Raw genomic sequence first — 72,089 nt, forward strand, 5'->3', positions numbered from 1 at the left:
TCAATATAAAACTAAATAAAAGTGAAAGAAAAATGGAAGAATAAGACTTTACTAGATGATCTTTCTATTAAAATTTGTCATACCACTCATTTTTATCAAACTAGTATTTACGTGTAACAACAAGCACCTTTTTAAATCTATAAAAATCATATAAAGGATTCAACCAGACAATAAATTGAACATGCACATTATTCTGTAACTAGAAGAGTAGAGATATAAGTGTAGGCATTTGAGGCACAACAGTTGTGAAGATTTCTACATGAGCAAAGAAGGAAGTTTTGAGCATCTCGCTATTAAGACAAAGACTTAAAGTAAGAGGTAGAGGAAAAAGTTGAAGTGAGGTACAGAAATTAGAAATCTCCTAATAGCTGCTAGTCCCAGGCCCACAAAGAGAAGTTGACTTGCGAGTCCTTGGCTAAAGTCTCAAGATCTTTATCCAACACAGGAAGTACTCTAAAAAAAATCAGTAGCACTTTGGGATGGGGTTTGAGGGCAGGAGTGCAGCAGGTGAATAGGTGGAACATGGCATTGGGGATGGCAGAGAACTCTTGAGACAGGAATGCCTTTTTGGTGAGCAATGCCTCTCTGTGGAAGGCCCTCCATTACTGACGAGGAATGGGAGAGGTAGAATGTAGCTTCAAGGAAGAAATAGCAGAAAGCATCATCTAATGGGTGAACTACAGGGAAACTGAGGAGCTATATGTATATGTAGCTACATTTTCACAGGAAAGGGGTGTCAAATTTCACATACATAGAAATGTTCATGTGAAAAGGAAAAGTATCATTAAATATAGAAGGAATATGCTACTTTTTATTAAAATATTAAAATATGGAAGAATTAGAATATTCTCATTATAATTATTTTCATCATGGGTTATGCATCTTTAACAAGTCTCTATAGAGGTTGATCAGCTTTTCATCATCTTGTTTTGTTGCCATTTTTCTTTTGTTGTGAATTTGCATTACAGCAAATTATTCAGAAGATAGCAACTTCATTACATCTGTATTAAGGAAATTAGCCAAATAGCTGAGGTGAATTTTGCCATGGAGATAGAAGCTCTCTTAATCTCTAAATATATAAAATCTCTCATTTATTTAATTCTTTCAATAATTGCTAAAGTTATTACTTATTAATTCACTTTATTAAAGACACTGAAACCTTAAAATTACTCAAGACTTTAAGACCATTGAAATCCCAATTTATTAGGAATGATAGAAAAAATGAGGAAAAATTTGAACATCTTCTTCAAAAACATTAATTTTGTAACATCATTCTTTTATTTCCCCGAATAAACTTTTATTTTCTTGAAGAATTCTTAATCATAAAGTTTTTATGCAACTTTAAATGCAGATATTTTTATACAATGTTAACAAAAAGAATCTATTAATTATTTCTAGTCACACATGCACAACTGGAGTTATTTTTTATGAAGATGATTTTTTTAAATATTAATAACTTTAAAATCAAAGTACAGATGTTTATATAAATAGGTACTCATCTGAGAAAATCATTAGCCCTTTTAACCAAAATGAAAACAAATATTGATAGATCATGGTTTAAGGAATAGATTTTTATCACTATTATTTTAGTAGGGATAAATCAGAATAATAGGCAACAAAAAAAAAAACTCATCTGTAAGCAAAGTTGTAATTTCTTTTAAATTATTTTTCTTAATAAATGCCAAATTTCTCCATCGACAAGTAAATCTATACTGCAAATAACTGGCATACGAAATGTAGTACTTATTTAAGTTATACAAGTCTTGCAAAGATACATTTTTTAAAAATGGAAGTATATTTGATTTACAAAATTGTGTTAGTTTCTGGTATACAGCATAGTGATTCAGCTATACATATATATTATTTTTCATTAAAAATTATTACAATATATTGAATATATATTCCTGTGTTATACAGTAAGACTTTGTTGTTTATCTAATTTATGTATATAATAGTATTTAATTGCTAATCCCAAACTCCTAATTTATCCTTCCCCCACCCTTTCCCCTTTGGTAACCATGAATTTGTTGTCTATGTCGGTGAGTCTGTTTCTGATTTGTAAATAAATTCATTTGTATGATTTTTTAGATTCCACATATAAGTGAAATCGTATAATACTTGTCTTTCTCTTTCTGACTTACTTCATTTAGTATGATAATCTAGGTTCATCCATGTTACTTCTGCAAATGGCATTATTTAATTCCATTTTTATGGCTGAGTAGTATTTCATTATATATATATATGAAATATATATATATAAAGCCACAACTTCTTTATCCAATCATGTCTTAGTGAACATTTATTTATGTTGTTTATATGTCTTGGCTATTGTAAATAGTACTTCTATGAACATTGGGGTGCATGTATCTTTTCAAATTGGAGTTTCCTCCAGATATGCCCAGGAGTGGGATTGCTGGATCATATGGTAAGTCTATTTTTAGTTTTTTTAGGGAATCTCCATACTGTTTTCCATAATAGCTGTACCAAATTACATTCCCACCAACAGTGTAGGAGGGTTCCCTTTACTCCACAGCCTCTCCAGCATTTATCATTTGTGGACTTTTGAATGATGGCCATTCTGACCAGTGTGAGGTGATACCTCATTGTAGTTTTAATTTGCATTTCTCTGATTATTAGTAATATTGGGCATCTTTTCATGTGCCTATTGGCCATCTGTATGTCTTCGTTGGAGAAAAAGTCCAAAGATACATTTCATATTAACCCAAAAGACTAACATTAGTAATCTTCTACATTACGTATTAGCCTTAAAAGTCAAACTCAAAAAAGAAACACAGTTACTATGAAAATAAAGAGGACAAGTGGGCTTTCATCGTAATGCCTTCTGTATCCAGTGGCAAGTAGAAAATTCAATTATCCTGTCTTTATTCCTAAGATTTTACAAACTCATTGAGGAGTCTGACTCCAGTTTTTGATGTCTGACTGCTGACAACTTTAAGCCTTATCCCTCCCTCTTCTTCTTATGTACCACATCTGATCAGGGTGATAAAAATTCCTGGGTGCGCCTTCTTCTAGCACAAGTTATGTATTCAAATCATACAAGCCCCTTCCTGTATGAGCCCTTATGCTGGGCATATCCTCTGTACAAGTAAAATCCGGCCCACTGTCCTTTGCTTTTTTTAATCATTTTGGACCTCCTTGAGAGACTTGCCCTGTTCCGTCAGAGACCTCAGTTATACTTACCACATTAATTTGTTTTTAGAATATGAATTGTAGTAGAAAGTGGAGACTAAAAATGTAATTAAGAATGATATTAATTCTCAAATAGTCAATAGTCTGTTGAGGTCTGTTAGGTCAATGGTAGGTGATTATACAATTAAAATAGAGATCAAAATTCTATAGTGGGAGAAGCAGAAAGTTCCTAAATGTGAGAAAAAAAAGTAGAAATAAAGGGATCTTTAAGGTTAGAGAAGATTTCCTGGATGAATAACTTAAGTTCTAAAGGCTTAATAAGAGCCAGCCATATAAAGAAATACTGTAGTATCATTGCAGGAAAGATGGAATATTAAGGAAAAATATGGAGGCTTTATTTGGAAGAGCAAATTCTAGATTCTGTTAATTGCAAGTAATTTATCATGGCTAGAAAGTATATCTTAAAGTAAAGAACGGTGATAGATGAGGCCATTTCACAGGGGCCAAACTGAGCGATCTTGTAAGGTCATCTTTTGAGTTTAGATTTTATGACTGTTCTTATATTCATTATTCCATAAACTAAACAATAGTGACTCCATCACACTCTACATTCTCTACAGTACCCAAAACATTTTTAGTAGTTATGTTGCCTATATTTCAAAAGAAAATATATGACTAGCTAAATTTTTACTCAATGTGTCACAACTAAAAATAATAATATTAATAATTATCGGCAGCCAATTAGAGCAATTCAGATAAGATTTATGGTTGTGCACATTCAAATATGTTTTGTTGTTACCTATAACTGCTATCTTAATCTGCAAAATGGACTCAGCATAGTTTTTTCCCATTCCTTAGTCAAAAGGAACAGAGTAATTTTGGTATATTATTTCCTTATATATATCCTTATATATATCATTTCCTTACCAATATCTGGGTCTCTTCTCCTTCTAATTATATACCTTCTTTGTAGTTAAATCCCAGCCGTATCACTTGCTGTGTTCAATGATATGGAGGTAGGAGTGATATGGTTCTTTTTCAATATGTGCCTTTTCCTAGTGAGCAGACCTAGGTGGTTATAAATTACAGCTGGTGTCACTAATGGATGGTGTAGCCTCCCTCCATCTAATTGCTGACTTGCTGCAATATGGATGGTTGACCAGAAGAGCCACAGAAGGCATATAACAAGTTAGAAACACTCATTAAATCACTGAGATTTCAGTGTTAAACCGATGAGACTTCACAGTTTGTTATATTAGCATAACTTGCAATTTGTGAAAATATCTACTTATAATGGATTAAATTTAATAACTAGCAATAAGGAAACAAATAATGATGAAGACATGATGTTAATACTGGTGATAATATCTTCTGAGATTTATACATATGACCACTCAAATAATTTATTCATAATTTCAAGAAACATTTAGTTCATTTCTACTATATGTAAGCACTGTTTTTAGACTATATCACTTGTTGAAGTCTCTATGGTAAACAATAAGGGGAAATATTTCCCTCTAGGTTGTTATAATCTATTTCATGACGGATTTTTAATCTCTTAAGAGATTTAAAAATACCTGCAGTATTTAAAAAAATAGGAAATATTTATACTCACACTATTAGGTAAAAGTAAATTATCTACACATACCAAACTTCTGAACCTACCCCTTTAGAAATGATTGATTGTAGTAAATGGGTCTAACTATTGGATACCTCTCCCTCTCCAGTCACCCTCTTAGTCATCCTCCTATTTGGATGTAAATTTTTGATGCAAATTTTATTTAAATTAGATGATAATATATAAAACATTATGAGTCATTTTTCCTAATTATCTGCATACATAGATCCCCTCACTTCAGGTGTCAGTTTAAATGGCACTTCTTTATAATGACCTACTTTTAGCACCTTTTTTTTTTTTCTTCACACTAATAACTGACATATTACATTTGATTTTTAAATGTATGTTTACTATCTGTCTCTTCCACTTGAATGTAAACTCTGTGAAGGTATGTAGTTTTGTGGAATCACATCTCCATCTCTAGTTCAGTCCTTGGCAGGTAGTATTTATTGAGTGAATTAATAAACAAAAGAATGATAATTATCTTTAGTGAATATTTTCTGAGCCTTTGTTTTGAAGGTTAGAATTATATCATCCTCACCTTCAGTGACTAACATTGTAAATCCACAGGATATATTTTTCTTCCTTTTCAAACATAAGAATAAATTAGAAGTGAAATATATAAAGATTTTGATAGCTAACACATCTCAATAAGTATCACAAAATGTTTCTTTTCAATATTCTATAGTTCATATGAGTAGCAAGATAAAAGTGGGTAAATTGAGCTTTTTTTCCACCAAGAACTTTGCAACCCTAAATCAAATAAAAGTAGTGTATTTCTGTGTAGTTTAAAAACACAGCTGGAACTGTTTACTCTCTAGACAAGTTTTGATTACAGATAGTAGATTTTGCTTTTCTTTTTCAATCTCCTAAATAAAGCAGAGGAGTGACATTATGAAGTGAGTCAGGGAAATGAATAGGAGCAGAGAGAAATAATATCACTGATGTGACATTAGTTAACTTTCTATAAATTAATAAATATAAATATAAATTAGTTGGATCAACTTGAATGAGATAAAAATTGAATATTTAATCATTTCTCCTGCTTCTTCAATTTTCTATTCATTAGTTGCATGGATGAATATAACTTTAGGAGGGAAATGAATTATCTGCCATTTAAGCCTTTTGGTTTGAATGCAGTAGCAGCATACTTAGTTACCAAAGGTCTAATGTGTCCACTTTACAGATACTTGAGGAACTAGAAAAAGTATACAATTCTCTCAGCTGTTTTTGTGTAGAATTAGGAAATCTAGACCAAAGTAACTCAAGTAGAGCAACAGTAGTTCTGGTATAATATTTAGCATAGTCAATCATTTCCTCATCAGTTTTCCATTTTGTCTAGAACACCCTACCCTAATGAATCATGATCTCTATTTGTCTTAATATGTATGTTCTCTCCAGTCCATTCATCATTAGTTATAATTTATTTCTTCTATCCAAAACTTTTACTTACTCATGGATTCTCCTTTTATGAATCTGGAGCACTGACATCAAACTCAGGAGAGGATGAAGAACAACAGCAACTCTCATTCGTTGCTGTGGAAGTGTAAAATGGTACCCTCATTTTGGATTCACTTGGCAGTATTTCACAAAACTAGACATACTCTTACTATATGATCAACAGCAATCACATTCTTTGGTATTTGCCCAAAGGAGTTGAAAGCTTATGTCCACACCAACCTGCACGTGGATATTCATAGCATCTTTCTTCATAATGGACAAAACTTAGAAGTCATATTCTTCAATAGGTGAATAAATAAACATATTGTGACACATCCAGATAATAGAATATTATTCAGCACTGAAAAGAAGTGAGCTATTAAGCCAAGAAAAGACATGGAGGAAACTTACATGTGCACTACTAAGTGAAAAAAGCTAATGTGAATAAGCTTCCTACTATATATTTCCAACTATTTGACATTCCAGAAAAGGTAAAACTATGATTTTATAGATAGTAAAAAAAAAGATCAGTAGTTGTCAAGGGATGCATAGGGGGAGACGGAGGATATATAGAGCAATGAAAATACTCTGTATAATTTGGTAATGGTAATTCTAGATATATGTCATTGGTAAATTTGTCCAAACCTAGAGAATCTGCTACATCCATAGCGAATTCAAAAGTAAACTATGGACTTTGGGTGTTTCTGACGTGTCAGTATAGGTTCATCAGTTGTGAGAAACATATCCTCTGGTGAGGAGTGTTGATAATGAGGGAAGCTATGCATGTAGACGGGCATAGAATATATGGATTATCTCTGTAACTTCCATTCAGTTTTGCTGTGAATCTAAAACTGCTCTAAAAATTAAAGTTAAAAATGAAATCTAGAACAATGCAAATAAAATTATGATAATTTTCTTACAAATGTCTAAGTAGTCAGAAGCTAAACATGGATAGATGCAATCTTTATTTTGCAAAATTACAATAGAGTCTATTATATTTTCTCTCAAGGATAGCATTTCCACAGCTAAAGTGAGTCTTGAACAGGCATTAACGTTGAGCTAGCTGAAATTTCGGAGGCTATATATTATTGTATTGGAAATAAATGTGTGTATTTTAAGTTGTGTGAAGGAGAATTTTTTTTATATAATGAAAAATGGTGCATTAAGAACAATTTGAACTTCAAATATCTTGAGTTTTTTTTAATTTTAAGAAAATGCTACACAATTTTGACATAAATGGCTGACATCATTAGAGTGAAAATCTATGTAGAATGTAAAGCTGTTTTATTCTGTATTAGATATTTGTCCGGATCACTCTCTTCTCATTTTTTTTCCTACACATTACATATTTTTACTTCACTTTCTGTTGTTGTGACCATAGGCAAGTTACAAAACCTATCTTGGCTTTGGATTCTTCATCTATAAAATCGGGAGGTAATGATTGCAATGCTCTTAGAGCAGTACCTGGAAAATATTAGGGTCTCAATCAATGTTATTGTTGTTAATGGTGTTATTATTATTATTATGGTCTTTGCTTCTGGATTATGGTAAGACTAGAATCTATGTTTTAAAGAATGCTTAAATCACACATAGAAAATATTCAACATTCAAATAAATAATGAAAAAAGTAAGAAAATTTCAAAAAGCCTGTTAGAATCTCTACAGGAAACACAGGGTGCTTAGACTGGGCTATTTCAGAAGAGCTAATGGAGAGAATGCTGAACAAAGGAGCAGGCAGTGTGTAGAGAACCCCTAGTAAGAGGTTTCTATATCTAGGCCTAAAGAGTCCAAGGAAAAAGCGGTTACTGGAGCTCAGGGGGAGGGAGAGTGTGTGGAGAGGCTACTTGACAGGAACTGTAATTTTACTCACACAGCAGAGTACATACAGTCCACAGTGAGCCCAAAGAGAGGAAGATGGGGAGGAAATAATCAGACTCATTCACATCCCTGCCTCTGATTTCCTGTTAGTGTTCCTTATTGACTGAATCCAAAATTTACCCGAAATACAATTGAACGCTCAGTTTTCTGGAACCAACAACAGGAGGAGAGTTTTGAGCTGATCTTAAGAGACTAATAGATGTTATCCAGTGCCTGTCTTTTAATGATATGGTTAACACAGTTCTGAAATGTCATCTTTATTATATCAAAATATTAGCTAAATGCTAATGGCTAATATTAAGTATATTTAAAAAATTGGACAGAACCAGGTAAGTGTGTTATGTGTTGCTGTTATTCAGGAAAAATAAATTGTTTTAGCTTGGGAGGAAATAATATTTTAATGACATCTATGCATAAATGTCGGCAGATGTGTTTGCATGTGTTAATGAAAGCATTCACTTTTATGGCTTTGGATATCTGTAGGTTATTTCTATGTTGAAGTTTATTTTTTGAAGTGAATAAAACAGCTTTGTTTACTTAGAAAATTAATTCTTTAAATATTCATGAGATAACAATATTTGCTATTATTATTGAAATGCATGATAACTTGTATTTCAATAGTTACTCATCAACCTTATTTTACACTATTAATTAGATTTCAAAGGCTATTATTCTTCTATTTAAGAAACATGTTTTGCTTTCTGCACATTTCTAATTAATATTAGTTAAAATATCAAATTTTTAAATTTATGGCAATTTTTCAAATAATGATACTTGAAGTAAAATTTCTCTACGTAAAAAGAACTGTAAGCTTACAATATTAAATGTTATTAATGAAACTGTTTAAACTAACAATGCAGGTAAATAAGGTATACAGATAGCGCAACTAGTAAATATTAAATTTAATTATAAAATAATGTCTAAATTAAGTCAATTGAATTATTTGCACCTTTTCAGCTCCTTTCTTCCTGTCACACCTACCATGTACAATCTCAACCACAGATTGTCTTAAAATGTGTATTCATTCTTCATTGAGAGTTGTGGTTGAACAGGGTGGGAGGAAAAAATTGAGCTGGTTCTTCCACAAGTTATTAGTTCCAAACTCAAATAGGCCCATAAATATGGTTTACAACATATGTACTTGTTTTTCTTCTTCTAACTCCCAGTAATCGTTGCAGCCGTATCAAACTTGTGTCCAGATAGTCAAATCCATTTCAAAACCTCCTTCTCAGTCTTGTCAATGGCTTTAAATATAATCTTTTCATAGAGAATATGGATATTATCAGGTCTAAAGTCCATTTCTCCTCAACTCACCATATAAAAGATAGTACTTTACCCCCAGAAAAAACTCCAAGATCTTTAGAAATAAAACTTCTTCAATACATTTAAATCAATACTATAGACTATTCAAAAATCTTGCCTATCACAAATAATTAGACATCATGTAGTATATAAAACAACAAACCTCTTTTTAAATGTTTTTAAGGAAATGAAGAAAATCCTCTGGGCCTTAAACAAAGAAGGAGCTGCTATATAAGCAAGCTATCATTCAAAATGACTTAAAGTTGGTTTTCAACCTACAATGATGTAGTTGTTTGGATAGTAATGAGCATATTTTGGAGAGGAGATAAAATCTTCAGCCAAATTAAATTGGGTAATTTGAATTGAGATCTGTAAAGCCAGGGTTTCAAATGGCTCGACATGCAAACAATGAGATGTTTGAAGATATCTTTCCATCAGCAAAAGAAAAAGAAAAAGAAAAAAAAGATCTTTGTATGAACTTTAGGAAGAAAAAATCAAAGCTCCCTTTTCACTATAATTTTGATGATTTAAAATTCATGTTCTGTCCTTTGCTAGGTTGTACCTTCAAATGGGTACTACTGTCTGGTCCAGATAACTCAAAGTTGAGAAGCAAGTTTAATTGGTTCCAGGTTGATAGAAATTCAGTGCTCTGAAAGAAGCAAAAACCTCTATTACTTCAAAGGTGCATAATCTCAAAGTAGGCCTTCCAGGATGAGCCACATACACCTCAGATAAACACAAGCATGCTCACATCATCACACATGGGTTCTTCGGAGCAGGAGTCAGTGGAAATGACACACAGCAGAATTCAAACTTCTAATGACCTTATATATTATAATTGTCATGTTGTATTAGAAGGGTGATTAAAACTTTTAAAAATTTAAAAAGAGGAATTTAATACCTGAGCAAAGAATAAGCTATTTTCAAAAATGACATAATAAACTTGAAAAAAAAACTAGAAATAAAATATTTTAATTAAAATTAAAATTAAATTGATTGGTAAACAACAGACTGAATGAAGCTTGAATGAACTAAAACAGAGATGAAGATGTTAGAAAAGATAAAATTCAGAAGGCAAAGAGATGGAAAATATTTATACTTTTTGAATCACTGGTAGAAAAGGGTAGAATGACAAGATCTATCCTAAGTATTACCAAAATTCTAAAAGGAGAAACCTGAATAGCGGAAGGAGAATTCATGATGATATAACGGACAAAGATTTTTCAGAGTTTATTAGTGATATTAATCTCAGATTCAGTAAGATACAAGGAAATTCAGTAAGTGTATTTAAAAAAAAAAAAAAAAGCTCATGTCGACACGTCATAGTGAAACTGTTGATCATCAACAGCAGTGGGAGAATCTTATAAACATCCAGAGTAAACAGGTTTCCAACAGACAAATCTCAATTAGCAGGACTGCAAACTTATAAAGAACAATAACAAATTAGTGAAAGGAGAAATGAAACAGGGTTGGCATAATCTTTTTTCCAGGCCTGTGGTATTGATGTCTTCTACTCATTTTCTGAAGTCATATACAGCTGTGATTTTTATCATCAGCCCAAACTGACTGACATCAGAACCAGCTTTGTGTAGAATGGCTGAATCGTCCAATTCCCTCTGTGGCCTTGGTGTTGCATCCCAAAGTACCTTCATCATCTCCAAAGTGTTTCTCAAAACTGTGTGACCTTCTTGTCCTCACTATTATTATCTTACTTCACTTTTCCTCACTTTTTTGCCCAACTAATTTATTAGATGATGAAGGATTGAAGGAATTCCAATATATTTTAATTTCAGTGGAGTATTGTGTTCCTGTCTTACAAAATAACTTTTGAATGTTAATTAAAATTGGCTTGCCCATGAACACTATGGAACCACAAATCAAACATAGCTGATAAATTATTACACGTCTAATTATGGGAAATTGTGTTAGCTTTGTTTAAATATCAATTGAAAAGGACATAATTAATCTTAATTAATCCTTAGAAAATCCCAAATTAAATAGTTATATTATTTTCCAAAAGATGACAAAAATAGTAATGCATACCTTGGAATGATAATAAAATATATTCAACTTGTTTTAAGCATCAAAACTTGCAAATGGGTACATTAAATGTATTAAATACAGCATTCCTCTTGTATCATACACATTTGTTAAATAATAATCCCAGAAATCCATTTCTAAAATAACTTCCATTTTTATAGATTGCTCAAATAAGGACCACACACTAACTTACAAAAAACATTTCATACCAAAACACATTTATAAATTCAGATACTGGGAGGTTTTAAATATAAAATGCTTAGCATGGAGGTGATTGGGACCAGATGGGGAATGATTGGAATATCAGATTTCCAAGTCCTAGGAGATCCCTGATCACTGACAAAGGACAAAATGCGCACAAGGTGCAAAGCACAGTTTCAAGATGCAGTTAACACCTTTATTGATTGTTATTCTTTATGTAGTAGCTCAGAAAGCATGAAGCCAGATGACTGATTCCAGACATTTTGATACCTCAGTGACCAATTCCAGAAGGTGCTAAGAAAAAGGGAAAAATACTTTTTAAGTTGATGGTTTCCATCCCTATACCAAATCATACAATACAATTTTGAATCCAGTTTAAAACTTTTGGCTCTTATCTGAAGGTCTGGAAAGGTGAGGCCCTCACACCTCAGCAACCACATGACTGCATTCACCCTCTGCCTTCTGATCCACTGACTTAAAATGTTGTTTATCCCAAGATTATTATTAAAGGAACTGAGTAAAGGAAACTTATTTATTGCAGTTAAAGGACAAAACCTGTAGAAGAGACTTTTTTTCTCCATTTCCAATTAGTCCTTTGAAATTCACTTAAGTCTGGGTTCAGTATCTCTTTTATTTATTTATTTATTTATTTATTTATTTATTTATTTATTTATTTATTTATTTTTTATTTTGAGGAAAAGTAGATTTACTGTTCACAGGCATTCAGTTATGATGTACAATATCAAGATTTCCTTTCATTTTACTATTCTTCTCAACCTCATCTATACTTTATTAATGGATATTTCTCTAAATCATCATTTGTTCACCAATTCAACAAATTCAACAAGTCTTTCCCGCCACCCCCCATACCCCCCCTACAAATCTTCTCTAAGTATCCAAGGAGCAGAGATTGGAGCTGAAGAGATCAAAAATAATCAAGTTCTGCCTCTAGTGGTAGCACTCTATTAGCACTGATAAAATGATTAATATTGGGATCGCTGTTTGCCAATATGTTATTTTGTGTATAAACGTCATCATGTGATACATTTTATTCTGAAATGGTAATTTAGAGCTATGGTTAGAAGGTTGAAAGTCTGAAACCAAAAGAACATTTTCTGTGATTAATTTTAGCCACATCATTTGTTAATTTGGCTCTTTTGAGGAGCAGATAACAAATGTGATTAACCGTGCAAAATATTTGTATAAGTTTTAAGTGGTATTAATAATTTATTTTTATTAAATATGTCTAGGAAGACACATAAAAGAAAAAGAAATTATGAAGACATCAGAGGGATATAAAGAAAAAGTGTAAACAATACACATTAAAACAAATCCATAGGGTGATTTATCAAAACAGCCTAAAATAATTGAATTTCAGACTAATATGCATGTATTATATAAACAGGGCATCAGATTGTGAAGAGCAGATCTCATTGCAAACCACAGTTGCAGCATGCTCATGAGATGACTGAAGGAAAATAAAAACAATAAAAATTGGCAAATTACTCCCAAGTCATGCTGATCATGGTTTATTTGTAGTACTTTCTATTAATATCACTAAATTACCCCATTAGTCAACATTCCAAGAATTAGTAGAATTACACAGAATGACTGGGGATGGTATGAGATCAACTATTCTCTGTGACAGAAATATTTTTATAAATGTTGAGAGGTACATGGTCTGTGACAGCCATTAGAATCTACCTCTCCAGTCTCTGAGTACAGCAGACATAATTGAGCAAAGGTTCCAGCCATGCAGCCATGAAATCCATCAGATTTCCTATGAAATCCATCCTTCTCGCTAGCTATTCCCAGTCAGGGACTGATCATGGCAGGGATACTAAAGTCACATCCATTCCTACAAGAACTGGAATCTTCTAGCACTTGGGTGACTTTGGCTCAAAGTCTCCTCAGAGACCATGCTGAACTCTTAGGACTTCATTGCCATATGGCATGGTTAACTATAGTCACCATGCTGTGCACTAGTATACTTGAAAGATGCTGAGAGTGTAGATATTAAATGTTCTCACCACACACACATACACAAAGTAGGTGAAGTGATGGATATGTTAACTAAGCCTATTGTAGTATCATTTTACAATATATACATATATCAAATCATCACCTGAAACTTACACAGTGATACATGTCAATTATTTCTCAATAAAGCTGGGGGAGAAAAAGAACTGGATTGCAGTCTAAGATGCTTCTGCCAACCCTTCTTTCCCTCCTCTCCCTCTTTGCTTTAACCTGAATCAAAGCTGCATCAAGTTCTGATGGTTCTCCTGCCTTTCCCTGATTCCTTCATTTCCCTGTATAATCATTGTCCCTAACAAATCTCTTGCAGGTTTAGTTGTACTTTGGATTCTGCTTTTCAGAAGACCCAGGCAAAGTCATGATTTGACAAAAACTTATTAAAATATCGCTTTTCCCCCCAGATTTCCAACCCTCAAATCACCACTTTGAATGACTATTTGAGAATAACATGTGGAGAAGGAGCCACCACTCAAGAAATGTATTGGCTCTGTGACATTGTTACCAAGAAATTTGTTAGCTGTGTGTCTTTACTGCTATTTCTGTGCTTCATTGTGGTTCTTTATGTCTTTTTCTTTGGGTGCAGTTACAGAAAATGAAAGCAAAGAAAACAGATTATTACTTGGTCTGTAAGTGTTAAGGGGGAAGAAAAACAAAACAAAACAAGAAAATAGGGTAAAATAAAATAGCTTTGGAAGGAAAGCAAAGACTGATAAATCCTACAAAAGGAAGAAAGAGGACACAGCTCAGTATAGCAGCACCTGAGAGGTCCACAAAAGATTTTGCCAGCATTACATGAAAAACAGAACAGCATACACAGCTTTTGTTCAAATACTGCATAATGATTATCAAATACATATTTACACACATATTTACCCAAATGTTCTTACTAAAGCATTAATTTCAGTTTAAGTAAGATTGAGTTTCACCTAAGTTAAGAAACTTGATAGTAACATGTCACAGTTTCTTCTTACAGATTATTAACATGGTAACAAACTGAATTTAAGCTTTGTTGTTACAGATAGAAATCATTTTACATAATCTCCATGGTTCCTTTGGGATGCTTTTTTTTATATAGTAATAATAATTATTTCTATTTGTTGAGTAGCAAAAGTATCAATAATTAATTGATAAAGAAAATATGTTAATTATTGAAGATAAACTGAAGATGTAGTTACTTATCAATTAACTCATTAACATGTAACAGGTGAAAAGTTGAGCAGAAAAATTAATCATGTGCAGTAAAGAAGTAAAACAGGCAAAATTTTTAAAAAGTTATTTTATATATTGTCATGTCTAAAGATAAATACTTAACTTTACATTGTTGATATGGAAAACATTGTGAGCAGGAAAACTGAGATGGTTGAGAGCAGATACCCACAATTTTGTTCTACTGAATATAGTGTTGTGAATTTTTCTTCAAAAAGTGTTGTCCTTAGTCAAGTTACTTTCTTCTATGAATTCTGAACTATTTGTCTCCCAGTGGAGATGCACATAACACAGTGATGTAGAAAAAGCCTTCTGCACAGGCACAGACACAGCATACACATGGGCACATCTGAACCTGTTCAACTTGTTTTTTAACTTCTTGCTCCTAAGTTTATTTGCCTTCCCTAAATTTTTAATGTGACATTTAATAATATATTATTAAATAGAATTCAACTTTTCTACACTCATATTTATATATATCCTTTTGTCAGTTATAATGATAAAATATTCTATATTTAATAACAAAGTGTTTCATGCTAGTAACATTTAAACCCACTATTTAGGCATATCTTAGAATATTTTGTTACTTTGATAAGCTTAAAAATCCTATACTAAGAAATGATGCAGATTAAAATACCCTATGTCTGATAAATATATACAGGGGGAAAAATGGCAGGAGAAATTTCGCAGCATTCTGTGAAGACACATAAAGAAAGGGAGGAATTTGTTAAGGACAAAAAAAAAAGTAAAGTAAATAATTATGAAGTTAGAAGGTGGAATATTTCCATATGACAGGACTTGATGAGTATGTGAATGCATCCAAATATATGGTAGGCATTTGCCCCTTGGAAGTGTCCCTCCTCAAGCCTAATGATGACAGCCCCTGAGTGAACACCTACATGCAGATGGGCTTCCCTTGGAAGGAGCAGGCGTTTGGGAACTGTGTTTACTCCTATTGTCCTTATACTTTATCCTTCAAATTGTCTGTTTACTGGCTTGACAGGTAATCAGATGAAAACAACCTTAAGCCTGGTCATCATCTTATCAATCTTTGACTTGGGGCTGCTCTGTGTGGTGTGGTCTGGCTCCTGTGATGGAGTTAACGGGACTGATAATAAGCATTTAAGCATTGGGGGGTAAGGAGGGTCAAGTACTGCCAATTTTCTGGGGTTGAGTGATGGGACCCATGCTATTTTTGTATATTTAGGCTGTTTCCCAGGGAATGGGGGGAGGGAATAGTCACCCATGGGGGAGGCAAGCAGCCCTGCAACCAGACTTGGGTTCAGTATATGAGGTCTGAAGAGGATTTGTATGGACAACAGCTAAACTTCTCATCCTGCTCTTCTCAGAAAAGCCCCAGTTTTGAGAAGGGGTACTAGTTTTTTATCTCTGTTGGAGATTTGCCAACAGATAATGAGCCAGTGCCTGAAGGCCAGTGCTGATTGAAACTTGGTGAGGAACTTGTCTTAAGGTGGTTGCACTGGCCTCAAAGAGTCAGTGAGAGTAATAGGGCATTAGCTACAAGGCCTGGTAAGAAGCTGCTGTATGTAAAATAACAACAGAACAAAGCACCTGTGGTGTCAGATCACTCTCATTAGTAGGCAGAAGAATGCCCCCCAAAGATGTCCACATCCTCATCCAAGGAACCTGTGAATACGTTAGGTTACATAGCAAAGGGAAGTAAGTGTGCAGATGGAATTAAAGTTTCGAATCAGCTGACTTTAAGAGAGAAAAAATAGTACCTTGGTGATCCAGGTAGGCTCAATTTAATCACAGCTACGTGGAAGCAAGAGGTAGAAGGGGCAGAGACAGAAAGAGTGTGGGAGAGACGCTGGGAGGGTCTGAGAGCCAGAGAACGTAGCCAGTCTTTAGAAGATGGAAATAGGAAGAAAATGAATTTTCCTTCAGAGCCATGAGAAAGTAATGCAGTTCTGCCACACCTTGATCTTCACCTGATGAAACTCAGGAATTTCTTAACTACAGAATTGTGAGTAAATACTTTTGTGGGGTTTTCTTTAAGCCACTAGTTTTGTAGTCATTTGTCACGGCTGCTTTAGTAAACTAGTATTTTCTTGTAGAGCAGGTTTGGGCAATGCTAAATTATTCATTTCTTATAGACATAAAGGGAGTCTTTTGTACTTAACGGCACCTCCAATTGCATCAAAATACGATCCTAGACATCAAGCTTATACATAGTCTCTAAATCCTTATTATTATTTTTTTCTTTAATTCTAAACATCAATAGCAGAGGGTCTGCTGGATTGGTTGGTCTTTGCTGTCCTGTCCTGTCTGTCTTTGCTGTCCTGACTGACTGTGAACATATTACAAGCACCCCTTAAATTCAGATCATCTTATTCTTTGTTGAATGGTTGAAATAAATATTCTCATTTTCCAGTCTTGTCAGGAGAGAAAAGTGGCAATGAGGAAAATGATGTAACTGGAATATGGGATAAGGACATGTGGGGCCTTTTATGGTTCTTCTAAGAAAAGAGTGGTAACTTTGAGTTTCTAGGCAACGGTTTATCAAGAGAAAACCCTGTGGTTGATTCAGGGTGCTTCATAAAATAAAGGATCTCCTGACAGAATATCACTCACCACAGCCCTACAGATAGCACATACTGAAGTCCATCAGTAACCATATTTTCTAAACAAGAATGAAGACTGGGTGAGCATTTAATATGCACTACCCCCACTCTCCTCCCTGGATTATAACCTCTTCAAGGCCATTAATGATGTCCCCTATTGCTTTGAAAGAGTGTATATGTAAGTCTGGCCATACTGAAAATGTTCTGTAATGATTTGATGATTTGTTAAGTGCATAGCATCCAGGGGGAATATCTTAAAGGATGTGTTCTGAAGTCAAAATGTTTATTTAAATTTATAACAGGGAAGAGCATAATGTTGCTTCTTGTAGTGTTTTTCATGTCCTCATGCTGAACTTGCAGATGAGAGTTGTTCTTCGTATGAGGAAAGACTCCTTGCAAGCATACATAGCAACGTGACAGACAGAACTGACATCTGCTGGGATTCTAAATCTTGCAGAGACTAATAATAGATGACACATTAAGAATAATTGACAGTGTCATTGTGAAGTATTTATAACAACAGCAAAAGGGACTTCGACTGATAGCTGGTGGAGAAGGCAAGGGACTGTCAGAGGGAAATAAATGATTTCATAGGTGTTAGGCTTCAAATCTACCTTAATAAGCCCTCAGTTCATGTGATAAGTGAATAGTCTGAGTGTTCATACTAGTTTTCTTTTCCCATTTTCCCACAGAACAAACCACATGATAGGCTTTAATAACATTCAGGAGAGTGGGCAGTTTCTACATTAGAATATGAGTAGAAAAGATCAGTAATCTGTTTATGCTATATGGTTATCGCTAGTTTATGTTATGCCATTATTACTGACATATGTTACATTTAGGCATAGACTGAGCTGGCATCAAATACTTTTAAAAGCACCTGCCTACACTGTCCTTATTTTAGCCATTAGGATGAAACACATTTTTTAACAAATGGCATTATTGTAATTAGCACTCCTTATAATGATTTTGGGGAGGTGATAATTAGTTTAATCCTATTAGCTTTTAAACAGAAAGAATTAATGAAAAAATGCATGTTGATAGGTACTTGGAATTTGGGACTTGACCAAAAAAAAATTATAGCTTATGTCAAGGAGAGGCATGCCATAAAGAAAAATAATCAAGGTATTTCACAAAAATTTTATTGAATTAAGTTAAATATCTGTTATAAGGAAGCACTATATATGGTGGGTTAGAATGACTAAAATTTGGTCCTAGCTCTGCTGTTTACTGAAGTCTAACTCTCTAAATCTGCTTCAGTTTTATTTTAAGGCTCAAATAAAATAATGTATGTGAAACTATCTTACACACAATAAAACACTATATAATTGTGCCAGAGGTGGTCAGCCATCCACAAAGGTTCCTATTTTCTCTTCCATAGAACAGAATGCCAAGCATTGCCACTCTTCATTTTTTGCACATCTAGAGAGTCTAGTTCACAACATTGGTGAATGAAGTGTGTAACATTTCCATGTCTTGGGCAAAACAAGAATGTCTTTACCATGATTTCTGTCCATCTGTCTAGTCTGCTTACTGAATACAAAAGACTTGAAAAATCAGAAGGAGTCTAGGTCCCTGAGTCATCACATGAAAAGACATGATCTTGCCATGAATGTGTTCATTGTGCTGTAATGTGAACAAGAAATAATTGTGTGAAAATAGTTGAAATCTGAGATTTGCTTTTTTCAGAATCTAGCATTGTTGCAGAATCTAGTACATTCATACAAACATTTTGAATTAGCCTTCATGTAGTAACATGTTAATATATTCACCTGTGCTAAGCATATATATTCTTTAAAATGCTTTTGTGAAAGAGATGCCAAAATTTCTATATATCACACAGAGGATCATTTTGGAAGATTTCCTACATATTTCAATTTTATAATCTATGAAATAAAGACATTTGGAAGTATGAAGGAACATATTTCTTATGAATGAGGAGGCTTTAGGCAACTGTGAATATAAATGTGGTCACATTAATATGACTCCCTCATTTCAGCTCTTGTCTTCTACCTACTGACTCTTGATATTAGACATGTATCGTTTCCATTCCTATGTAGTACTAGGTCTACCCAAGGAATAATTTACTCCTGTCCACAACTTTGGTGGATTCCAATTTCCCACTCCTGCTACCCTTTATTTTTCACTACCATGCATCAGGCATGATTTGCAGACACCCTGGTGGCTTAGCTTCAGCTCTCCAACGGCATCCTTTAGAATACCAAGATCTGCTTCTGCAAATTGAGTTGCATATTAGGCTACAGGCAAGTTGAGCTACAGTGTCCTGGTGTCTTGCTTAATAACACTCTTATAGAGTGAGAACAGGCTCCTTTCCTTCTGTGTTATATTCAGTAAAATGATCAAAGAATGTTGTATTCTAGTCTACCTAAGGGCCCATAGAAGTTTTGCTTAGAATATGCAACAATACAGCAATAAAATATTGCTACATATTTCATATCAACACTTTTTTTCTTTTCTTCTTCCTTTCTTCCTTTCTTATCCACATGCATTTCCAGACTGGTTGGGTCTCTGAAGATCCAAGGAATAGCCACATGGCAAACCCATGCACAGTGCCCCTCTTCAGACCATCTAGAAGTGTTGCTAATACTGGTGTTCATTCTAGATTTCTCTCACTTAACGATCTTATTGTCTGTCTATAAAAAACCTTCAGTTCCTTCCACCACATCTTTATATATCTGAATCTTATATGTGAAATAGAATTCACATGTCTTCTCACCTCCCACCCACCAAGGAGCCTTTATGCAAACCACCTTTGCAGATAGTTACATAAGGATGCTTCACTTGACAGATGAATCCAATCCTTGTCCCTGGCCCAACCTGTATAAAGTGTTGCAAAAATAAACATTATTTGTATTTGTTTACTTGTTTCTTCTGAAAATATTTTAAAATCTTATTGCTGTTTTTGGAAGAAAACTTAGTTTTAAGCTAATTTTCTGTAAAGTAGCTCACCCATCCCTAATGTTAGCTCTAATTTCATGCAGGGTGAGGATGAAATGTGCACATCTCATGTGGAAATAATCTTTTTCAGGACTGAAACCAAATTAAAAGAAAAAAAATTGTTTAAGTAACTACCCATGAGGGATAATCCTTTAATGCATTAGCTAGCTGACAATCGCTCATGAAACACTACAAGTTTTAAAAGCATATTTCCTTATTTCTGTATTCTCCTGTTTTTAAAAGAGTTTTTAAAAGTATTTCCTTATTTCTATATTCTCCTTTCATCTTCATCCTAAATTTCAGTCTTCAGAAATTGATTTTAAAAGGTACAAAGAAATACCTGAAGTCTAGAAGTTTCACATTAGAAAGGTTATTTTCTAATTATTAATGAACTGTGGTGCTTCTAAACACACAGATATAGAATTAAAATGGCAAAGAAGCAGGAAGGAAAAATGCTTTCAATTCTTAGGAGTATATAATCACTTCAAACAGATTGACATGCAAAAAGAAATTCTCAGAACGTTTCAGAAAAAATCTTTACATAGCAGTTCATTGAAAGGCCAGTTTTAGTTATTCAATTTCACATTTCCAAAAACTCTTGACATTTATATATTACCATAGTGGCAGCACAGTGAATATCTCCAAAGGGAGATAGTGGGTCTTGTGATGCACTAAGTGTTATAAAGGACCGTCATTTTGCAATTTCAGATTAAGTCAATAACTGTATTACCATGTAAGCGGTTTTCATGACAGAAACTCAATAATCACTTGTTTAACCCAGACTGCACACCGTGGAATTGTCCAAACCATATAACCAATCCAGTAGGATGAGTAAGTTAGGATACACATCTAGTAACATCTAGTAAAAACATCTTGTTTTTTATGGGAAATAATTCAATTAGAAAATAATCCATATTTTATATGTGTATATATGAGAAAATATCTAGTAGTCTTTTTATAGGAAATAGTACAGATAAAATTTATTCTGATTACCTTCACACAGAAAAAACTACCATATACACAATTTCCAAATTAGAAGGAGCAGTAGATATTAAAGAAATCAGTAATTTTGTCAATAGCTAGCTGCTGAGACATGCTCAAAAAGGAAGAGAAATTTTGTCCTATTACCTATAAATTGAATCTCTAGGAAATAAGCTTTCCATATAAGGTATTCTTATCTTTTATAAATATAGATTGGCTTTTAAGTATACATTGGTATCTATTATCTTATTGGTTATCAGAAACCCTGTGAGCAATTTTTGTAACAACCTTATGGGGGAGACTGCCAGGTCAAATGGCTGCAAAAGTGAAATACTGTTCCCTAGCACTCTTGTTTTACTCTGGAAGCAGAGGTCTCTGCTGATAGGATGATGTGCAGACATGACTACACACCCTAAATGTGGTCTGACAGGTACATTAAAGAAAGGTAAGGGTTTCTATCTTGTGCTAGGTTAAAACGTTCTGTGATTGCCAAAAATATATTGAAAGGAGGCTTTCCAATGATGATAAATAAAACATTTCAATCTAGACCAATTACCCTCTAAGCACAACAGTGTTATTACTGAAACATTATTATTTATTAAAAAGAATATTTTTTTCAAAATCAAAAAGTATATGTTGGTAAATATTAAATATATTTCATATTCAATATTTTCCAAAGAGATACGAGGCTATTTTGATAAAAACAAATACTTTAAAAGGTATGTTGTAAAAATATTTGGAAACTGGGTATTAGAGTCAGTATCTAGTTTATTTCAATATTTGACTTTGTTTAGAACCAAGAAAACACTGTTTCAAACACATAATAATAGAAAATATTTACTTTTAATAACTCAAAATGTTTGTAAAATTTTAATTAAATACTAATCAAAATAGCTGAAAGAATACTAGAATATGTTTGCTTTTAGATGAATTATGGATCATATTTAGTAATTATTTCCATTCTTTACATAATTATTAAAGTAAAACAACTGTAAACAACTATGAAACTATATGTAATGTGATGCTGTTGTTACAGGACATGCTGTTTACTGGGCAGCTGACAATTACTGTGATGATGTTACAGAAAAAGTTATATAAACTATATTTATTTGATTGAAGTACGTATATGTTGTACTATATGTTGTCAAAGCTTGGGTCTAAAAGAAACACAACCATGAAGTTTTTAAAATTTTTTTTTAATTGAAGTATAGTCAGTTTACAATGTTGTGTCAATTTCTGGTGTTCAACATAATGTCCCATCATGCATATATACAGATACTCATTTTCATATTCTTTTTCATCAAAGGTTATTATAAGATATTGAATATAGTTCCCTGTGCTATACAGTATAAATTTGTTGTTTATCTATTTTATATATAGTAGTTAGTATCTGCAAATCTCGAACTCCCAGTTTATCCCTTCCCTTACCCACTGGTAACCATGTTTGTTTTCTATGTCTGTGAGTCTGTTGTTTTGTTTTGTATTAAGTTCATTTGTCTTTTTTCTTAAATTCCACATATAAGTGATATCATATGGTATTTTTCTTTCTCTTTCTGGCTTTCTTCACTTAGAATGACGATCTTCAGGCCCATCCATGTTACTGCAAATGGTATTATTTTATTCTTTTTTATGGCTGAGTAGTAGTCTATGGTATAAATATACCACAGCTTTTTTATCCAATCATCTGTTGATGGACATTTAGGTAGCTTCCATGTCTTAGCTATTGTGTATAGTGCTGGTATGAGCATTGGGGTGCATGTATCTTTTTGAATTAAGGTTCCCTCTGGGTATATGCCCAGGAGTGGGATTGATGGATCATATGGTAAGCCTATTTTTAGTTATTTTAGGAGTCTCCATACTGTTTTCCATAATGGCTGCACCAAACTACTAACCATTAAGTTTTAGACCAATGATATTTATATAGGAATTTAAAACATATGCAGAGAAAGGAAAAGCCATATCCTTAGAAATGCAAAAAATGTTAATCTGATAGTACAAATTAATATATTTATGGTATCCAATTCAATATATATCCAGAATGTGAGTAATGTTAGTGTGTGCATGTTACTGGTGCTGGAGGTAACAACTTTAAGTAGTTAAGTATATTTAGATGTTAACATTTAAATCAAATAGACTACACCAAAAAATTAGCAGAAACACCTTTTTAGCACTTTTAAGAGGAAAATGTAATAACGTCCTGAAAATAAAGGAATAGACATACCCCAAAATGCATTTATTCATCAAGGTCACTACTAAGATATAGACTGAAAGAATTAAACACATCTCTAATCACATAATTTTTGACTGAAGAGTGACTTAAGCAGCGGGTAGAATAATGTCCTGCATTAATTTTTTATTTCTTTCAAGCAAAGTATGGATATTTAATTGACATAAGTGCTGGTGATATAATTTTGTGTCTTATCCCATAATAAAGCTACAAAAGTCAATACCTTTAAGTTTGGGAGACCCCCTCATCTTAAAATTTTATTGCCCATTAACCACTAATGTTTGCTTGTCAGTACACTTTGACACCTCGCCCTTGGTCTCCTCTTTCATTTCTACCAATTTCCTTTCTTATACACTCTGCTGCACACAAGTCCACCTCTCTGGTGACCTCATTGCTTTTTCCTGCTTTTGCTTGCAGTGTTATTGTCCTCCATGACTTTGCTCCCTTAATAATCTTTATTTAACCACCATAATAACTCTCTTTTGGGATAATATAGTTTACTAGTTATAAATACATATGAGTGAATGACTTTCAACTATTTTGAAGTACAAGGAAAACATGTGACACCATAAACCCTGAAAGCAAAATTTGTAAATATTATTATACTTTATCATCTCACCACAAAAATTAATACTTATAGCCATAAGCCACCACTTTGTGAAAGCATCTAGTTTTATCCTCATGACAATTACTAGAGTTGTTGATTGATTTTTACATAATTTATTACAAAATTTATTAATGAGTTCAGAATCTCAAAATATAAATAAAACAACTCTGAAAGCCACCTACATGTAAAGAAACAGAAAACAGATTATAGTGTTGACATGAACTCAAAGTTAATTTTAGAAAAGTGTAACTTTCCCTAAAACTTTAGATGTTAGATGCCTTTTAAAAACAATTTTAATTAGAGTTATTAATTATTTTATCTTTCTTTCATGATTATATACTTTACTTTTCACAATTATATATTTTAATTCCTAGTGAGACTGACAAATCAATATAAAGGAACCACTATTCACTACTCACTAAGCTGCTTACAACACGTACAGAATAACACCCATGGTGTTCTGAAGGGCTTTCTTTCCTTCTTAGGTATTCTTTGTACTAGAAATTAGTTTCTATTTTAATTTTTATTCTCATTTAAAGAATGTATTCTGTAAGATCTCTACTTTTCCACTCTATATTAGTTATCCATAATTACTCATAAAGCAAAGTGAATGGAGTTTTTTTTTAAGTAAAATTTTGGAAAAATATGGAACTTCTAAAGATTGCAACTGGTTATTTTATATTTACTGTGAATCCTATGTGTAACTGGAAAATATTGCATTAAAAACATCAATCTCAATTATTATGCTGTTAAAATTAGTGGTAGTAGAAGCCTAAAAATCAGTTTTTTTTCATACAACCAACATTTATTCATTCAATTTTGGCAATTATTAGATACATATTCTATATTTTTATTAAAATAATTTCAATCGGCTCACCTAATGCTACCAGCTAGTTTATATTCTACAAAATATCCCTCCTATTTATAGTAATGAAATTTGAATTCTTGTATTTTAAATTGTAGTTATATGCACAGGTCAAAAAACCTTATCACTGAAAATTCCTTATGTTGTCACCAAAGCTTTCTTACATTCTCTAAGACTTTTATAAAGAAAACCTATACTGGGAAGATAAGGAAGCTCATTGTGTTTTCTAGTTAGAGCTGCTACACAGAGCTGCGATCTGTTATCCACCTGAGAGCCATGAATGTGCGGAAACAGCTTTACCCTGCCATGTCCTATAATTACGTAATAAAAAAGCCAAGTTACTTCAGCACATAAAATGGTTTAAAGTGATTAATTTTCTGAAAGCTTAAATTGAAGGTGCATGAGAATCATTAAGGTCATGCTTGACCTGAGTTTGTGAAAATACATTACTGTCCTTCTCATACATCTCTTAAAATCTAGCACTTTTTGTGAATATTCTTTTTAATTATTAAGAACCACAGGTATATCTGTATAGCTATATGTATTCCAACTCACCACATGAAATATACTTTTTTGCACAAAAGTTTTTGTACGTTCTCTCAGGACTACTCATACCTTTTAAGTGATTCTTCATTAGAAAACAGAAAAAAAAGATTCTTCAATGGTATAATATTAAATCATTATGAGTTATTAAACATTGCTAATACCTCTAGACACTGTGTGAGATATTGTTAGAATATAGCATCTAGGTTTTTATCCTTCACCCTTTTAGTTGTAGTTGGGCGGAAGAGCTGACTGAGCCTGACAAAGTGGGTGCTACTACCCGTTCCTCAACAGCTAATACTCTTAATCACGACTCTGAGCACTGATGTTAGGTCTCGGTCTCTGTTCATACAGTCGCTGAACACTACTCGAACCTCCTGGCCCACGTTCTCACTTCCTTCGTTGCCAAAGCATCACTGAAAAGTACGGCTGTATGCAATAGATCATTACTAAATTTTGGCAGTAAAAGAAAGTTATTGTAAGGCAGGTAGAAACCAATTTCAAACTGAAAGCATGTATCACTGTTCCTAAAGTCTCGGTGGTCACGCCATGATGGGAAAGGGAAGGAAGCTCAACATACACCAGCACGGCAGCCTTCACCCCGCCCCTACCAGCCCTCTGCCGCTCCCACCTCACCTCAGCTTCTTCCCAATCTTTCTTCAAGGATACCTACTCTATTTTCAAAGCATCCCCTGTCAAGCGCAAAATCCCTCTTACATCACTTTACAGAGCGATTTAATTCTTAGTTATCTAAATACCTCCCAGGTAGCTATTAGCAAACTGGTCTTGTGCCTTGCCTTTCATCACCAAAGAGGCCAATAATGATTTTTTGTTTTATTCCCAGCAAAGATTAATTTTCTTTCTATGAATGATACTGCCACCCTCTCAGAGTAAGTCATTTAAACTGCAAGCAACTTTTTAAAATAACATTTTTCTTTTCCTTTTCCCACTAACCTGGTCAGCATAGAGCATTCAGTCAAAACCTGATATATTCATTTGCTAACATTACACTGTCATGACAGTGTGTACCCTTTTCAAACACTGAAAAGAGTGATCTCATATTAAAATGTGTGATTAGGTTTTTCTCAAAGGGACACTTAAATACTCTTTTTTCATATTGTGGAATACAGTCAACCTAAATGAAACATGTTCAACATTGAACTCTTGATGTATTCAGTGATATCACCATTTATATTTGTATCCACACATGTTACTTGAAATGTAACTAGATCTATCAATGAAATATAACTGGCTTTATCTGTGTGTGTTTGGTTAATAATACGAACTTACACTAAAATGAGAAAGTGAAATAACATATTTAACAACAACTTAATAACATTTTTATATATAAAGGTATTTTCTCCAAGAAACAGGTGCTATATCTGCCTTTCAATATTTATCATGAAGTTCACATGTAGACTTTTATTTGTTAATTTTGTCACAAATGACAAGCACACACACTCTCTTTGTTTTTCTTCTCTCCAGCTGACCTATAAAAATGTTTGCCAAAATAGGAGGGTACTGTTAATGAAGATTCTGACAGCTGCATCATAACATTAATTTTCCACTTCTAATTGTTTTTGTTTTGACAATTTTTGTAGTTCTTTTTTAGTCTAATACTCAAATAAACTTTACTGATTGGCACCATCGCATGCCAGGCATATCTGAATTAAGATAAAAAGAGAATTATTCATAACAATATCACAGAGGTCATTAATTAATCCTATTTTTTATTAACAAGGCAGACAAGCAAATTCATGGAAGACTGCATTAGTGGAGAGGTGCTAATTGAAAGATTACTGGCGTGATGGCAACTTTTAAACATCAAAACTTAAAGAAGCCAAAAGTGATAGAATTCCTGAAGAGTGTCATTATAGTTGAAGACCAAAAGTACTTAGTACATCAGAACCACATCAAGTAAATAAAAAGGACAAAAAAGTAGAAATGAGTCATAAGAAAACACATTTTCACTCAGTTGCTACATAAAACTTTCCACATGGTAAAAATGTTGGATTGGAAGCAATCCAGTAAACCCAACTTTTTACTCAGTGTTCAAAATTTATATTGTCATTGTGATTCGACACCTATTAGCATAAAGTTTAGGAATAATATAACTAATATTCAAAATGAGTAACCTACATTAATTTTTCTGATTTCCCAGATAATTAAAATATACTGAAGAGTTACACAAATTCATTAAAACACAGTGCACTTTCCATCGGTCTAAGAAAATTATCATTGACCAGGAACAGTATCTAAAATGTTACCTTTAAAATACAAAAGACAATTTGTGGCACCAGTAAAGGCTCCATCCTTCATCTATTGATAAAAAGAATATTAGGCATTCTAATTATTAAGCAAAATTGAAAGGGAGAGATGTATGTATGTAGTATGGCAAAGTCCCATGAACTTTTTCTTCTTTTTTTTTTTTAATGTTTTGCTTTTCTTTTATAAGAAAAAAAAAAAAGCAGAGAATTTCCAAATCTTGGAAAAATCACACAGAGGATAATAACCATATCAGGGCAAAATTCTAGCATGCATTTAAAATTTAAAAAGACAAAACCGTATTCATTCAAATCATATTGAGCCCTACCAAATATATTGACATAGGCAGAATTATTTTATATGTGGAAGTTTCACTTTCTCACAAAAAAAAAAAAAAAAAAAAAGGCAGTCAATTAACATTCTACCAAGCTAGTTTCAGTGTTCTTCATTAGCTAACTTTCAATTCTCCATATCAAACCTGTCTTTCTGCTAAAGGTCTCTGTCAGCTGAGTAATCCACTTAAAACAATTAGCATTCTGCTGGTATTAGAACAAGGTGTGTAAAACAGAGATATAACTAGAGACTCATCAACATGATTGGGATTCCTTAAAAGTAAGTGTACCTGGGTCAATATATTCTGCAGTTCCAACAACATTTCAGGTTAAATACAGCCACAGACTGCACTGTGTTACTTCTACATTCTCTATAAACAAATATATTTTTGTCGTGGTCACTCCATACTTTTTCAAAAGAGCAGTCAAGTATTCCTCTCTTTTTTTAACTTCATAATCCTTAAAGGAAATTTCCCTACAATTATATTTAAAGGACAATTATTCCCGTTTCCTCTACTCAGAAAGATGTTTATTAGGTGCCGATTATGGATGAGATGCTGCTTTGCACCTTCACACATTATTTTCTTTAACTGTGACAACAAATCCATGAGGGAGAGACTGTTTATCTTCTTATTTCAAGTTTCAAACTGTGTGTGCACTGCAGCTCTTCTCAAAAGTGAAGCATCTGTGATATTGGATAATGTTGTCTGTTTCATCATTCAGTGATCTAGCAACTATAACATATCCTCTGTTATCTGATGAGTTTTAATGAACACTACACACAAAGTCCCACTGAAAAAAGGGAAGATGTGGCCTTGAGCGTTCTTTCCACTTGCTCAATATTACCTCCTGAGACCCCAAAGGCTGAATCAGAAAGAAGTAATTCAGGATTTTTTTAATTCAACACATATTTACTCTATTTCTATGTTTTAGGTACTGTTACCGACTGACTCTTGGAAAATTAGCCAAAAGAGCAAAATTTCTGGCCCTCATGGGTCTTATCATTTAATGGAGGAGCCATCTTCCCTATCTTTACTCCATCAGTCACCATGTACAGTCAGTTGTGTACACAGCAAGCATCACTTGGGAGGGCTAATGATCAGGTGACAAATGGAGCAGACAAGGTTTCTTCTTTCAGATAAGTTATAATCTAGTGGGATGACAGAATATAAACAAAAATAAGCAAATTACTGGGGCATGGAATGTGTTCATCTTGTTCGTCATTGTATACTCAGTGCCTAGATTGTACTGCCACTGTTACTAGAGAACAAAGAAGTAATCTACTGCAAACAACAAATTTTTAAAAAATTAACAAAAATTCTTATTAGATATTTTTATTCTCACAAGTTTCTCTTCCATGATCATATGTCAGATCTTTTACCAAATAGATCCCTCACTCTTACTCTCCAATGTTCTCTTAGATCAGTCTACCTAGGCAATAGAAGTAAAAGCAAAACTAAACAAATAGGACATAATTAAACTTACAAGGTTTTGCATAGCAAAGGAAGCCATTAGCAAAACAAAAAGACAACCTACAGAATGGGAGAAAATATTTGCAAAAGATGAGACTGACAAGGGCTTAATTTCCAGAATATATAAACAGCTCATACACCTTAATAAGAAAAAAACAAACAACTCAATGCAAAAAAAAAAAACAAAAAAAACAAAAAAAAAACCTGCTAAATATTACCTACCATTACCTAGGTACAACCCAGGTAAGAGGAGAGACCACGTGGAGATTTCAGTTTCCAGGACAAATGCCCAACAGCTGTACTCACAATGAAACTCTTTTGGGGATGGGTGTTGGATGGGAAGAGGTGGTGGTGTGGCTGAGAAATATTTTGGTTATGACTTAGAAAGGAAAATGAAAAAGCACAGTAGTTATTTTACCTGGCATCTAAGTCTCTTTTGACTTATAACTCAAACTACTCAAATAAACCAAACTACCCAAACTACAATCTCACATCAGTGTCCTTAAAATTTTTGGCCTCAAGACCCCTTTAACATCTTAGAAAATTGTTAACCCCAAAGCTTTTGTTTATTTGGTTATATTTATTGGCATTTATCAAATTAGAAATTAAAATTAAGAGACTTTTAATACACAGAAATATGCAGACACATTTTTATTAGCCTCATAAGCAATCACATTATTTCACGTCATGCAGAATTTAAACTTACTGCTGTATACTTGTAAAAGGTTTAATTACTAAAATTTAACCTAAAATCAGATATTTCTTCCAGAATTGAATGTCACCCTACTTTGTACTTCTTTAAGATTTCCAAGGCTATTCTTGGCCTATTTTACTTGTGTACACATTATTGAAACATCTTGTTAATTTCCACAGAGAAAAATATCCTATTGGATTTAAAATTTAGTATGTTCAATCTGTAAATAAATAGATTCCTTAACAATACTGAGTCTTCCAAGCCATGAAGATGCTTTATTTATTTATTTTGGTTTTCTTTAGTTTTTCCTATTTATGTGCTTTCAATGTAGAACCGTTTTACATATTCCATTAGATTTATCCTAGTTTTTTAGGGCAAATAATTTTTAAGTGGCAAATTATTAGTATAATCTCTATTTCTTTATCTATAATTGCTAAAAAGAATCTGATTTTTATAAACTGATCTCGTTTCCAGGAACTCTGCTAAATTCATTCATTAATTCTAATAGTCTGTATGACTCTTTTATACCTTATAGGTATATAGTCTTGCTGTTTTCAGGTAATAATATTTTTTTCTTCTCTTTTAATTCTTTTCAATTGTATTACTTTTTAAATTGCTCTTGCTATTTTCATCAGGTTTGTTTGCTGTTCTTTTTCTAGCATTAATTTTCATCTTAAAAAAATATGTTCACTAATACTATAGAATTCTTTCTAAGCACATTTTAAATACATGTCAAATATGTAATATAGTTTCTTTTCCTTAGCATCCAGTGGTGTTGCAGTCTTCTTCCTTTGAGTCGAGTCTGCTCATATATTTAGCAGCATCAAATTTAAGCAGAATTTCCCTTTCCTTCCAATTTTTGACAAGCTGTTTTTTGGGGGAGGGGTATTAGGTTTATTTTATTTATTTGTCTATTTTAATGGAAGTTCTGGAGATTGAAACCAGGACCTCGTGCATGCTAAGCAGACACTCTGCCACCGACCTAAACCCTCCCCCATGACAATCTATTATTAAATGTAAAATAGGGAATATTTATACTTGCTTCAATGCAAATATATTTGCATCAGTTTTACCATTTTACTTAAGTGCTATTTGCTTGTCTTGTGTTTCTTTTTAGGCTTTCTTCTTTAGAATCTGCTGGTTTCAGTTTCCCTTTGCCAGGACTGTCTATTCCCCCTAACAAAAATGTAATACAAATGACTGTATCTATCCTCTTCCCCAAGAAATAATATTCCTAAAATTTTAACTTACCACGCTCCCCAGCTTCACATTTTTGCTGTCCAATATTTTACTTCCTTGTTATTTTAAGCCCTGTAATATGTAATAATTTTTATAATTATTATTTTAGATGGTTTAGGCAAGCATAAATAGATTTTTTTTTATTATCCTTTCCTCTTACTGCCTCTTTCAAATCCTCCTGAAACACATTCCTCAAAAGGCCCTACAATGGGTCTGTCAGTAGTAAAAACTCTCTATTTTTACATTTGAAATATGTCCTCATTTCTCCCTCGTGCGTCAATCTTAGCCTATTGGGCTTCAAATTATAAACTCTGTCACCTAGAAGTCATTACTTTTGTCTTAAATTGTTGCTGTTGGTAAATCAAAATAATTCTTTTTGTTGAAGATAAACTATTCTCAATGTGTTTTGTTATTGACAGGTTCACCATGGTATTACTAGATGTTGATTTATTTTTCTGTAGCCTATGTGGGATGAGTTGTACTTCCTGAACCTTAAGTTGTATGTTTTCCATGTTGTCCTTAAAGTTTTCCAATGTCCTCAGCAAGTATCTTTTAGATATTGCTTCCCCCATTCACTCTATCCCCTCATTTTGGACTCTTTATATGATACATTTACAATGTCTTATTCTAGTTGCCTTGAATCTTGACATCTCATTTATCTGTCTTTCTATACTGCATTATAGATAATCTTTTAGTTCTTGCACTAGATCAGTAATTGTTCAGCTGTGAACAATCAGATGTTTAAAACTTTGGTTGAGTCTTTAATTTAAATGTATGATATTTGTATTCCTAGAAGTCCTATTTTTGTCCTTATCTTGTTATTCACATATAAATATGCTCTTCTCTTGATGTTAAATTCCATATAATTCCATATTTTATTATTTATATTATCTTAAATGTATTAATGATAAGGCTTAAATTATATTATTTGCTTTTGATTTTCTATTTTCTGAATTTAGCTGACAGTGGCTTGATGCCTCATGTGTTTTGTTCACTTGTATTTTGAACTTATTGTGAACTAGATCAGAGTTAACCGTGTTTCAAACCTAGAAGGATTTGCTTTAATCCCTGCCAAGTTTAGACCCCATGGTTTTTTCATTGTGGCATCATTTTAAATGCTCAGAGTGAGTTTGCCAACACCATGAAGGCAACACACACTAAGCCTCTGTGATGACTGGCTTGTGGTTTTAAATCTTCAGGTAAAGTTTCCCCATATAAAGCCTAGGTTGGGATCAATTTTAGATATTGGGCAGATATTTTCACTCATTGAGTCTGTGACTGTTTGTGGTCCTGCTTCTCTTTAGGTTTAACTAAAATTCATTGCCTTATGAGGGTGCAGGCCTTATTTTCTGAACTTGGATGGCCAATAAAAGAAGGTTCTCAGTTACAGGCATGCGAAGCATTAATGCAATTTTACAATTCTGGTTTTCAGTCTCTCTCCAAAACCCAACCTCCTTCGGGTTTTATTCTTTTGTGAGCTCATTTCTTCACTGAAAGGATGTTGGTCATATTTTACCCAGGATCTCTAAAGCATTTCACAGCAGATGAGTTTCCAGAATACATAGGTCACCATCTTGCTGTGTCCAATATAGCAACATTGTCAATATCGCTGTAGTCTCTGTTTGTGCATTTACGTACAGCATACATGTACATAGAAAAAATGGTCAATGCTTATGACAAACCATTGTGCAGCAAACATATTAATAAAAATTCCAATTAAATGATTCACAACCAACCCTCTTTTAAGACCTGAGTTCTAGTTCCTGGTGCTACACCAGATTAACTTGCAGCTCCAGTTCTGTTGAAGTTTATTTCAGGAAAAACAACAACAAGCAAATAAATATATTTTATTTTGGCAGGGCCAAGAATAATTATCCTTGAGTATGTCTCCAGGAATTTCACCTTCTATTCTAAAATGTTCCTCAAAGTATTCACTCAACAAAAAGCTGTATATATGTTTGTGGATATATATGTATACACACAAATATATATATATGTATACATATATAGACACATATGGATGTATATGTATACAGCTGACTCTTGTACAACAATTTTGAACTGCTTAAGTCCACGTATGTGCAGATTTTTTCGAATAAATATACATTCAACCCTCTGGATCTGTGGGTGTTGCATCCACAGAGTCAGCCAACCACAGATCGAATTTCAATTTGGAGTTGGTTAAAATCCAGGAGGCCATACCCACAGATATGGAGGGCCTAAATGTAAAACGTCGTTTTATATAAGGGACTTGAGCATCCTTGTATTTTGGTATCTGTATGTGGTCCTAGAAACAATCCCCCTGTGTATACTGAGGGACAACTCTATACACACACACACAATATTAGGAAATTATCCACAGTGTTGTGGAATTTTTTTTTACTTTCTGCTCAATTTTACAGAAAATTAATAATTTTGTTACTTAAATTGTGTGAAGACATTAAAAAATTGTTGTACTGCAATTGTCAAAACAATTACAAATGTTATCTCCATGTCTTCTTTTTAACTGTAATTTTTATTTTGAGATAATTATAGATTCATATGCAGTTGAAAAACACACTAGATCCTGTGTACTCTTTACCCAGTTTCCACCATAGAAACAATAAAATATCTCTACCCGGGTGACATTGATAGTGAAGGTATGAAACAGCTCCATCATCACAAGGATCCCATGTGTTGCTCTCTCCTTTTTTTGATCTTATTTCCAAATATAATATTCAGTCTTTCACCATCAGTATGATGTTATCTGTAGGAGTTTGTTTATTTATTGTGTAGATGTTCTTTCTAAAAATGAAGACCTTTGCCTCTGTTCTTACTTTGCTGAAAATGTTTGTCTTGTGTAAGTTTTAAATTTTTTAATATGCTTTTTATGCATCCACTGATACAACCACATGATTTTTTAACTTAGCCTGTTGATGTAATGGATTACATTTACTGATTTTTGAATACTGAAGTAGCCTTACCTACCTGAAATAAATCTGACTTGGTCATGTGTATAATTGACAGTGGTGTATAATAATGCATACTGCATAATTTGTGTGTGTGTATATTTATATATATATTCTGTCTAGTATTTTGTTGTGGTTCTCTCCTTGCACATTCATAAGAAATATTGGCACTGATCCACACTACTCCCTTGTGGAAAAGTGAGGTAGAAGTTCAGTTCCTCCCTTCATCTTCACTGAGCCTTCCTAGTGAAAACAGGGAACTTCCACACATCTCTCATTGCCTCCAACTAGGACGTCTAGATCAGCTCCCCACTGGGACCCTGCAATCAGAGAGGAGAGGCCCAGAGGGTGCTGATATAAGTTCAGATCCTGCAGGGCCCCTCTGACACCAGAGAAGGGGAGAAGAGGAAGCCCAGTGCCAACCAGCCTTGCCCACACTGTTTCTTTCTGCCTCGTCATTCCTTGCAGGGGTGGAGGCTGAGAACTGAGACTACATGTCATGATGGACAAAGGAAGAAAAGTGCAGACTAGCTCTGTCCACATTACATCATTTGGTCACATTGCTGCCAGTGAGGGAGGATGCTGAGTTGCCTACTGGGCCTTATGGACAGAAAGGGTTTGGGGGAAGTACAGTGCTTACTGGTCTCTACTTGCATTTTCTTTTTCATGTCTCCTTAAAATTCCAGTTGGTACAGGGGAGGGTGGATGTTCAACTCACTGCTAGATACCACTGACAGCCTGAAGTTGGGGGACTGGACCTGCTTCCAGAGACACCAGCCAGCAGGGGAATTAGAGCATCACCAGGGCTTCCACCGGGCAGGTGAGTGACCTTCCAAGGTCAACCTCTAGGTCCACTGAGGTTCTGTTGAAACTCTGGGTGGTTGTTTCTTTGGTGTTTGGCTGAGTAGGGTGAATATGGTTTTCTGTTTCCAGGCCACCCTTTACCCAGGACTTTGACTCAGAGACTGATTTTTCATGGAGTTTTTCTTGACTTTGCCTGTCAGCAGGTCTGGTTGGAGGCGTCTTCAACACCTCGCCCTGGGTGTATGAGAGGCAGTAAGGAAACTCAAGGGACTAACCCTGTGTCTAACTAACCTCCTGTCTCTGACTCTCTGGAGTCCTCCTTCTTTTCACCTTCCAGAGGCCTTGTTGAGTTATGTTGTGTCATGTCCAGGTATCTACATTAAATGCAACTTAAACTCAACCTAAATATTTTTGAAGCTAATTTTGTTCTAGGTTTATGTTACTCATCTCAGTAATTTTTAAATTATATTGCACATTTTGGGTTTTTTTAGTTGTGTTTTATTTTCGTAAGAACACCTAACGAGATCTCCCCTGCATTTCTGCTGGAATCTTAATTGCCATCGTGGCTCCTCACTTTTTCTCCCACAAAATATAGAATCAACAATTAGCCCTTTTCTACAACCACTAGTCATCAACATATCTCACCTGGATATCACAATGTTTTCCTGGTTGGGGTCTCCATCAACATTCTAAATCACCTCCCTTCCAGTCTGTTTTCATCATAACTAGTAAGATCATGCTACTCTCCTGCTTAAAAATCCCACAATGCCATTCACTTGTTTCCAGAACACAGTAGAACATACTCTATCTGATATGAGACCTCAAATGAAAAGGCCTTTATGTACCTACCTATTGGGTCTTCTCTGAGATTCTGGCTTTCTCTTGATTCCTAAGATGTGACAGGGTCCTTTCTGCTCAGCATTTTCCCAGACTCTCTTTCTTTTGTCTGAATTGTTTTTTGTTTTTGTTTTTGTTTTATTGCCTGGAAAACTTCTGCTTTAATTTTTATTCCTCTAAATGGCACTATATCTAAGTAATCTTCTTTGTTACACTCTGTTTAGCCAGTCATTCCTTTCACCACATAATATACATGAATTGCATCTTGTAATTTGGGTTCATGTTGCATTTGTTCTAAATAGTCAATTTGTATTTATTTGTTTAATGTTTGCCTATCCTGCAAGACCATAAAGCTCCATGAAGAAAGGAGTGGATTTTGTGTGGCTCTCTGCTGGAATCCCAGGTCTCAGCTCAATGACTCTCTCTTTTTTTTTTTTTTTTTTAATGAATAAAGACATTCGTAATTGGATTTGGGCTTATAAATTTATATTATTAAGTATATGTTGAAGAAATGATTCTTAGAGATTTGTATATCAAATATTTTAGTATAAACTAGGAGACTGAAAATAGACTATTTTGTGAGCAAGTTAATCCTTTGAAAGACCGGCCTTCACTGTAGTTTAACAAACTGATTTCAGCTATTCATTGTAACTTTTACTGTATTTATAAAGTGGCTATTTCAATAGGCTCACACAAAGGAATATTAATATTTAGCAATTTTCATTCTTTGGGGCTAAACTTGAATTGCATCCTTATTTGTTAAGATGAGCATTTTTTGGATGTTGGAGGGAGTTTTTTGGCAGGAGACAGGGAGGCCTACTCACTAGTATTTTTGTCATGGATTTTATTCTTTTTCAAAGACCAAAAACTTGAGGGAGACAATTGTAAAACTCAAGTGAAAGAAATTATGTCTAATTCTAAAGTACTAGTGTACAATATTTCTATGATTTTATTACTTACAATAAAAAAGATTTGGAATGTGTCCAGTGGATAAAAGGTTTAGCTACAGGAATCATACTAGGAGGGAAAAAATGCTCAAACCAGTTACATTTTATGGGACTTTCTCAGGAATGGCATGAGAATTTTGTCAATAAAATGAGCTTCCTTTTTTCTGTTTCTCACTAGCAGTTACCAAATTTTAGGTTACAATATTTTGGGTATACTATGTCTATATAATTTCATATTACTGGAAATATGTTTTATCATATTATTAACTATTTTATTTTTAACTATGATGACTTGTTAATTTGGGGTATTGCTTTTTCAAAATAAAAACAGAAATTTTCAATATAAGAAATTGGAAAATATTTACATGTTTTCTGATAATATACTTATTCCAACATTTTCATAAGACATGTTCAAAGTATAAAGTAAGTACTTACTCATCACAATGAAAATAAAAAAAATAAACCAAAAGAGCAACAGTAACTTTGCATCTTAGCCAAGGAATAATGGAATGGCAAATGTACACAGAGACACATAATAAAATAAGATAATTTTAAAACATAAAATAGCTTTGATATTACATACATTTTAGACCAATGGGCAATATGCATAATAACGCAGAGAAGAATTTTACTGGTGTAAGCTATACGATTTAAAAAGCAGGCAAACTTTTATTAAACAGTGCCAACTAAGGAAACAGAAGGGATTATAGCCTTTAAGATATGACATCAAGAAACTAAAATCTTTCATAATGTGCATTCTATTTATTTAAAGGACTTTAAGGAATCAGTTGTTCCTTTCTTGGTGCCCAGGTCCTAGCAGGGTAATAAACTCAGTTTTTGCCACTGCCCATTGTAAAACCACAGAATACAAGTCTCCCAGTTAGAAGGGATATATGTTCAGCAATTTTGAGTTAAATTTGTATGACGTTTTTAAGAGAAAGTTAAGGGTGAAACTTTTTCCCTTGTGTAAATAAGTAGTTGAGTACTTCTCAAATGTTTATCTAAATAATTTTGTACTGTTATAAAGTTCACCATATTTATTTCCATATATTAGCACAGTGTACCTTTTAATCATTTAACCAACCCAAGATTAGTTGAAAAGTTTTAAATGTAGAGTTTAGAAAGTATTGTAGAAAATTGCAGTCTTCAGGCTATTTCTTTTCATAAAATTGAATCATAAGGACTGCTGTGTATTTCAAGCACATGTTGAAAATACCATTTAAGCCTTTATAAACCTGTGAAAACAAAATACAGTGAATTTGGGCAATGATAAGTCGTACAAATATACCCATTTCTAAGTGATAATAATTATAATAGTGCCAATATTTCTTATAGTCTATTGAAATAGTACTATATATTCATTTATAATTATTAGATCATTATTATATGAGTAGCTAAAAAATCTTAGGGGAAACTCAAAGAAGTATTTAGATGTGGATATTAGCACTGAGGGTTCTTAAACTGTATCAGAAGGTGGCACTAAGGGGCAAACTCAGGCACTGAAATACATTTCTTGAGCAAATAAAAGGCTATTTCAGCATCTCTTATTTTCATTTCTCAGCAGGTGCATCCCTCCAATTTCTTGGCCAAACCAGGGAGTTCATGGTCCTATTAAACTTTGAGTTATAGCCCTCAAGGTTTCACTATGGTTAGCCACAACATCCTCTAGGCTTCTGATTTCCTTGGAGGAAAATAAATAGCATACACCAGTAACTACAAAGAGAAAGAAAAAATAAAACTCCCCAATCTGATCACTCATATTGGCTTAAAAAACTCCCACAGCAAGTAAGCTTTAGAACCTTTTGTTAAACTAGTAGAAATCGTCTCTGCCTTATTATCTGCTTCACAGTATCTGCCAAAATTTAGAAACAATAATTTTACCTAATAATATCTTCTCAACACAATCAGAAGTAAGGTACAGCATAAAAATTTGGTATACTCTCATGCAGAGACATACCTTGGAGATACTTCAGGTTTGGTTCCAGACCACTGCAATAAAGACAGTGTAGCAATAAAGTGAGTCACATGAATTTTTTGGTTTCTCGATGCACATAAAAGTTATGTTTACATTCTACAGTAGTCCATTAAGTGTGCATTAAGTCTAAAAAGAGCATGTACTTACCTTAATTGAAAAATATTGCTAAAAAATGCTAGCCATCATCTGAACCTTCAGTGAGTTGTAATCTTTTTGCTGGTGGAGAGTCTTGCTTCCGTGTTGATAGCAGCTAACTAACAAGGGTGGTGATTCCTAAAGGGCTGAGGTGGCTATGGCAATTTCTTAAAATAAGACAATAATGAAGTTTACCACATCGATTGAATTTTCCTTTCATGAATGATTTCCCTATTGCATGCATTGCTGTTCGATAGCATTTTACCCACAGTAGAACTTCTTTCAAAATTGGCATCAATCCTCTCAATCCCTGCCACTGCTTTATCAGCTAAGTTTATGTGCATCCTAAATCCTTTGTTGTCATTTCAACAGTCTTCATGGCATCTTCACCAGAAGTAGATTCCATCTAAAGAAAACACTTTATTTGCTTATCTATAAGAAGAAACTTCTCATCTGCTGAAGTCTGAATATAAGATTGCAGCCATTCAGTCCCATCTTCAGGCTCCACCTCTAATTCTAGTTATCTTGCTATTTCCACTGCAACTGCAGTTACTTCCTCCACTGAAGTCTCGAACCCATCAAAATCATTCATGAGGGTTGGAATCAACTTCTTCCAAATTCCTGTTAATGTTGATATTATGACCTCTTTCCATGCATCACAAATGTACTTAATGGCAGCTAGAATACTTAATTCTTTCCAGAAGGTTTCTAATTTCCTTTGCGCAGATCCATTAGAGGAATCACTGTCTGTGGCAGCAGTGGTCTTTCTTAAATAGTAAGACATGAAAGTCAAAATGACTCCTAGATCCATGGTCTTCAGAACGGATGTTGTGTTAGCAGCCATGGAAGTATTAATCTCAGTGTGTAACCCATCAGAGCTCTTGGGTGACCAGGTGCACTATCAGTGAACAGTAATATTTTGAAAGGAATCTTTGTTTCTGAGCAGTAGGTCTCAACAGTGGGCTTAAAATATTTGTTAAACTGTGTTGCAAACAGATGTGTTGCCATCCCAAATTTTTTGTTCCATTGATAGAGCAAAGTCTGAGTAGAGTTAATATAATTCCAAAGGACAGGACCCCAGGATTTTCTGAATTCTAAATATTCATTGCCTGCAACATAAATTCTCCAGCTGCATTAACTCCTAACAAGAGAGTAGCCTGTCCTTTGAAGTTTTGAAACCAGGAATTGACTTCTCCTCTGTAGCTATGAAAGTCCTACATGGCATCCTCTTCCAATAGAAGCTGCTTAATCTACATTGAAAATCTGTTTTTTAGTGTAGCCACCTTCATTAATGACTGTGGCTAGATCTTCTGGATAACTTTGCTGCAGCTTCTATATCAGCAGTTGCTGCCTCACCTTGCACTGTTATGGTGATGGTGTCTTTCCTGAAACCATGTGAGCCAATTCCTGATAGCTTAAACTTTTCTTCTGCAGCTTCTTCACCTCTTCCAGCCTTCAAAGAATTGAAGGGAGTTAGGACCTTGCTCTGGAATAGGGTTTGGATTATGGGAATGTTGTGGCTAGTTTAATCAAACCAGACCACTAAAACTTTCTCTATCAGTAATAAGGCTGTTTGACTTTTGTATCATTCATCTGTTCACTGGAATAGCACTTTTAATTTCCTTCGAGAACTTTTCCTTTGCATTCACAATTTGGTTAACTGTTCAGAGCAAAAGATTGAGCTTTTGGTCTATTTCAGTTTTAGACATACCTTCCTCACTAAGTTTAATTATTTTTAGCTTTTTATTTAAAGTAAGAGGCATGTGATTCTTCCTTTCACTTGAACACTCAGAGGCCATTGTAGGATTATTAATCAGTTTAATTTCAATATTGTTGTGTCTCAGGGAATAGGGAGACCCCAGAAGAGGGAGAGACAACGGAATGGTTGGTCCATGGAATGATCAGAACACACACATTTATCAGTTAAGTTCACCATCTTTTACGGGCACAGTTCATGTGCTCGAAAACAATTACAATAGTGACATCAAAGATCAGTGATCACAGATGATCATAACAAATACGATAATGAAAAAATTTAAATATTGCAAAAATTACCAAAATGTGACACAGAGACACAAAGTAAGCAGATGCTGTTGGAAAAAATGGTGCCAATAGACTTATCTCAAGGTTGCCTAAAAACTTCAGTTGTAAAGAATGCAATATCTGGGAAGTACAATAAAGCCAAGCAGAATAAACTTAGGTATACCTGTGTATACCATGGAATATAGGCATAAAAGTATTGAATAAAAGCACTTCAGGAAATTTAATGTTTTGTTTTGTTTTGTTTTGATCTTTGTTTATCTTAGTTATATTTTACTTCAGTTAACTAATACTAATCTTTTCTGCTATATATAGTCTACTATGCATTTTATGATCTTTTAAAATTACTAAGCAGTTTTAAAGCACCTATAAATAGAACTCTGCTCTGTTTAACCTCATAGAATGTTCTCTTTGAACACAGGAAGTTACCTTATTAAGAGTGTGCTTGCTGGTTTATATACTGAGTAGACTATGCTGAAACTCCGTAAATAAAATATGAGAAAAATATATTTATAGCTAAAATTCTAAGACAAATTGGTATTCTGATTTATTGCCTGTATATTACATTTTATTTTATTTATTTTACTATTTTATTTTTTGGGGGGGTAATTCAGTTTGTTTGTTTGTTTGTTTGTTTGTTTATTAATGGAGGTGTTGGGGATTGAACCCAAGACTTCATGAATGCAAAGCATGCAGCCTACCACTGAGCTGCACCCTCCCCCCTGAATTTTAGTATTAACTCTACATTTTAGATTGAAACAACAGTACAGAATAAAAATATTTTGAATTAAAAAAAGCATGTCTTTAGGTGTTATAAAGAAAATTATATATATATATTTACAATATTGTATCAATTTCTGGTGTACAGCATAATGCTTCAGTCATACATGAACATACATACATTTGTTTTCATATTCATATTCACCATAAGTTACTATAAGATATTGAATATAGTTCCCTGTGCTATACAGTATAAATTCGTTATTTATCTTTTTTATATATAGTAGTTAGTATCTGCAAATCTCAAACTCTCAGTTTATCCTTTCCCACCCTCCTTCCCCTGCTAGTATATTTGTATTCTATGTCTTTGAGTCTGTTTCTCTTTTATAAAAAAGTCTGTTTGTCTTTCTTTTTTTTTTAGTCCACATGTAAGTGGTATTATATGGTATTTTTTCTTTCTCTTTCTGGCTTACTTCACTTAGAATGACATTCTCCAGGTCCATCCATGTTGCTGCAAATGACGTTATTTCATTTTTTTTTTACAGCTGAGTAGTATTCCATTGTATAAATACACCACAGCTTCTTTATCCAGTCATCTGTCAATGGGCATTTAGGTTGTTTCCATGTCTTGACTATTGTAAATAGTGCTTCTATGAACATTTGGGTGCATGTATCTTTTTGAATTAAGGTTCATCCTGAATATATGCCCAGAAGTGGGATTGCTATATCATATGGTAAGTCTATTTTCCGTCTTTTGAGAAATCTCCATACTGTTTTTCATAATGGCTGCACCAAACTACATTCTCATCAGTAATGTAGGAGGGTTTCCTTTTCTCCACACCCTCTCCAGCATTTGTCATTTATGGACTTTTGAATGATATGAGATAATACCTCATTGTAGTTTTGATCTGCATTTCTCTGATAATTAGTGATATTGAGCATTTTTTCATGTGCCTGTTGGCCATTTGTATGTCTTCATTGGAGAATTGCATGTTTGGGTGTTCTGCACATTATTGGATTAGATTGTTTGGTTTTTTGTTGTTAAGTTGTATGAGCTGTTTATATATTCTGGAAATTAAGCCCTTGTTAGTCTCCTCTTTTGCAAATATTTTCTCACATTTTGAAGGTTGTCTTTTTGTTTTGTTGATGGTATCCTTAGCTGTGCAAAAGCTTTTAATTTTAATTAGACCTCATTTGTTTATTTTTGCTTTTATTTCTATTAAGAAAATTGTAGATAGATAGAAAGTAGGAATAAATTATCCCAAGCTGTCTTTAAAATCAGGTGTATGTAGTTACACTATGTTAGATTAAAAAAACAGATGAAGTTTAGGTGAAATTTTGCAAATGTAAAAATTTTTATAATACATTTCCTAAATAACATAATTTAAAAATTAAAATACACTATCTGTTGAATAAAAAAGAAAATAGACAGCACTTTAATAAATGAAAGTAAATTTTGAATCTCAATTAGAAAATATTTTGGTACACTTAAAATTACAATTTTGAAGACCTAAAGCAATTGAAATAGAAATTTTCTATACCTTAAACAATAACTTTCTTTTAAAACCTCTACCTGGCATGATAGTGGATGTTAATATTCTTTTGTTCATTCAATACTTATTGCAATAACTAATTATAGAGTCCCTCCTATGTTCCAGGTAATGTTCTGAGGTCTGGGGATAAAGCAGTGGTGATAAAATAATCTCCCTAAGCTCTGGAGCTGACATTCTGGTGGATTCATATATATCAGTGACTCTTCAACACATTTATTTTTCTATCTATACACGCAAAAGCAAGTGCAAGTAATTGTCAGATGGTATAGTAATCTTGACGTTGTATGAAGCAAATGTTGTTATGGATTTATTCTCTCATTTATATTGTCTACAACACTTTGGCTTATAGATATCTATATACTCAACTCTCATATTGGAGACATCATCTCAGACACAGAATTGAGTGAAAATTTTCATCATGATGATATTAGAGCATTTATCTGATGTGTTAAGATTGCCCCCAAAGTCTCCATTTTTCATTGTGTGGAAATAAAATTGGCATTTCTATGGCATTTGAGTTAGCATTAGGTTTTTATATTACGCATAGTGCGGTTATGAACTTTCTCAAATATCTTCTAGTAAATGTGTACAAGAGTTTCTCTTAGGTTTATATATGAGTATGATGAATCATATGGAATAGGAACGATCAATTCTATACAGTATTGCCAAAATGTTTAATCAAATTTTTATGAAGGTAAATTACAAAAAGGTTGTAAAGTGTGAACAGATTATTAATAGAAGAGAATGAAATGGAAAAGAAAATCGTTTCAGAAGAGTGCCCAGGTGTGAAGTGAACTTATAGTAAATATGTTTCAGGCAAATACCAACCATAACTGTCTAACCAACAATGGTGGTTTTTTTCTTTTTTTTTTTTTATGTAAATATTTTTATTGAAGTATAGTCAGTTTACAATGTGTCAATTTCTGGTGTACAACGAAATGCTTCAGTCATACGTGAACATACATATATTCCTTTTCATAATCTTTTTCATCATAAGTTACTACAAGATATTAAATATAGTCCCCTATATATTTATGCAGTATAAACTTGTTGTTTATCTATTTTATATATATTATTATCTGCAAATCTCAAACTCCTAGTTTATCCCTTCCTGCCTCCTTCCCCCGTGGTAACCATAAGTTTGTTTTCTATGTCTGTGAGTCTGTTTCTGTTTTGTAAATATGTCTGTCTATTTTTTAGATTCCATATATAAGTGATATAAAGTATTTTTCTTTTTGGCTTACTTCACTTAGAATGACAATCTCCAGGTCCATCTGACAATGTTTTATTCCTTACGTTTTTCTCTGTCTTCCCCAATGCTGAAAATTAGATCTTGCTCTACCACCCCACCATTGTGACAGAGATTTAGAAGAGATGCCATTAGTTTTACTATACATTAAAAAATATGTACACATGTGTATGTGTGTATATGTATGTACCTATATACCAATCTCATCCTAGTAAAATGAGTAGTCTAATATATGGTTTAACAATAATTTAAATCCTGAAGTTTGTCATTTGTATTCTTCAAAAAGTAAAAGTAAGAAAAGAATAGTTTAAAGATAATGAAAAACTATGATACATTTTGTTAGAAAAGTCTGAGTATTATAATTTAAAGTATAAATTAAAAATAACATTATTAGGTATTACTTCTATTAATTAGCAAAATACCATATTAATTTGAAATAGAAACAGGTTACCTGGCAAACAAAAGTTAGGAAAGTAACCATTTTCTGAATCTACTACAGGAATTGTAATGTATTTTGAGGCATTTATACATTATCAGGAAGCTTAAATTAGGTAATAAAGACAATTATGGTTGATAATATGCTACTTAAATAGATGATTAATAATTTGTAAACTCATAACATTTTATTAACAGGGTTGTAACAGCAACAAATTTTAATAAATCATTACAATTATTTATTATTACATAATCTATAGAACATTCTTTTATATCATTTCTGTTGCTCAAATTCTGCTGACAATAGCCTCTTCATTGATGTTACAAAAAAAAAATTGGTTATAAAGCACAAGGCTAGTTGTATTTTAAGAACAACTTTCCAAGAGCCATTTTCCATTATAAAACTCAAATAAACCATAAAGAACACAAAACAACCAAAAATAACCAGTACCTAAAGCCCTAATTTCAACTGAAGAATTCAGGAATAAATTCTGACCTGTAAATCAGAAATCTAATTACAAGAATTGATACTAACATCATTGTGCAGAAAAAAAAAATCAGAGTTCTGTTCCAAAGCGACTATAAAAGTAATCTTTGACAATGATTTATTTCTATATTTTAAGTGGGCATGCTTTAAGATTTTGAATTTAAGTTATGTTGCTGCATCAGCCAGAAAACAGAATACATGGTAAATCTTTAAACAGAAGGTATTTCATTTGACATAGGCTAGGTAACTGTTACAGTACTGACACCAGACCAAAAACACGGAGTGACACCATGGGAATTGCAGGGAGCAGCTATGAGCCCGAAGTTTGGAGATATAAGGGGGAAAGGTTGAGTTCATCAGGTTTTAGTGCGGTGGGGGAAACAGCTTTCAGAGCTGGAGCTCAGGCTGCTGCTGGCCCTTTTGAGGGAGTGCAGTAAGGCTTGTTCTAGTAATGCTAAGAGAAGCCAGAGGCTAGGACCACCAAATTGCTGAAGAGATTTCTTGTGGGACCAACAGCAAAAAAATAATAATGTCTCCTGTTCTCCTTCCACCTTTCAGTCACTCTCTAAATCCCGTGTCATCACAGTCTAACCAGAAGTCAGCTGTCAGCCTAGACACGTAGTTTGCAGAATCTCAGTCTCAGCATTTACCGAGCAGAGCATAGAAAAATGGAATTGTGACTTAGAAGCAATAGTTTTATAAACCATAATTTCATATTGGTTTCTATTGTATTATATTCTCACAGTTTATTTTCATCCATATAAGGAAAAGTTTATTGCTTTTTAAGGTTTGACCCTGAAAGGTATTTGAATATTTGACTCCTCCTGTCAAGTTTCTCTTTTCATTCTCATCGCTTGTCAATCTCTCTCTTCTTTCTTCTGCCCAGTCACATACTTTCACTATTTTCCTGGCAGATTAAGTTCTAGAATATGTCATTCTGTTTCTCACATTTGCACATCCTTCTTGGTCTGCATGGGATTCTCCTCCCTCTTCTGCAGCTGGTAAACTCCTCTATGTCCTTCAGGACACAGCTAAGATGTCACTATCCTTAACTTTGAGAAACAGGTGCCCCTCTTATTGACTATGATGACATCATCTGCTTACCTCTACTGTAGAATATGAAACACAGGACTGCAATGGACCCATTTTTTAGCCCTCTCTTTCAATAGACCATAAGCTACTTGAGTGAAGTGACCACCTTCTGTTCATCTTAATTCTGTAAAATATAATATATTCAATATATATATTTGATTTTGAATCAGGATATCATATGCACACCATAAGGGCTAATATGGTTGCTGTGTTTGAACACCGAATTTGTTCATTAATTTTATGGAAGGGAAGGGGAAAAAAAGCAGCAAGATAAATTGAAGCTACACTCTTATGTTTACTGGGAAAGGTGAGAAGAATACCAATAAATAAAAAGGCTTGAAAAATGCATTAAATATCAACGAGCAAGCTTATCTGAGTGCAAAAGAATGCAGGAGCAAAAACAGTATCATAACTAAAATATATTATCGATGTCTATTTTTTCCTGTTTCTTAGAACATAGCTATCAATTGGAAGCAATAAGAAGAACATAACACACAGTGGAATCAACCAAGTGATCTCATAAGACAAAATTACCGGCCAATGGCAGAGCATATTCTTTTGATATCTGAAAAAAAGGCAATTGGTTTTGCACTTAGTTAAAAAAAAGAAATAGTGGAGGAATAAGATAGTAGGAGAATAAAAGAGCATGAGAAAGAAAAACAGAGTCAAAAGGAATAATAAACATTAGAAAGAGTGAATGAAATAGCAAAAGAGAGAAAAGAAGAGGATGATCTGGCATGTTTCAGATGGGCCACCATCTGTTAGAATGCCAACTGGTGTGCTAAGTCCTTTTAGATGAGACCCCGAGAAGATCTGGAGCATCTGAAACAAATAAGTTGTATCTGATTCTACATAAATTCAACTTTAGCCAGATTGCCTTTTTAGGCAATATTATCTGTTAGAGTACAACTATTTCTTAAACCGTTTCACTTCTCTTTTGCAAATGTTATATGAAATTTAAACTGCTAATATTTTTAATCTTGATTTACAACCTTCATTCCTCATGCATAATGATAGGCTTTATAATTGAGGGAATACGCCATTTTATTGACATGTCAGGCCATTAGAAAAGCTCATTTTTGCTACTCTAACAAAGAGAAAGAGAAGTAAAATTTTGCATCTGAAGAAGACTTTTAAAAACGAGGATGATAGGCAGCTCGTATTCCTTGGAGACTAAATCAGGATTGTTAGAGATAAAAACATTCTCAGGAACCTTGACCCTCTTTTTCTCTCTCTCACCTTTAATCCCAAACTGGCTATTTCACTTTCAAATACCTTGAGGCTAATTATTTCCTGATTGATCTTCTTAAATGAGCTTTTCACTGCCTCAACTAGTGGCTGTGTGCCCCTCCCTAAATCTTTTGTCCGACTTGCTTATATAAAGATATATCCCCCAGAGGTGACTTTAGTTTTCTGTTAAATAGGTCAGCCTGAAACAGAATTGAGACCAAGAACTCAAAACTTTTATGGAATTAAAATCTGATGTTATATCTATGTTACTATGGTGTGTGTTTCAGAGAACGAGAATGGGATATGAATATGGATTCCTGTAACAGCAGAGCCAAACTACCTGGGGAGTTAGTCTTGACAACAAATAGGTTGCTCAGCTTACCAGTTTTGAAAGTGAACACATTTGCAATGGGATTTCTATACTAGTCACTAAATAAATGCAGTGACCTTCAATGACATAATGTACGTTTGCCTTTCTTGCACTTCAACTATTGAAATTCTATCATTCATATTAAGACTGAGTTCAGAGAAAACATTTGTAAAATTTCACTTTCTGCTGAATTCTATTATACTTTTGCCTAACTATTCTCAGTTAAATGTGGAAACTTTATTTTTAATTGTTGTTTGACCATATATAGAACATTGGACAACCATACATGGTTTTCCAGACAAATACTACTTAAACTACATTATAGTGATGCATTTCTCTTAAAAGCTAGATAAAGAGAGGTATTTTCTCTTGGCCCCATGTATAGACATCAGGCTGGCTTTCTAGGTGTGTGATCAGTGCAGCTGCACAGGGCCCCACACTCAAAAGGCCTTCCATGCTTGGGATTAAATGCTCTCTGTTCACTATCTTGAAACTCATAATAATTTTACCTTTGAACTTGATCTCTAAGTGAATTCCAATGGGATAATAAACATGCCCCAGGACTTGGTCACTTGGTTCACCATAGTCCCACTCATCTTCCAACTCCTCCTTTTGTCTTCCCAGGATGCGTTCTTGACAACTTTTTTTCCCACCTCTTGGTGTCCCAGGATCTGCTTGGTTCCCCACTATCTGTCTCTGTCCCAAGACTTCTACTACTGTCTACCCCTGACTTGTTCCTGTAGGCAAGGGGTGGGGTAGAGGAAGCCTGTGTTCTGCTATTGCCTCCTATCCCACTCTGGGAATTGGGTACAGACATTGGGAGGGGAGAAATCAGACCTACATACTCCATGGTATCTCAGAAAGGAGGTGGTTGCCATCTGCCCCCTGGGCTGACAGTGTCATAGACTGTTTGATGAGCATCTTTGAGCCTCTAGCTTACCCCTGGTCTGGGTGTTAACAGGGCAGTTCCTGGCGTGAAGGTTGCAATCACTTAGTGGTCACCCTTGCACTGAGGATTAAGGTGATGGTTCATTGGAAGGGGAAATTGATTTCATAACCCAAGTAGGACACAATGCTTCAGCCCAGCAGATGGCAGGAGGAGGAACCTGGCAGCTGGTGGGTCACCTGCATGCCTGGGTAAAAATTCCTGTGACTAAAGGGGCATAGCATTAAATGTTGAATAAAAAATACTGACAAATGCTACAGATAGACACTGGATGCCGTATTGTTAATGATCAAATGCAGTAGAAATCTGAATTCTATGTAAAACGCATATGTTACAAAATGCAAACATGGTATTACAATACTATTAATATCAGATTCACACTGTCTTGTAGAAATTTCAAAGTCAGTGTCCAGAACCGTTAAGATTTGAACAAGAAAGTGGAACCAGTATGAGTGATATATGATCTTCAAACATACAAAATATGTATGAATTATACACACTTCGTACAAAATTACATAAATTATTGTAAAGATTGGGCTTTACACAGTTGTGGGAGCTGGTAATGAAGTCTATAAAGGGCTGTCCCTCTGCGTGTGTTGGTGAGCATGAAGGTCCTGTAGGTCAGCAGAGTTCGCAGTTACTAAGAAAAGTTGGATGTGAAGCAATGGATAGTGAGGATAAATTAGAACTCACGAGGACAATCTGAAACCTGCAAGGATGAACTGAAACCACTGTACCCAATTATCAGTGATATGGTTAACCTACAGAAGAAGCCAGAATCCTTTGCTACAGGGCTACACCAGTTCCCAACTTAGAGGCTGAGTTACTGCTAGAGATGAGGAATTGGCTGTGGACCCACCTGTTGTCCCATATCACCAAGGTGAGCCAACACAAGTGGGAAAATGTGTTGAGTTACAGTGATACTCGGCATGCCGTAACACTCTCACCTTGCAATGGCTGCTGCTTCACTTCCAACTTTAAAATTTCACACAAACTTCTCATGTGACCACCCTTTATATGGAGCCACCAAAGGAAAAAATAAGTTCTTATAATTATAGTTGCAACTTAGGTAAGTAAATAAGGCATAAAGTTACTATAGAGTCCAGATTCTATAACAAGTGTATCAGTGTTCTAGGATATTAGTAATTAGATATATTTGATTAGAAAGATTTCTTTAAAAAAATTATGCCATGAAACTCATTTGCTATGTCTTGTGAGGAAGATATGAGGGATTCTATTCCCTAAATGCAAAATTAGTGGAGAGGCTTCAAGTGGACTAGCCATTGAATTGATAGACACTTTTTGTGGCTGGATAGATGCAGAGGAAGTGTATGACTCCCATGTTAGAAAAAGAACATGACTTAATCAACAGAATAAAAGCTGGTGTCAGGGAAATAACTGTATTGCCTTCTGACAGCAGATCGAATACACATGAATCCTGGACATCAGATGAAACAATCATAGTAGGAATGAAAAGAGATCCTATCTGAGATGGTTTCTTAGATTAGGTTCCTGAGAAGAAAAATCTAAGATGAAGAATTTTGTTCAAGTGATTTATTAGTGGAGTGCTTTCAATGAAAGAGGGGGTTGATTAGGGCTCTATGCTGTGTAATAGATTACCACAAAGTGAGCTGATTGAAACAACACTTACCTATGACCGCAGTTTCTATAAGTCAGAAGTCTGAGCATAGCTTAGTTGAGGTCTCTGTTCAAGGTCTCCAACTGAAACCACATCCTGAAGGATAGTGTCCCATATTTACAAAGTCTCATCTCTAAGCTGGTAAATCAGCTGTACCTTTAAGAAGCCATTCCCTCCCACCAAATGTCTAGCAGCTTGTGAATGGTGTGCTATGTGGTAGGGCCAGTTAATTAAATGTTCTGTAAGCACTGCTGTGTTTCCTCAGCTGTAAATTTGTCCCTTTAGGCCGAGGAGATATCGTTCAAGATCTCGTAAGACTCTCGTGAATACACACAATGACATAGTTTGGGAAGGAAAGGCAAACCTATGCCCGTCCCAGTCAGAAGGAAAATTTGCCAGTTCCAGGGCTGCAGGTGACTGATACTACGATTTTCTATCAAGTGGTTGGCTGATCTCTGCATAAGTTGGTTTCAGGGTCAGCATTGGTCTCCATTGCTTTAGGACACAAACTCAGGAGTGGCAGTCACCAAATCCATCTTGAGCGACCTGATGCTGTTAAGCCCATGCATAGCTTCCATTACTGCCACCACAATAAATTCACCCTCCCTCAAGAACAAAGGAAAAATCCACAACAATCCAGCAGTTAGAGGCCATGGAATGTACTAAAAGGGACAGATATTTAGGTAGAATTGGACTGGCCAGCTAAAAAAAGTAGTGTTGCTTTTGTCTAGAAAGTTATTATGGAGAGGCCCAAGGCCTCTGAAGAATCTATATGCATTATCTAAAGTGTAATCTAAATAAGTTTCTTGCTGAGAAGGAGGCAAAGAAATCCTTCAGTGGAGCTAAATTATTCCCTTCCTTCCCTATGTTTCAACTCGAGAGATATCAGGAAATGTAAGTGAAAAAGAGAAGCTGTTAATTTGCATTCAGGCTAGGAGTTTGGACTATCAGTTCTGAAACATTTTGCTTACTAAATTGAGACTATATTTGTAATTTAAATTGACTGTAGGTCTCGGAATTGCTTATGAGTGACCAGAAAAGACATGAGCATGTGGGAGATTTTATTCACTGTCAGGGGGAGAACTACCAACTACGTCCCCAAGAGTCTTGTTTAGCTCAAGCTATTGACTACATAACTATGTCCCACAGATTAACAATTGACGACATTTCTAAAAATGAAATGAGACAACATAAGATGTAAGTGCCTTTCTTAGGCAGAGTCTAGACTGGCAAAGACCAAACACTAGAGGAGATGAAGCCAAGAAGTGATTGACCAGGAAGCCACAGAATTAGCAATGACCTCACATTGCACCTAGCCCTGACCTCAAACAGGATTACTTAGAGAAGATAAGAAAGTTAATTCAGAGAACATTAAAGAATTTTGTCAAGATGGCTTGATTCTTGGTCCTATTTTAGGGAAAGGGTAATGCTTAGGCCTCATTTTTTTTTTTGTAAGCCCTCTTTTCTCCTACTGTCCAATAGTTGTGCGTAAAGGAACAATATTTGATGCAAAACGTACATGATTTCTAGGCAGCTCTTTGTAGCTTTTGCCACTCACCATGTGCACTATTTTCAATCCATGAAAACCCATTTCATGGATTGAAAGGGTAAACTTATGAAACATGCTCTAATTATATGTCACTGCGTTAGGACAATGAAACTAAGAACTGATTTAGGTTGTACAATATATACAGGTGCCCTGCAACTAGACCAAAGTAATCAAGTGAATGAAATGAATATCATACATCTCAAGTAGCATTCCAGGCTGCATATTATGTTATCCATCCCTTAACAGATCACACAGTAGCTATAAGTCTGTGGACATACTTCAGAGTCAGCATCCCTAGAAGTCAGATCTGATGGAAAATGTCATGCAAAATGCCGGAATCCTGCAGCTAAGTTCATGAAACGTAAACTTTAAATATAAATAGATATCTAGACAATGGATTAGTCATGAAAATCCAGGAAAAATCTTCTTTTGTTCTTTTATGTTTTCAAAAGGTACAGAGGTTTTAATTTGTTTTTATTTCTGTGAATAACCTTCTGTATCCAAAACACTTTTTAAAAAGATGCTGCTTAGTAGAAGTAACTTCAACAATAAGATACAACTCTTTTCTTCAGTGTTTATGTTTAAATCTCCTCATATATTTTGCCTCTCAGTTTTAAAATGTTTTCCACTACTGCTTAGTTGTTTTTTTCAAAATGGATTTTACAACTTAAAAATGAGACATTGTTATAATACTTTTCATTAGTCTCATCTACTTCTAAAAATCTTACTTTCATAAAAGTGTGTTGAATAAGTAGCCAAGGAATAGCTAATCACTTGAGAAGAACACAGCTTAATCCTAAACAAAGAGCCAGACTGATCTAAAACTCCCGAGAGCCAACTTTGTAATCCTGGACATAAACTGATAACAACTTCACAAGTCATTAACCCTAGAAAACAAATTATTTGAATAGACACATTTCTTCAAGAACAATACCTCATATTTTTGAGTTAACCAACTTTAATACAGAAAATTATTCATGAAGGTACAGTTGATTTTTTTCAGGTTTAAAAGGTGAATATGATTAATATCCTGACTGTACTTTGGTCATGTAGTTAAATTAGAACACATTTTTAGCGATTAAGTCATAGTGTCATAAATATAACTTTTACATCACCGATTTATGGCCTAAAGAGCAAGAAAACAGATGCAAACTTTTCTGAAGACTATTGATTATAAAAAGGCAAAAAGTAAAGGTAAATATTTATTACTACTGTTGCCATGGAATAAGACTTTTGTGTATCTATCTATTCCATCTTCCATATTATCACCCACTTTGTATTATAAACACCCACACAAATGTAGGTCTGAGTTTGCTTCTGCTATGATAGAGAAATAATATAAAATGATCAAAACATTGTAAGTATTTTTAAAAACTGATTGTAAATTAGAATTTATGGTAATATGTTATTAGATTATATACATAAGAGAGAAGCAATAGGATCTTATAAACAGAATATATTTTTATATTTGACATTGAGGTAATTTTTTAAATTTAAATATTATTTTCCAGAACTGATTGTCAAAAATTTTTAAAGCTTTTTTTACTTTCTGCACAGTTACCTATACTACCTATATTATACCCCAAATGATTATTTAATATCTAATATTAGTGTATTTGTAAATTCAGTTAACAAATATTTTTTTCTTATTTACTCTGCCAGAAAATCCAGAATATAAGGATAAATAATCCAAAGCTACACAATTTCATGAGCTTGAATTCAAGTATAGGAGATAAAAATTACAATAAGGAAAGTATGCAAATCACCATGAAAATTATATCATGTTCTTAGGATTTCAGAAGGTAATAGATTCTTCCAAGTGGATTTATGAGTGACTGTTTGAATTTAAAGATGCCCTTTGAGTGAGACATAAAACAATGGATCAGATTTTACTAAATGGATAGTGGGCATGTCAGGCAGAACTGATAGGATGTAGAAAGCTACAGAAGGGTTAACAAGTTAAGATTTGCTGCAGAATATCAAAAAGATCAAAAAGTACAACTTGTGTAAACTTTATAATAAGTTTCAGAGAGTAAGTGTGTTAAGAGTCAAAAGATAGCTTGACCAGGTTTGTGAAGGTTTCAATTCAGCAAGAAGTAGAATTATGTATATTCATATTATATGTATATATTATAAATATATATAACATAATGGTATATATTCACAGACATATACATATAAAATCATCTAAGTAGGAGTATTGCACAAAATAGATTTGGAGAGGTAAAAAAGAGACATAGGGAATATGGAGACTAATTTGCAATTTGTAGGCTATAGCAGTATTTTTGTGTTAATCACCTGAAGTGCAGGAGGAGGGGAGACTCCCAGGAGAAGAGGAGGCATCTTCCTTGTGAAAATAAAGGATGATGGTAAAGAGATAATTTGTGATGAGAGGGCAGGGTTGTAGTAGATTGTTTGAAATACAGATGAAGGTGGCCAGAAGATTCTTTGCTATAATCAATTTCCTTTTTAATAAACTATATGGTCTTTATAAGTATGTATGCCTTTGTGTATGTAGTTGTATGGGCCTTACATTTGTTTGTGGTTATCTCTGCTGTATGCTGAAGAGAAGTTGTGGGGAATGTTAATTTAAAGTTGGCTGGGAATAGATAATTGTTCAAAGTGATAGGGTTTCATGAAAGTTTTGTTGAGCATAATGAGTTCTTATATGAAGATGTATTAAACTTCAGTTCCTAAATGTTGCTTTTTGTTGGTCACTTTTTGCATGATTTGATGGTTTTATAAATAAGTTGTTTCTTTTAAGTTTATAATATTAAAAATGAATGTCGATATGCTGTGTTCTCTCCACAATTTTTGTATAAGCCTCCATGAATTCCACCAAGTTGCCTCTGCCAACTGGGATGTGACAGAAAATGGGTGGAAAGGAAGAAGTTCTATATTCTCTTCCCAGTCCTCTCTTATCAACCTGAGAAAATATGACTTCATATATTTCTATAATGAATTTCTCTAAGTTTTCCTTTGAACACAAAGACTTAAATAAGCAAATAAAACTTTGAAAACTACTGGTAATAGAGTTTCTTTACAGTAGAAAAATTGAAATCTTCAAATATATCAGGTAACAAAACAATATATTAGGTGCATGTCATCCACATGAAAGAGAAATGTTCAGAAAAACACAATAGTTTGAACCAAAAGAGCTGCAGAATAATTGAAAATTACTGTTATTGTTGGAAGTGTCTGGAAGAATAATGTCAGGTCATTCTTTCATCCTAACCCTAAAGCATTAGGGTGACCTTCTGCACAAGGTTCGTGCAAGGCTTAGGGCTTCAGAGGCTCCCTGCCCACCAAGATGCTTGTAGAATGGCCCACACAGGCTGCTGTCTTTGTGTGACCCAGGTGGCCTGCTCCCAGAGGAGCTATTATACTGCCCCCAGTCATACAACCGAGCTGCTTTGTATGCACATCACTTCAAAGAGGCACTTGCTTATTACTCTAGGGCACATGGGTTTATGTCGCAGTACAGAGTTGAATCAAAGTAGTTTTGTAAAGTGATTTCTAAATTTGCTTCTACTGAGGCTTAATTAAACCTCAATGGCTGTACAAAAGATATGCCATAATAAAAAATATAGTTAGACTCACACCATGCATGAAAGTGCTAAACAAATTGCTCTAGGTGTATATGTAAACCAAGAGGCTAAGGTCTTCTTGTTAATCACTCTTAGGCATCTATAGTTTTCAAAATGTACAAGGAATTCTCCCTTCTTTATATAATCTCCTCAGACTTTTGTTTGGCATTATAATTATCCCCACAAACCTACCCAACTGTGATTCTTTTTTTTTCTTTTTTCTTTTTTTTTAACAAACTACCAGGGATGAATTCTGAATATTTTATCTTTTCTATATTACTGATTTGAAATATATATAAATCAAAATGTTGTTAGTATCAGGGAAACCATAAATATCAACAAAACTAAAGAGAGAAAATATTTACATTGTAACATCTTGAGGGACAAATAATACCAATGTTGTTTATTAACAATGACTAAAAATTGGAGTGTGTGATTTAAGATGGTGTTGACTATGAGACATCAAATCAAATGGGCTTTTTCAACTAATCAGTGTTTGGATTTACAGTAGTAAACACATGTAAACATTAGAGATTGGTGTTCTGGGGATTGGTACTTTTATGTTTTTAAGTTTATTTTACCTAGAAGCAATGCACACACATACACACACCCCATTCTAAAATACCAAGTTTACAAACTAAAGACAACAGTTCTAACTCTCCCATTCCTCATAATTCATATACTATTTTAACAGTAAGTTTGTTTATTATACTATTTTCAAGTTTGAAAATACTTCTCTCCTTCAAAATATATTCTACTGAATGTTCTCTTATGAACATCTGTACTACCATCTACTGGAAAGGTAAGTATATATCAACAATCACTTTCTTATCAACCATTCAAAACAGAATACAATTAATTTGAAAACAGGCAAAACAATATTATTTTTGATAATCAAAATCTACCCCAATTGATAACAATAATAAATAATTGTGATTGCACACACATATCATTCTGAAAAATATATAGACACATACGTATATATACTGCAGTATCAGTTCCTTGTGAGTACACATTGTAACATGTTTAATTAAATTGCATAATTATTCAGTATTGTTCAGGAAATCTTTTTTATCTTATGATTTTACTGTTAGTTTTCAATTACTTTCTGAATGTAAAGTTCAAATAAAGTTTGGATATATTGAATTAACTTTTTACCTGTCAATATTTACACGCTTTTGTTTTTTTTTAATGGCCATGAATGTCAGATAAAACATCTACGTAAGATTCAGAAATGTGAAATAAAGCACTATATGTGCAAGTAAGGGTAGGCAGATAAATGGCTCAATTTCATGGACATCTAAGCTGCATGAATTCATGTTTGTGCACTACGATGGCCATGTGTCCACATGTGGAGAGTGAGACACAGAGGGGAAGTTGTGGCACATGCACACATGCTGCACTGTAGGGAGTCTAGGCTCATATCCTGACTCCTAAACCTGTGAGCTGTTAAAATGATCAATTGAAGTAACATTTCTGATATTCAGAATCATACATACTAAGACTTTGAGAACTTCAGAGATAAGTGATATAAAGTTCCCACTAGCTCTTCTTATAATACAGGATAATTAACAAAAATTCTAGATGATAACAGTTTACAGATATTTTACAAATACCTTTGGATTTATTTTTCATTTTTTAGGGGACCCCTTAGTCATCACTACTCTTCAGTCAGCCAACATATTCTAATACTTGTGATTAGGTTCATAGGAGTACCTAAGCCAGCAATGAATTGGTTCATTTGTTTGAAATATAAAGGAAAACCAAAGTTGAGTTAATTTTCGTTCTCAACATATGCATTCGGTGAGACAATGTATGTGCATTAAATATATTTCTTTTAGTTCTGAAAATAGACTGTTTGAAAAATGTATTAAAGTATAGAAGCTACAAACAAAAAAAATAGAAAAAATAGAATGGATTTTTATGTACTTGGGAATTACTTTCAATAATTAAGAACTATATCCAATTAAATGGCAAGGCAGCCAAGTCATAAATTTTATTGTTGTTGTTAGTGTTTATTGTTACTGTTTATCATTAAATAAGATTTAGTAAATAAGATCAACATACGTTTGAATTTAGAATCAATTTGCAAGACGTTTCTTCTGGGCAAGTAGAAATGGAAATTTATTTAGAACTGTAGAAATGGTAAAAGCAGCTACTTAAAATCAGGCATATTTAAGGAGCTCATTATTTTTACTCAAGTACTTACTAAGTGTAGTTGGAAATCAACATTTAATGATTTTGGTTAAACATCAGAGTAAAGTGCAATCTCAAATTATAAAATCAGCATTTTCCTTCGTTAGTAGTTAAGAGTAATAGGAAAGAAAAATTATTTTGCTATAAAGTTTAGCTACTGAGGTTGGCAAGTAATAAAATAAATATGTTGGTTTAGAATGATTTACTACAACAATGACATCCATATATCTACACTTGCTATAATTTAATGAGCTTTTCTGACTGGTAGTGAATGCTTTAAATGTGTTCCAATAAATTAAACAATTACATTTATGTGTTATTCACAGTTATTTTATTACACTTCATAATAAATAAATCTTGAGAATACAAATTTGAAAAGGCAATTTATTTGATATTCCAAAAATCAATCATGTTTCTAATTCATATAAGACATTAGAGCAGTGTGAAATATATTACAAAAGAAAACAAACAGTAAAATAAATATAAAATCATTAATTTTATGATAGTATTTTAATCCTTGAAATCATCATCAAAAAACCATTATCTATATAAGTAAAAATAAGAAATTATGTTTTCAAGTAATTTATACATTACCTCCTGAGGTATATGCTATTGTAATTAGTGACAAAATGTGTTAAGTACACTTTTGTAAGCTTTCTCAATTTTTATAATATCACTCATTTAAGAAGCAATATTTTAGGAACTCATATGCCTTTTACCTGCACTTTTATAAAATTTTTATAGTCATACATTTTGTGATTCTTACCTACATGCTCAAACTTTTTTACTATAACCTATCTTTTTTTCGTAATTCTCAATTATCCTTTATTTCTTTAATATATCTAAAAAAAAAAAAAAAAGGTTAGACATGATCAAATGTGAAAAGTATGTACATACACATACAAATTGCATTTCAATGATTGTAAACTTCACTTTACAAAGTTGTAAATGTATGTATTACATTTACTTCTAACTAGTTTTACAACTAAGTAAGATATCATATGCAAATAACCTAGCAGAGTTTCTATCTAATAATGGTTGTGTTATGCATGTTAGTTCTAGCCTTTCAGTCGTAGGAGAAAATTATCTAACATTTTGTTAAATGATTCAAGGAACCATGTGCCTCCCCGCCCCCAACACCTATGTGTATGGAAAAAAGGATGTTAAAAAGATGATAAATAGCCTGACATTTGGGGATTCTCTCTAAAAATCAGTGAAGAAATACTACAAGCAGTAGGTTTACAGTGAAACAGTGTACCTACTCTCCATGTCAAAAGTGTTTTTTCAGTTATAAAACCTCTTCATTTGAAAGATCTAATAATTTTTGTTCCAGTTTAACTAAGCTTATCCTTGAATTTGTGTATACATCCCCAGTATCAAATTCAAACTCAAGTAGATGACAGTTTCTTGTTCGTGTCCATAAATTTGTGGGGTTTTTTAAATTTGGGCATACAAAGAAGCAGTCCTATACACATATAACTTTAATATATCTGAAGCATTTTTCTACCACTGAAATGAAAAATAAAATAATTGGAAAAACACTAAGTTTGAGGCTTGATCATTGTGTTTAGTGTGAGCCTGTCCAAGTGTGCATATGTAAGTTTGTTTTCTTTTTATGTTTGAATAATATTGAACATTTTTTGTTTATCCCAGCATAGAAATGATAATTTTTTGACCATGCATCCTTAATAAAAAGAAGAAAAGACAAAATAGCTGCAATCATTATCCAGTCCTACTGTGAGCAAATTACTTTCCGGAGATCACTCATGAGAGGCTAACGTCTTCTTCCAGAACACTAGGGTTCTATTTCTGTTACCTCTTCTGGTACAGTAAATGACATTTAGGTGTCTGATAGAGTACATTTGCCTCTTAGGTATACCATATTCACTGAAGCATCACACAATAATATTAACTTAGATTGTAAATTCAGTGAACCAGTACCTATCATTCCCAATTCTATTTTATGTGATAGCACCTAATTCACTGCAGAAAACTGCTTTCAGTTTGAATATTGTTGAAAAAATTATAAGAACAAAGGTAGAAAAGAATGAGTAATAACATTCAAAATTAAGGAATACATTCGAGTTTTTTTTCAAATCAATTGTATGTCTGGTATTCCTAATCTACTTACTTTTCTAGAACCTAATTTTATAGAACTAGTTTATTATCTTTCTTTAAGCATTTGTTGCCACTTTTTTTTTACTTGATAGCTTTTTTTTCCTTTTTAAAAATCTTTTATGGTGCTGTTTCCACACTCCCTTTCACTGATTTTGTTTCCAATTATCCTTTACTTTTCTTAGTCACAAAACAGAAAAGCAGAAGGAAGCTGAAATAAGAAAATTACCTTTTTAATATTTTATAAAAATTAGTTTTTAATCCCATAACCTGAGCTCATATACCCTTTTTCAACTAGAAAAAAACATCATAGTACTAGGACTTATTTATGTTCTCCAGCTAAGACCATCTATTTCCAGAAAATTTATGTCACATTTTAACCCATCCCTGTATCTGTAGAAAATATGTTCATATAAAGGAAGAAATGCAAAAGAATAAAAAAACAATCAGTAAGCCAGTAAGTCTAGAATGTTTATTTTTTGAAAAGCAATGCATCTATAAAATGGTTTCAGTAATGCTGAATATTCACAGTATAATTGTGTGTGTGCTTATAAGACAATAGGTAAGGTGATACCAGTAGAGAAAAGCATTTTAAAATTATTATAGGATTGCTTAAGCTCTAGGGGAAATTTATTATTGAGATAATATTACAAGTCACTTGGTTTAGCATAACTCAACAATGCTTAAATCTTTTTCATAATTCTCAGAAATGATTATTCAATATAGATAGCACTCCTTTTTAAGATTATTCTTAATGTGAAGGAGTTGGGTGGTACACATATACAATCATGGTGAAATAATTTGGAATTGAGTCTCAAGGTAAGCAGAAATATAATAATTATTTCTTAGAAATTGAATGGAGGGGATAAAAGGAGATTAAGAATCCATGTAGAAATGAAAAGAGGAAATTAATATTTAGACAAAGGAAAGAGCAGAAGGAAAGGAATAAAGAGAAAGAAGAAAGAGCAAAGGATTTGGTAGAGTTATCACCAGTTTCCCTTTGGAGTACAATTATCAGTTTATTTTAACACAGGTGGCTTCTGTATCTTCATCAATAATAGTTCATTTTAGGCTAGCATCAAAAATGTCTACAAGTAATAAATGCTGGGTTTGGAAAAAAGGGAACCCTCCTACACCATTGGTGGGAGTGTAGTTTGGTGCAGCCACTATGGAAAACAGTATGGAGATTCCTTAAAAAACTAAAATAGACTTACCATATGATCCAGCAATCCCACTCCTGGGCATATATCCAGAGAAAATTATAATTCTAAAAGCAATCTAAGTGTCCATCAACAGACAAATGGATAGAGAAGATGTAATATATATTTTCCAATGGAATATTATTCAGTCACAAAAAATGAAATATTGCTATTTGCTACAACAAAGATGGACCCAGAGAACATAATACTAAGTGAATTCAATCAGTCAGGGAAAGACAGATATATCACTTATATGTGCAATCTGGATTCCTCAAATGAACTTACTTACAAAACAGAAACAGATTCACAGATATACAAACTTATGGTTACCAAAGGGACAGGGTAGGAGGCATAAGTTAGGAGTATGGAATTAACAGATACACATTACTATATATAAAATAGATAAGCAACAAGGATTTACTGTGTAGCACAGGGAACTATACTGAATATCTTGTAATAGCCTATAATGGAAAATGACCTGTAAATATATATATATGTAACTGAATGATTTTGCTGTACACCTGAAACTAACACAATATTGTAAATTAATTATACTTCAGTAAAAAAAGAAGTAGTTCATTTTATGTTAGAGGGCCTTCCTAATATTTACTGAAATTTGCAAACTCTTCTCTTGGAGACTTGCTTTTCTCTAACACCTTGCTCCTTAATGAGTAGTTTGCAGATCATCAGTGGCAGCATCACCTGGGAGCCTGTTGGAAATGCAGACATTTGTGACAAGATCCCAAGTAATTTGTAACACATATAAATACTTGGGAAGTACCACTTATAACATGTTTTTAAATTTACAAATAAAATCATTTTAAACTGTATGAAATTTCAAATCAGAATGACTGAATGTGGAGGAGATACTAGACTGTTTGCATGAAACTTACATTAAGTTTAGAATTATATTAGAGCACACTGTGGAGGAAAGCTGATGGACTTAGTGAGCATGGAGGATCTAGGAAAGACCGTTGGAGGCTAACTACAATTTTCTGTTAAAGAGAGGAATGCAGTGTAACTCATGGTTCCATCTGAAAATCTTTGAAACAAATGTTACCATTTTAGGGGGAGGTAGAGAATCATCACGTGGATCATGTAGGGGTGTGTTGGGCCATAGAGGCATTTTAGATGATGGCAATGTGCCGTTACTGGGCCCTGACTGGAGTTTTAGGGAAACAGATGAATCAATAAATCCTTTAGGCAGCAGTTTCTAAGAGCCAATAATCATGTCTTTTGTTTGTGGGTTATATGGGTTTTGTTTTTGTTTTCTGGAGGGTAATATGGAGAGGATGTGAACAAAGAAGGAGTGTGGAACTTTTTGAAACTTCACTACCATCAAGTTGCTGTTCTGAGCTCTCAAGGACAGAGTAGATGAGAAGGTTTTGTTTTGTTTTGTTTTGTTTTTCTTTCACAGAACCATTGTGAAATTCAACACCATTGAATATTGACTCTCAAAATGTCACCAAAGCAAACTATTAGTAATGCAAGGCTAAGTGTGTTGCTTAAATGGTAAGGGAGTAAATATATATATTTTACTTACTTTATCCTGACGGTAAATACAAGGTTTCTGGATCAGAGGCAGATTGATTGTTTACTTACAAAAATATCTTGGTACTGGTTGTCTATGCTACATTTTCCTCCATGGGACAGTATGGTGACAGCCAGGACCTGCAGGTGGAGTGGAGGAGTAAAAAGGGGTCCACACTATAGGAGAGGAATTCAAAATTATAAAAGTAGAAACTTAAAATATATAGGTGTTGGCATATTAACCACCACTCCCCTCTAGGGATACAGTGATATTTTTACTCTGGAATGTAAACAGATCCTCTGTTTGAGAAAGAAAGAGAAATTCACCTAGGTTCTCACAACCCTTTGAAACGTAATCAATGATTCTGGGTTCTATTACCATTTGACAGGGCTCCAAACCTATCACCTTAGAATGAGGGGTAAATGATTTTAGGAAAAAGGAGGCATTCTCTGTCATTAGAGCATTTTAACTGTCTTTATCAGAAAGGCCTGATTGTGCAGAAAAATAAAAATATTCTCAACAGGGGAGCACTACCTTGATAGTATCTTAGTGAGAGAGAATGGCAAAGCCAGGATATTTATTAAGAATCTGAAGTCCTTTTAGGGTGAGTCTCTCAGTGAAGGGGATCAGTTAGGATAGGCTAAGAATCAGGATGCAAGTTTAGAATTGGGAAAGAACAGTAAGGCCAGGATTTGAGGCAAGGGATTTAAAGAGTTCTAAGGTGTAAACTATTGTTTGATGTTTCCCATCGAAGAGTTGATGTATCTTTCAGAAAATTCCTGGAATGAAATTATTTGGAACTTTTATCTCTAGGGCAAGAGTTTTCTAGCATTATAAAGTTACATTAATGAAGACAACGGAATCAAAATATGTTAATGTCAGTTGTAAGCTGTGTAATTGGTTTTGATTCTTAGTGCATTCTATGTACATTTGGTGTAGAGTTAACCACTTATACCTCAGGTCCCACCCTCCCTTCACACCCCATCATGACCCACCTGTTGACTGGTCTCTTAATTGGCTCTTGCCTCTGGTACAGCTGCAGACACATGGGATGGGCAAGAAATCTGGATAAGGAGGTTTAAACAGAAAAAATAGGAGCCTGAGTATTTCTGAGACTCAAGCACACTTAGGAAAGTTTCAAAATATATCTGGTCAATGGCATAGGGGATGTTAGGGAAGGCTCTGAAGTCCTGCCTGACATGGCAGAAGCTAAAACCTATCATAATTGAGCCATTAATGTAAAATGAACTTATAGTCACCCGTATGCTGGTAAGTCCTGGCGTGTTTGTGTTTCATCACTGGTTTCTGAAGAGGTAATTAATCGTATTGTGGTCAATCAGAACTCTTATCTACATAAAATTGATCTAATTATTAAGAAAACTTATAAAACTTTTTTTTTCTATTAGAGGTTTCAGTGTAATTTTGTGGGAAGAATATTTTCTCTGATGCCATATATTTCCCAAATGTTAGTAAACAGAAATACATCAACAAACAATATGCTATGAAATTATGCAAAGAAAATCATAAGAAAATATGTGCATGGAAATGCTATAGAAAAGAAATACTTGTCAAGTATTTTTTTAAGTATAAACAAAATCATATGAGTATGTGCAGAACAATCACTTCACAATCCAGAGCATGATTAATTTGTTTTTTGTAAAACCTATTTGGTTTTGTAAATAAAGTGGAATCATTAAGTCGTGAATCAGATTAGGAAAATGAAAACAAATCAGTTAAATAGATGCTTCAGTAAAATTTTAAGCTTTTAAGAAAGTAGCAATGATTATTTGAAGATAGCTCAACCTCTGTCTTAGTACAAGATAGTGGGTTTTGCAAATCCCTAATCCTGTAATATGTGCCATGAAAATGGGATTCGGAAAGAAATAACCTTAGGAAGGCATTAGCTATGAATAATCCTGCAATAAAGAAACCTCTTTAACTTTGTTTAACTCACTGTTTGCCAGACTTAATTAACCATTGCATGTTTTACTTCATATATCTTTCAGTACAGCAGAACTAACACAAATGCTTTACACAGTATGTCAGGTGAATCTGTACTGTCTGTAGCTCTATCATGAATTTGAATAGCGGTGCCTTGCTGTGCAAAATGTGGACCAGCAGCACTAGAATCCCCTGAAACATTGTTAGAAATACAAAGTTTATCACCTTGAAAAACTGGATAAGAATTTGAATTTTATAAGATCCCTAAGTGATTCATAAGCATATTAAAGTGAGAAGCCACTTTAAGAAGTGATTTTCAAACATGGCTAAACATTAGTATAATGTGGAAATGTGCTTTTTCTAGTATCAATGCCTTGGTGCCACACACACACACATACACAAACTAAGCTGTAAGTGTTTTGGGTGGAATCCAAGCATTTTATGGAAAGCTCACTAGATGATCCTAATTTGCAGCCAGATATGAGAACTGTAGGTAAAAAACAACACTACCTTTAAGAAACAACATTAAGGAGTCTCAATTTAATAGCACCTTCATATTTATAGTAGTTCAAGACAAAACCTTGGAGTCTATTTTGACTTTCCACATTTTTTACATACCACATGCAGTCCATTAGAAATCATAAGCAAAGACACCCACTTTTAGCCAGGGTAGAGTATCAGAAACCAGGTTTAACCTCACACTTGTAAAAACCAAACAACTGCAACCAAAAAAAAGGACCAAAAATATGAAACAGCAGTTTTCAAGACAACAGGCACCAAGAAAGTAAGGACAATGATCCTTGAGAAATGGGAAACAGATGAGGTGAAACCTACAATTAACCTGGCGTACTGACTCGGGGTGTTTCCAGGTCCAGCTCAGAAAGTCAAATTCTTCTGTTGTTTTTGTTACTGAGATACATTTAGTATACAACAGTGCAATTGGCTTTAGAACAACATGTGTTTGATCGTGCAGGTCCACTGACAGGAGGATTTTTTTCAATAGTGGATATTACGGTACTACATGACCCAAGATTGGTTGAATCCACAGATGTGGAGCTGTGGCTGTGGAGAGCCAACTAAAAGTTATGCTCAGATTTTCCACTTTGAGGAGGATAGGTGCCCCTCACCCATGCTTTGTTGAGAGTCAGCTATCTATTAGTTTCAGATGTGCAGTGCAAAGATTTGGTATTTGTACATATTGAGAAATGATCACCAAAATAATTCTACTTAACACTCATCACCACATAGTTACAATTTTTTTTCTTGTGATGAGAATTTTTTAAATCTATTGTCTTACCAATTTTCAAATATACAACATAGTATTATTAACTGTAGCCATTATTCTATACATTACATCCCCAGGAGTTATTTATTTTATAACTGGAAGTTAGTGCCTTTTATCCACCTTCACCCATTTCACCTACCCCCACCACCCCCTGGCTCTGGCAACCACTGATCTCTTCTCTGTATCTACCAATTAGGTTTTGTTTATTTGTTTTTTAGATTCTGCATGTAAGTGAAATCTTGAGGTATTTTTCTCCCTCATTCAAAATTTTGTATAGAGTTTTCTAAAATTTTGATCCCCATTTACTCGATTCATTTCCACCTATCAACCTTTTGCAAAACAGGTTCTGGTTCCATGACATCAATAAATCACAGCTCTCTTGCATGTAACTAAATCCATCAGGAATTTTTCCTTCTTGTACTTGACTCCACAAGCTTTCCACACTTTTGTGTGTTTCTCTTTCTTTTAAATTGTCATCCCTTGGCTTTCTTGACATCAAACATTCCTAATTTTTTTTTCTTTTTCCCCATGAGTTCTTCTCTTTGAAGGCCCATTTTCCTCTTTAGTATAATTAAAATATCTGCCCAGTCGTTCAAACTAGTGGCCCTTGCTTTTATCAGTGATTTCAATTTCACTTGAACAGAGATGATTGTCTAATGTGTATCTCCAGCCTAGTCTTCTTTTCTCTTATTTCATATTTATTTTTAGATATTTCAAACTTAACATGTCCATAATTTAAAATAAAACTGTCTTTCCCAAATGTGATTTTACAACATTTCCATCTTTTTCATGAATGTGAACCAACATGTATCCACTTAAGAAATATGTAACTTAGAAATTATGCTTGATGTCTCCCTCTTCCTCAAACCCTATATCAAATATTTCTGTCAACTTTACCTCCTAATTATTTCACAGATTGATCCACATCTCCACGTCCCTAGTAGCATATTACTTCCAGTCACTGAAGTATTTCACTTTGACCACTGCAGTAGACCTTCATCTGGCCTCCGTAAGTGTACTTCTCCCTCACTCAAATCCATTTTTTTTTAAATACGGTAAACAAAATTCTTTTGCTCTACAGTGATCATGCCACTCGCTGACTAAAAATGCACAGTCATTTTCATTGCTCTAAGTATATAAAGAAACATTTTATTGTAATTAAGAAGGCCCTCATGGTCTTGCTTCTGTTAATCCCTCGAAAGTTGTTTGCCTCAATTGTCCCCTCAGTATCTTCACTGGAGCTATACGCCTACAAAGCTGGTCTCTCTACTCTTTGCCCAGGCAACTCATATTCATCCTCTTTATTTAACCCAAACATTTCTTACTCCGTGAAAATTTCTTTCATCTCTCTGCCCAGGTAACACCTGCCTATTAAATGTCCCGAGAGCTCATAGTATGTACCAGTTGTCTTTTTACGTATAACTTTACTCATTTACATATAAATATATTTTTGAATGCTATTGCAGCTTCTATTTTTCTTTCCTTAAAAAAAAAAAAGCACGATGTTGTCTTCCTCCACTGGACTTCAGGTTCGATATGGACAAGGTCAGCATACGTTTCTGCTCATCATTGCATTTCTATGCCTACTCTTGTTTTTGACATACACTCGGCACTCAATAGTTTTTAAGCAAAGAAAGAAATATATTGATTGAGACAAGAGATGGTAGCTTGAATTACACATTTTTAAGGCTCATATAACGTCTGCTGTTTGTTTTGAGGGATTTTTGGCATACTACTTGGAAGACTGAGGTTCCCCTCTACTACACCTTCAATCTATCTGGCCTCCCTTGTTCAAACATATATTAGAAGCTCTGAATGTGGGAGGACATTTGAAGTTGTGTGCTTTGTGGAAGTTCTGGCAAAGAAAACTTTGAGCTCTTTTTCTTTGAGCTTGGCGTGCTCTTACTAGATGAGTACTATTAAGCCCTAGAGCAAAGCAGTAGATCCTAGACTCATGGAGAGAAGTTGTACATCAGCCCGTGTCCCTGGTTTCCCTTCATCCCATGAAGTAAAAAAAGGAGCTAAAGGTGTGGGCTGAGGTATCCCTGAGTATTGAGGCTGAAGAAATTGGAGTAGTGAAGGTGACAGAGGCTTTCTCCAAATGTATCAGCAGAAGGCTTTTAGCTGATTTCTTATATCCACTGGCTTTTGATGGACACATGACTTCATGTTCAAACATCTATCAGACTGTTGACTCTTAGGGCATTCCAACAACCAGGAGACCCAAAACTGGAATAACAATAACAGAAGGTAAGAATCAACAGAACAAATGATCAAAGGAATTGAGCTGTTATAAGAAAAAAGACAAACAATACAACAGAGAAGAAATGAAAGCAGTAAAGAAATGTACAGTGAATTGTAACATCAAAAAGGAGTTTGTAGTTTGCAGCAAAACAAACACAGAACACAAAACAACCTGATTTTCTACTTAAACAGTTCAATAGATACATGGAGGGAAGTGATGGACGCTGAGGAGACCCAAATTGTTGCCCTTAGAAGATCAACAGAATACAAATTTTAAAGCATAAAACAAGAAAAGAGTGATAGTTCATGAAATATCCAAATGAAATAAAATATAAATGACATAATAGGTAGATTCAGAAGATGTCAAGATGTAAAGATTGCATATACGAATCATTGTACTTGAAGAACAAATGCATGGAGAACTAGCAAAGACAGTAAGAAAGTTAGAATAGCACATAACTCAGCAAACTTGAACGTGTAAACAGAAGGTTTTCAGGTAGTTCCACGTAAGTCTAGTAACAAAAGACCTCAACAGATCTCAACAGGTTAATATTCAAAATGAGTAATAACTGATTGTACCCAGGCTCCAACCAATAGGAGCGAATGCCAGTGAAAACAGTGAAACTGCTTTACTGGTACACATAAGCCATACTCAGCCTGGGATTAGAATCATTTTATCAAAAATCGTATCTCTTTCAAGAATCCAGACATAAAGAGTTACTTATAAGGGCAAAAATATTTACTTTATATCAATTGCTCTATTTATAACAAATATAGAAGAAAGAATTCTAGACTATTGAGGGAAAAGGATTGCAAAAACCAAAATGTTGACCCAATCAAGGTATTATACATGTCAGGACGAGTGTTGTTAACCAAGTCAGAAAGCTTTTCTTATTGCAGAACCTCCCAATTCCTTTAACATGCTATTTTGATTAATAATAATGTGAGTAGCATGTATGATGTATGGCATATTACAAATTTATCTGGCTATAGAAGATATATTTTGAGTAATATCTTTTAGGTTAGTGCTTTCAAAAACTGTATGTTAGGAAATGCTAAATTAAATTTTACAACTTTGTTAAAAAAAAATTAGAATGTTGTCATTAAAATTTCTGGATACATGAGAAGAGTTTCTGAGGAAAAAAATCCCTGCTTTAAACTCTGTATATCTGAGTAGGTCACGTGAAGGTGTGGGAAAACAATCATAATACCCAGTGGTCACTTAGTGAAATGATATATTATGCTTGGTGATTCAGCAACCCAAACCTGGTATTCATTCTAGAAAAACTTGACTATAGGTCTCTGAGGGGACATATTACAAGGGTTTTTTATTATAGCATTAGTTGAATACTAAAGAGTTGCCACAATGTAATAGCTATCAGATAATCTCTAGCAAGATGGTAACTGGTATCACGGATGCTATTGGGTAGTAAAACCCAGCAGTCAAAAGAGTAACCTTAAAGCATATGCAGCAACATGGTTCAAACTTTAAAAATTAAAACAGTACTGAGTAAAAATGAAGAGAATAATGTCTAGTACGATGTTATTTGCTTAATGTAATATGCATACTTCATGTAGTTTTTCAAATATGCATATACATTCAAGGACATTTATTAACATATAATAAGAGTCTATGGGGGAAAGGAAAAGAGTAGGATTGGTGATCAAGGAAGAGCAAAAAAAAAAAAAATTAGAATAAAACATATGGAAGGAAAGGACAGGAGGGAAGGGAAGAGAGAAAAAGATGGAAAAGAAAAGAGAAGAAAGCCCTTACGGATACTTCAAAAACTTCACTCTGTAGTTGAGGGTTAAAAAATAAGTTAATTGTTCTGTGTAATCTTTCTGATATCCTAGGTGTCTGGGATAAAAATGTGTATTTTTTATATTTTAAAAAGTGTGTTCAAATGGTTAGATATGGCAAGTTGTATCATAGAAGAAGAAAAATGGAAAAACAATCTAGAGAAGTTAAGATGAACTTCACAGCCAATAAGACATTTGAGCAGCATATAAAGAATGAGAAGAGATTCTTGAGGAAAAGTTAGAAAAGTGAGATATTATTTTATTACACCTAGAGGACACTTATAGGAATTCAGAGTGTTATCACTTATTGTCAATTTTCCAAATTGAAATTTTGACACTAATCAGTCTCAAATTCAAACTTCTTCTGTCTCTATAGAATCCATGGTCTTACCCTCTAAATAAATGTTACACATAATAGAGCCTTATCCTTAGGTAAATGCTGATTTTTTTTAATGTGATTTATACCTGAACTTCCCACAGCACTTTACACATTGTCTTGCTCAGCAAATGCTATATATTTAATATATTGTTTGAAATTAATATAAGTGACAAGATTAGGCACAGAAATAGGTTGATCTAGTTTAATATTGTTTAAATCAGATGCTACTTACTTTTTTAAAACTATTGTTATGCTTCCTTAAATGGAATCTGTTACCTGTATCTATATATTTGAGGGAGGAATCATTTCCATTCATATTTTTACTGCAGTTTTTAATGCTGTTTAACAAAATTAGTATGAGTAATTATTAGCCCTGCTGTAGATAAAAATATTAATTTTCAAATAAAGTTATCAGACTTGTTTCTAGAAACTTGATTTTCAGTAAGTGAACACTATAATGTTTTTAAATATTATTCAACTTGAATATTTTTTAAAAATTTAATTCTCTTCCAACTGATCAAAGTTTCTTACTTTAACAAAATTACATATAGAATATAGAAGTGTTGGAATTTATAAGTATTATATTTCTAAACCAAGGTATTTGAGCACATCCTCAGTTAGATTAAGAACACAGTGCTAATTTTCTGGGGGGAGAAGTGCCACTTGCCAGTAATTGTCAAACCAAGATTGATGAACTCAAATCAATCTCAGCCTGCGAAAAATATGCAAACATTGATAACAGCAAATTAGGTCAGTTTCTTCATGTAAATGATCTTTGTGTTCATCTCTTAATTAGAAGTACTTGGCAGTGTAACAGTTGTAATTCTTGTGCTGTCAATAACAAAAGAAAAACTGGAGGATCAATAGATTCCCTGCTTTTTGTTTTACCTGGTTACAGGTCCTCTTTCCTGGCCGCTGGTGTCCACCTGGTAATGTTTCTGCTAAAGTTCACTAAATTGCAGGCCTCTCAGGAGAACGTGCTTTAGTCTGATTATTCTTGCACCCTGAAAAATTGACTTTAAAAAGCCCGAATGACAATGTGAGCTCTCTAGCCTATGGATATCTCCCATGGTGGTAACAAAGAGAAAATTGTGTTTTTGTTTTTGTTTCTGTTTTTTTTTTAACAACAGTGTCTTTTTCAAAGGAAAACTTGAGCTTTGATCTTTTTAGGTCCTGTTACTGTTCATAATCAGGGACAGGATGCCATAGATCTGCA

Source organism: Camelus ferus, chromosome 2 (genome assembly GCF_009834535.1).
Source record: "Camelus ferus isolate YT-003-E chromosome 2, BCGSAC_Cfer_1.0, whole genome shotgun sequence".
In the NCBI taxonomy this organism is placed as follows: domain Eukaryota; kingdom Metazoa; phylum Chordata; class Mammalia; order Artiodactyla; family Camelidae; genus Camelus; species Camelus ferus.